Here is a 72,089-nt window from a genome sequence, read left to right as displayed (position 1 = left end):
GCAACCAAACCAAGGCTGCAAGAAATGCTAAGGGACCTGTTGTAAACAGATCAAAGGAAAAAAAGAATATAGCAAAAGAGGAAAACAGTTTTAAAGAAAAAAAATGGCAATAAACAATTACATATCAGTAATAACCTTAAATGTTAATGGATTAAATGATCCGATCAAGAGACATAGGGTAGCTGCGTGGATAAGAAAACAGGACCCATACATATGCTGTCTACAAGAGACACACCTTAAATCAAAAGATGCACACAGACTGAAGATAAAAGGATGGAAAAAAAATATTTCACGCAAATGGAAATGAAAAAAAAGCTGGGGTAGCAATACTTATATCAGACAAAATGGACTTTAGAACAAAGACCATAGTTAGAGATAAAGAAGGTCACTACATAATGATAAAGGGAGCAATCCAAAAGGAAGATATAACCATTATAAATATCTATGCAACTAACATAGGAGCACCTAAATATATAAAGCAGACTTTGATAGACTTAAAGGGCGAGATCAACAGCAATACTATAATAGTAGGAGATTTCAATACCCCATTAACATCATTAGATAGATCCTCAAGAAAGAAAATTAACAAAGAAACAGCAGACTTAAAGGACATATTAGATCAACTCGATTTAATAGATATCTTCAGAATCTTTCACCCTAAAAGAGCAGAATATACATTCTTTTCAAGCGCTCATGGTACATTCTCTAGAATAGACCACATGTTAGGGCACAAAAGTGGGCTCAACAAATTTAAGAAGATTGAAATTATATCGAACACTTTCTCTGATCACAATGGCATCAAACTAGAAATCAACCACAATAGAAAAATTGAAAAACATTCAAACACTTGGAAACTAAATAGCACGTTATTAAACAATGAATGGGTTAACACTGAGATCAAAGAAGAAATTAAAAAATTCCTAGAAACAAACGATAATGAGCATACATCAACTCAAAGTTTATGGGACACAGCAAAAGCAGTCCTGAGAGGGAAGTTTATAGCATTACAGGCATACCTCAAGAAGCTAGAAAAAGCTCAAATAAACAACTTAACCCTGCATCTAAAAGAACTAGAAAAAGAACAGCAAGTAAAGCCCAGAGCTAGTAGAAGTAAGGAAATAATAAAGATCAGAGCAGAAATAAATGACATAGAGGCTAAAGAAACAAAACAGAGGATCAATGAAACCAGGAGCTGGTTCTTTGAAAAGGTAAACAAGATCGATGAACCTTTAACAAGACTCACCAAGAAAAAAAGAGAGAGGACTCAAATAAATAAAATTAGAAACGAGAGTGGAGAAATATCAACTGACACAACAGAAATACAAAATATTGTAAGAAAATACTATGAAGAACTGTACGCCAAAAAACTAGACAAACTAGATGAAATGGACAAATTCCTTGAATCATATAATCTTCCAAAAATCAATCTGGAAGAATCAGAAAACCTAAACAGACCAATTACAACAAATGAGATTGAAACAGCTATCAAAAAACTCCCAAAAAAGAAAAGTCCTGGGCCTGATGGCTTCACAAGTGAATTCTACCAAATATTCAAAGAAGAACTAACTCCTATCCTTCTCAAGCTATTTCAAAAAATTCAAGAGGAAGGAAGACTTCCAAACTCCTTTTATGAGGCGAGCATAATTCTGATTCCAAAACCAGGCAAAGACAACACAAAAAAAAGAAAATTATAGGCCAATATCCCTGATGAATTTAGATGCAAAAATCCTCAATAAAATATTAGCAAACCGGATCCAGCAATATATGGAAAAAATCATACACCATGATCAAATAGGATTTATTCTTGGGAGGCAAAGCTGGTTCAATATTCGCAAATCAGTCAATGTGATTCATCACATAAACAAAAGAAAGGAGAAAAACCACATGATAATTTCAATAGATGCAGAAAAAGCATTTGATAAAGTCCAGCACCCATTCATGATCAAAACTCTCAGCAAAGTGGGAATACAGGGAACATACCTCAACATGATAAAGGCCATCTATGACAAACCCACAGCCAACATCATACTCAATGGGCAAAAATTAAAAGCAATCCCCTTAAGATCAGGAACAAGGCAGGGGTGCCCCCTTTCACCACTCTTATTCAACATAGTTCTGGAAGTCCTCACCACAGCAATCAGATAAGAAAAAGAAATAAAAGGCATCCAAATTGGAAAAGAAGAAGTAAAACTATCATTATTTGTAGATGACATGATATTGTATATAGAAAACCCTAAAGTCTCAGTCAAAAAACTACTAGACCTGATCAAAGAATTTGGCAAGGTGGCAGGATAGAAAATCAATACTCAGAAATCAGAGGCATTTTTATACACTAATAATGAACTGTCAGAAAGAGAAATCAGGGAATCAATCCCCTTTACCATTGCAACCAAAAAAATAAAGTACCTAGGAATAAATCTAACCAAGGAGATTAAAGACTTGTACTCGGAAAATTATAAAACATTGATAAAAGAAATCAGGGAAGATACGAATAAGTGGAGGCATATACCGTGCTCATGGTTAGGAAGAATAAACATCATTAAAATGTCTATATTACCCAAAGCAATTTATAAATTCAATGCAATACCAATGAAAATACCAATGACTTACTTCAAAGACATAGAACACATATTCCAAAAATTTATATGGAACCAAAAAAGAACACGAATAGCCTCAGCAATCCTGAAAAGGAAGAAAAAAGCGGGAGGAATCACACTTCCAGATATCAAGTTATATTATAAGGCCATTGTACTCAAAACAGCATGGTACTGGCATAAGAACAGGCACATAGATCAATGGAACAGAACAGAGAACTCAGAAATAAACCCACAGCTCTATGGACAACTGATATTTGACAAAGGAGGTAAGACAATACAATGGAGTAAAGACAGCCTCTTCAACAAATGGTGTTGGGAAAACTGGACAGCTACCTGCAAAAAAATGAAACTAGACCACCAACTTACACCATTCACAAAAATAAACTCAAAATGGATAAAAGACTTGAATGTAAGCCGTGAAACCATAAGCATCTTACAAGAAAACATAGGCAGTAAGATCTCTGACATCTCTCGCAGCAATATATTTGCTGATTTGTCTCCTCAGGCAAGTGAAATAAAAGACAGGATAAACAAATGGGACTTTATCAAACTAAAAAGCTTCTGCACAGCTAAAGACAATAAGAACAGAATAAAAAGACAAACTACACAATGGGAGAATATATTTGACATAGCGTCTGACAAGGGATTAATAACCAAAATTTATAAAGAACTTGTAAAACTTAATACCAGGAAGACAAACAATCCAATCCAAAAATGGGCAAAAGAAATGAATAGACATTTCTCCAAAGAGGACACACAGATGGCCAATAGGCATATGAAAAAATGTTCAACATCACTAATCATTAGAGAAATGCAAATTAAAACCACAATGAGATATCACCTCACACCAGTCAGAATGGTGCTCATCAATAAAACAACACAGAATAAGTGCTGGCGAGGATGTGGAGAAAAGGGAACCCTCCTGCACTGCTGGTGGGAATGCAGACTGGTGCAGCCACTGTGGAAAACAGTATGGAGATTCCTCAAGAAATTAAAAATCGAACTGCCTTTTGACCCAGCTATACCACTGTTAGGAATATACCCCAAGAACACCATAGCACTGTTTGGAAAGAAGAAATGCACCCCCATGTTTATGGCAACATTGTTCACAATAGCAAAGATTTGGAAACAGCCCAAGTGTCCATCAGAGGACGAGTGGATTAAAAAGCTTTGGTATATGTATACTATGGAATACTACTCAGCCATAAGAAATGATGACATAGGATCTTTTACAACAACATGGATGGGCCTTGATAACATTATACTGAGTGAAAGAAGTAAATCAGAAAAAACTAAGAACTATATGTTTCCATACATAGGTGGGACATAAAGATGAGACTCAGAGACACGAACAACAGTGTTGGGGTTACAGGGTGGGGGGAGGAGAGGGAGGGGGTTGGGGAAGGGGAGGGGCACAAAGATCATGGCTTTTCAGCATTTGCCATATTCCCCCCTTAATCTATAGACAGACAGCAAATATTTACGTATGGTGTTCCCACTATAAAGACTGCTGTCTTAGGGACAAATGCTGATAAACTATTTCAGCAGTTCCTCCTTCTTCAAAGACTTATATGTAAACATAGAGATCCATGTTTCATAGGACATACTCAAGCTCACTCCCTGCTCCCTGGAGCTTTAGCACAAGGGAATGCCCCCCCCCTTTTTTTATTTTAGTATTTTTTTCTTTTATTTATTTATTTTTTGTATATTTCTGAGGATGGGGATGGGGAGGCAGTCAGACAGACTCCTGCATGCGCCTGACTGAGATCCACCTGGCATGCCTACCGGGGGGAATGCTCTGCCCATCTGGGATGTTGCTCTGTTACAACCGGAGCCATTCTAGTGACTGGGGCGGAGGCCATGGGGCCATCCTTAGTGCCCAGGGTGGATTTGCTCCGGTGGAGTCTTGGCTGCGGGCGGGAGGAGAGAGACGAAGAGGAAGGAGAGGGGGAGGAGTGGAGAGGTAGATGGGCGCTTCTCCTGTGTGCTCTGGCTGGGAATCGAACCCGGGAATCCTGCACACCAGGCCAATGACTCCAACGGGTCTACCATATCATGCTTTTTACTTAAAAAAAAATTTACATTTCTTTTGAATGCTGATGAACAGGAGACACCAAATCTTTTTCGCCTGCAAACTACTACCTTCTTTATTAGATCTAGCTAATAACACTGTTTTGTCTTTTTTCCAAATAGCTCCAGATATATGGAAAAGATTTATATAGGCGGATGGGGACCCTCAAACCCCTCAGCGAGATCTTCTGAGAATGGCTTTTAAGATACCTAGAGGCAGAAAAAGCCCAATAGAGATCAGGGGAACTACCAGCTTTTAGGATACACCCTTAAAGGCTCCAACACCCCAAAGGGGTCTCATAGGATGCCATCTGGGTCCTGCTTCAATAGTGGAAAGGAAGGTCATTGAGCTAAAGCCTGCCAGGCTTACACGCCTCTGCTGTGAGGAAACAGGGACACTGGAAGGTAGGCTTCCCCCTCGCTCCTCTAAGGGAGGGTTCAGTCTCTTCCAGCCCTGCTCCAGCCACCTATGACCTAACCTTGCCCAGAAAGCTGGGGTTGGCCACTGAAGGCTGAAGGTGCCCAGGGCCGTCGGCCCCATCTACGACACTGTGGATGAGCCTAGGGTATTTCTTCCAAGAAGCAGGTAAACTGATCTCATTGGCACAAGGGCCACTTAATATGTTTTGCCTGAATAGTCAGGTTTTTTATTCTTCTCTCAAAGATCTCTGTTGTGGGTGTTGATAGTCCTATTTTCTGCTGCTTTGCTTAATATATAGTGTTTCCTTTATCCCTCCTACCTCAATGCCCCACTCATATTTCAGGCTGGGACCTACTCCTAATTTAGAGCTCTCTTTCCTCCTTTTGCCATCTTGTATTATGAATTTACCTTTGCCACCCAGCTTAGTGTATCTCAAGGTTCTCTTTACCAGGCCACAGTCACAGAGATCCAGGGAAAAGCAACCTGGTCTCAACTCTCCAGGCAGAGGAGAACAGAAGCTCCATATCCACACATGCTGCAAATGGCTTTTTCCAGTCTACCTGAATCATTACCAGCTAGAAGCAGCGGTCATTGGGACTTGGACATGAGCTGCAAAGTATAGAATGGTGACAACAATTCCAGTGCCATGCGGACCTTTCCTGTGGGGAAATTTCCTGGACTCCTGCTCCCTGTGACAGCTCCTAACAGACTGAACTGTGGTTGGGTTGCATTTTTCAGGGATTTGGCATGGTGATGGGGCCAACTTGGACTTGGTGAACATGTTAAGGACACTACTCTTTTAGGGATTCTTGATGTATTGGCCAAGAGTTTGCTTAAAGCTTTTAATCACTGTAAAAAAAATAGAGGACTGGATGAAGAAGATGGGGCACATATACACCATGGTATATTATTCAGCTAGGAGAAATGGTGACATCGGATCTCTTATAGAGGAATGGGGGAGTCTTGGTAGCATTGTGAGGAGTGAAATAAGCGAATCAGAAAAAAACAGGAACTGCAGGATTCCATACATTGGTGGGACATAAAAGCGAGACAAAGAGGCATGGACAGGAGTGTGGTGGCTATGGGGGTGGGGGGAGGGAAGGAGGGAGGGGGAGGGGGAGGGGTACAGAGAGAACTGGATGGAGGGTGGCGGAGGATGATCTCTCTTTGGGTGATGGGTATGCAACAGAACTAAATGACAAGATAACGTGGAAATGTTTTCTTTGAATGTATGTACCCTGATTTATTGATGTCACCCCATTAAAATAAAAATTTATTTATTAAAAAAAAATAAAATAAAATAAAATTTAAAAAACTCAACAAAATTCTAGCAAATTAAAATTGTACATGATAACCAAGTAGGATTTATCCTGAGGACCCAAAGCTAATTCAATTATTCCAAGATCAATGTAAATAATTCACCATATCAATGGACTAAATAAAATCATAGGATCATCTGAATAGATGCACAAAACACTGAAAAAATTTCAACTTCTAGTTTTGATTATAAAAACAAACAACAACAACAAAAACCTTAGCAGGTTAGCTATAGAAGGTAACTTCCCCAGTATGACACCAGACATTTCCAAAACCCTGTACTTAACATCACACTTAATAACCCAAATGCCTTCATCCCAAGACTATGAACAAGGAAAAGATGGCCTTTCTCACCACTCATACTCAACACCAGATATAGGTGCTACCTGAAAGACTAAGCATAAAAAAAGAAATTAGGACATCACGGAAATGGCGCCGTGAGTAGCGCGTCCGACAGATCTCCCCAAAATCTCAACAAATTTATCAACTAGAAACAGAAAAATTTATCCTCGGAGCATTCCGTAGTTCCAAACACACACTGAAAGCAAAAGGACTGTTGCTGAGGAGGGAGTACACCTGTGGTGAGTCAACCCACACGTGCAGCTGCCCGTCCACACTCGGGGACGGCAGCCTGGGCACTGGCAGCTGCCCCAGCATACCCTGAGAAACCGCGCGCGCCCCCCCCATGCCACGGTCCGACCACTGGCATGACGAGAAACCGCGCGCACCCGGTGCCGCGGTCCACTGGTGTGCTGAGAAACCGCACGCACGCCCGTGCCGCGGTCCCCGTCCACTGGCGTGCTGAGAAACCGCTCGCGCACGCCCCGTGCCGCGGTCCCTGTCCACTGGTGTGCTGAGAAACCGCGCGGGCGCCCCGAGCCCCGGTTCGGGAGAGGCGCCAAGGCTGTCTTTCCTAGTCAGGAGATTTTCTCCGTGGGCGGGGCACCTCACCCAGCCATTCAAGCTAACAATCAAGCGTTGGGGGGAGGGGCACGCAGGCAGCCTGAAATACTTTCTGGAGCACAGCTGCAGATCCAATCACTGAAATTAGCTTAACCCACGAAATCTACGCACCCACGGGGCTCTAATTGATAAGATCTCTCCCAGTTCAGCGATCCAAGACAAGAGGCGTGATATTTTTCAGTGCCTTTCGCTAAAGGGGTGGGGGCAACTTCTGATTGACAGAGCCTCCATATTCAGGGATATACCTAACAAGAGGGACTTGGCAGATATTAAGATCCATAAAGCAAACAGCGACTAGTGCTTCTTCTTCCCAGCCAAAACAGGCTACCAAGTGTGGAAAGCCTGGGTTGAGTGGTCCAACTGAATGATAGGCGCTGAACAGTCACCTTGACAACAATTGACTCCCAGCCCCACCTGATTATGCTGGAGGCTCTGACTGCCAGAGACTTACCCAGAGCCTTGCGCTGAGTGAGGATAGAGTGGGGATTTCCCAGCTCTTTGAGCCTCTTACTCCCCAGACAGAAGCAGTGGCAGCCTCATAGCTGGATCACCAGGCTGCTAATTCAGGAAGGGGAGACTAGGAAAGAGACTCCAGGAAAGCAAACTCTCTCATTGTTGGACTCTGCAAACGCCAACAAGCCTTGACTACCAGCGAGACTAAAGCCAATTATATGACATTGCCATAGAATCCCATCAACTGATGACGTCACAGAAATGGCGCCGTGAGCAGCGCGTCCGACAGATCTCTCCTAAATCACAACAAATTTATCAACTAGAAACAGAAAAATTTATCCTCGGAGCATTCCAGAGTACCACACAAACTGAAAGCGACAGGACTGTTATCATTTGAATCTGAGAGACGAGGGTGTGGAGGAAGCTACTGCAGGGACGTTCATTCAAGCCGCGAGGGAGTGCGCCTGTGGTGAGTCAGCCCACACTCGGGAGCCGCAAGCAGCCGCCGGTGTGCCCGGTCTGGTTGCAGAGGGAGCACCGCCCACACTCGGGAGTCGCGAGCGGCGCGCGCCCGGTCCGGTTGAAGAGTGAGCACCGCCCACACCCCGGAGAGGCAAGCAGCCACCGGCGTGCCCGGTCCGGTTGCAGAGCGAGCACCGCCCACACTCGGGAGCAGCAAGCAGCCTCCAGCGCGCACCCGGTCCAGTTGCAGAGCGAGCACCGCTAACGTTCCCAGCAGCCCGCGCACTGCGAGTGAGAGTCGCCAGCCACCGGTGCCCGGAGCACCCCATTTGCGTGCGTGCCCTGGGCATTCCACGCGCCCAGTGCCCTACTGGCACGCACACCCAGGGTGCCCCATTATCCTGCGCCTGGTGCGATCCAGCCGCCAGCGGCAGAAAGAGCGGGAGAGGCACCAGGGAGGACTTCCCTATTTGGGAAATTCTCTCCGTGGGCGGGGCACCTCACCCAGCCATTCAAGCTAACAATCAAGCATTGGGGTAGGGGCACACGCAGGCAGCCTAAAATACATTCGGGAGCACAGCTGCGACCCAATCACTAAAATTAGCTTAACCCATGAAATCTGCGCACCCTCGGTTCTAATTGATAAGATCTCTCTCAGTTCAGCGACCCAAGACAAGAGGCGTGATATTTTTTAGTGCCTCTCGCTAAAGGGGCGGGGGCAACTTCTGATTTATAGAGCCTCCATATTCAGGGATAAACGCTAACAAGAAGGACTTGGCAGATAATAAGATCTATACTACACTAGTCGCAAGCAGAAACTAACTAGTGCCTCTTCTTCCCAGCCAAAACAGGCTACAAAGTATGGAAAGCCTGGGTTGAGAGGTCCAACTGAATGCTAGGCGCTGAACAGTCACCTTGACAACAATTGATTCCCACCCCCGCCTGATTACACTGGAGGCCCTACTGCCAGAGCCTTTCCCAAAGCCTTGCACTGAGTGGGGATAGAGCGGGGATTTCCCAGCTCTTTGAGCCTCTTACTCCCCAGGCAGAAGCAGTTGCAGCCTTATAGCTGGATCACCAGGCTGCTAATTCAGAAAGGGGGGACTAGGAGAGAGAATCCAGGAAAGCAAACTCTCTCATCGTTGGACCCTGCAAACACCAACAAGCCTTGACTACCAGCAAGACTAAAGCCAATTATATGACATTGCCATAGAATCCCATCAACTGCAAATCCCTACCTAAGTGTGACACAGGGGCAGAGCCTGGGGTACAGAGTCACCGACCAGGAAAAGGGAGAGAAAAGAAAAAGGAAGAAGTTAACCTCTCAAAATCAAGAAAAATCCACAGACTTTACAACTTGTTCCACTAATTTTTTTGTTGTTGTTGTTTGTTTCTTCTATCTTATTGCCTTTATTTCCTCCACCTCGGTCCTTCTATTCTCTGCCCATCATATACTTCCCTTTTCTTGAACGACACTACCCATGAGTGTTACATTTTATTTCTCTTCTTCATCCTCACCCTCCTTTAAGGTTATACTCCAAAACACTTAACTCTCACTCTCTCCTCTTTTGTTTTGTTTTTTTGTTTTGCTTTATTTTGTTTTTTTCTCTTCCTTTTTATATTTCTTCCTTCGTTTTTCTCTTTTTCTTATTTTTTCCTTTCTATTCGTTTTTTCTTTTCTCGTTTTACTTTCCTCCCATTTAATCCTCAATCACGAACAAATTAGTTAATTTGGGACTCAAGGCTTTTTTTGGTTTTATTTTCCTTTTTTGCTTTTGTTTTTGTTTTTTTCTTCTTTGTTTATTATTGTGGCATTTTGGGTCCTCCCAAACGAAGGTCTCCATTGTATTTAGTCTTCGCTCCACTTAATACAACAGAGTTTTACTTATTATTTTTATTTTTTTCTTCTTTATTATTCTTTTTTTGGTCCTTTTTTCTGGTTCCCTCTTATACCTCTCATTATATCTCTTAGTTGACCATCACTTACAAGCAAATCATCTTATGCTTGTCTAAAATTTTCTTCCTTTTATTTATTTATTTATTTATTTATTTTATTTTTTAGTTTTTAGTTTTGCACTTAGTAGGTCCCTACTCCCTTTTTTTGCCCCTTGAACTCTTCACCCCAAATCAGGCCCTCCATTATAGGCACGATATTTCCCTGAGGAGGGGAGAGGAGGGAAAGAGAAGAAAGAAAAAAGGGGGAAATAATAAATTATTACTGGTTTTTTTTTGAGGGGTGTTTTACCTTTTTTTTTTTTTTACTTTTTACTCTTTATTAATTCTAATTAGTGCTATCAACAAGACCACCCTCAGATGCCAATAAGAAAGAGGAAATCAAATATTATGGATACAAAAGACAGAGAGGTAACACAAATAGATGTGGAAAAATCTATGGAGAAAAGATTTAACATATTGGAAGCCTTGGAGCCAAATGACAGAGAATTTAAAATAGAAATCTTAAAAATACTCAGAGATATACAAGAAAACACAGAAAGGCAATATAGGGAGATCAGAAAACAACTCAATGAACACAAAGAATATATTACCAAGGAAATTGAAACTATTAAAACAAATCAAACAGAAATGAAAAACTCAATTCACGAGCTGAAAAACGAGGTAACAAGCTTAGCTAACAGAACAGCCCAGATTGAGGATAGGATTAGTGAAATAGAAGACAAACGACTTGAGGCACAACAGAGAGAAGAAGAAAGAGACTCAAAAATAATAAAAAACGAGAAAGCCCTACAGGAATTGTCTGACTCCATCAGAAAGAATAACATAAGAATAATAGGTATATCAGAGGGAGAAGAGAAAGAAAATGGAATGGAGAATATACTCAAACAAATAATAGACGAGAACTTCCCAAGCCTGTGGAAAGAATTAAAGCCTCAAATTCAAGAAGCAAACAGAACACCGAGTTTTCTTAACCCCAACAAACCCACTCCAAGGCACATCATAATAAAGATGACACAAACCAATGACAAAGAAAAAATTCTCAAGGCAGCCAGGGAAAAGAAGAGTACAACATATAAAGGAAGGCCTATTAGATTATCATCAGATTTCTCAGCAGAAACTCTACAAGCTAGAAGAGAGTGGACCCCAATATTTAAAGCCCTGAAAGAGAGGAACTTTCAGCCAAGAATACTATACCCATCAAAGCTATCCTTCAAGTATGAAGGAGATATAAAAACATTCACAAATACAGAAAAGATGAGAGAATTTATCAACAGAAAGCCCCGATTCCAGGAAATACTAAAGGGGGTTTTCCAACCAGATTCAAAGAACAAAAGAAAACAACACCACAAGTAACAGCTCCACCAAGAACACAATAAAACCAAACTTAAACTGTGACAACAAAGGAAAAAAAGAAGGGAGAGGATGGAGATTAACAGTAGCAAAGGACGATGAAGTGCAGAAATACTTATAAGATAGGGTACTACAATGAATATGGTAGGTACCCTTTTCATTACTTAATGGTAACCACCCTTGAAAAAACCACCACAAAAACACTTGACTTAAAAAAGGTAGCAACAGAGGAAAGAAGTATGGGACACAAACAAACAAAAACAAACGATAGAAAAACAAAAGAGAAGAATCAAACTAGATACAAAACTAACAGAAAGCAATTTATAAAATGGCAATAGGGAACCCACAAGTGTCAATAATTACACTAAATGTAAATGGATTAAACTTACCAATAAAAAGACACAGAGTAGCAGAATGGATTAAAAAAGAAAATCCAACTATATGCTGCCTACAAGAAACACATCTAAGCAAAAAGGATAAAAACAAATTCAAAGTGAAAGGCTGCAAAACAATACTCCAAGCAAACAACACCCAAAAAAAAAGCAGGTGTAGCAATACTCATATCTAATAATGCTGACTACAAGACAGAAAAAGTACTCAGAGACAAAAATGGTCATTTCATAATGATTAAGGGGACACTGAATCAAGAAGACATAACAATCCTTAATATATATGCACCAAACCAAGGAGCACCAAAATATATAAGACAGCTACTTATTGACCTTAAAACAAAAACTGACAAAAATACAATCATACTTGGAGACCTCAATACACCGCTGACGGCTCTAGATCGGTCATCCAAACAGAGAATCAATAAAGATATAGTGGCCTTAAACGAAATACTAGAACACCTGGATATGATAGACATCTACAGGACACTTCATCCCAAAGCGACAGAGTATACATTTTTCTCTAGTGTACATGGAACATTCTCAAGAATTGACCATATGTTGGGCCACAAAGACAATATCAGCAAATTTAGAAAAATTGAAATTATACCAAGCATATTTTCTGATCATAAAGCCTTGAAACTAGAATTCAACTGCAAAAAAGAGGGGAAAAAACCCACAAAAATGTGGAAACTAAACAACATACTTCTAAAAAATGAATGGGTCAAAGAAGAAATAAGCGCAGAGATTAAAAGATATATACAGACAAATGAAAATACGACATATCAGAATCTCTGGGTTGCAGCAAAAGCAGTAATAAGAGGAAAGTTCATATCACTTCAGGCCTATATGAACAAACAAGAGAGAGCCGAAGTAAACTACTTAACTTCACACCTTAAGGAACTAGAAAAAGAAGAACAAACACAACCCAAAACCAGCCGAAGAAAGGAGATAATAAAAATCAGAGCAGAAATAAACGAAATAGAGAACAGAAAAACTATAGAAAAAATCAATAAAACAAGGAGCTGGTTCTTTGAAAAGATCAACAAAATTGACAAACCCTAGGCAAGACTCACCAAGGAAAAAAGACACAGGACTCAAATAAATAAAATCCAAAATGAAAGAGGAGAGATCACCACAGACATCATAGATATACAAAGAATTATTGTAGAATACTATGAAAAATTATATGCCTCCAAATACAACAATCTAGAAGAAATGGATAAATTCCTAGAACAATACAACCTTCCTAAACTGAGTCATGAAGAAGCAGAAAGCCTAAACAGACCAATCAGCAGGGAGGAAATAGAAAAAACTATTAAAAATCTCCCCAAAAATAAAAGTCCAGGCCCAGACGGTTATACTAGTGAATTCTATCAAACATTCAAAGAAGACTTGGTTCCTATTCTACTCAAAGTCTTCCAAAAAATTGAAGAAGAAGCAATAATTCCAAACACATTTTATGAGGCCAACATAACCCTCATACCAAAACCTGGCAAGGATGGCACAAAGAAAGAAAACTACAGACCAATATCTCTAATGAATACAGATGCTAAAATACTAAACAAAATACTGGCAAACCGAATACAACAACATATTAAAAAAATAATACATCATGATCAAGTGGGATTCATCCCAGAATCTCAAGGATGGTTCAACATATGCAAAACGGTTAACGTAATACACCATATCAACAAAACAAAGAACAAAAACCACATGATCTTATCAATAGATGCAGAAAAGGCTTTTGATAAAATACAACACAATTTTATGTTTAAGACTCTCAACAAAATGGGTATAGAAGGAAAATATCTCAACATGATAAAGGCCATATATGATAAACCATCAGCCAACATCATATTAAACGGCGTAAAACTGAGGACTTTCCACCTTAAATCAGGAACAAGACAGGGTTTTCCACTCTCTCCACTCTTATTTAACGTGGTGCTAGAAGTTCTGGCCAGAGCAATCAGACAAGACAAAGAAATAAAAGGCATCCATATCGGAAAAGAAGAAGTAAAGCTATCACTTTTTGCTGATGATATGATCCTATACATCGAAAACCCAAAGGACTCCACAAAAAGATTATTAGAAACAATAAACCAATACAGTAAGGTCGCAGGATACAAAATTAACATACAAAAGTCCATAGCCTTTCTATATGCCAACAATGAAATATTAGAAAACGAACTCAAAAAAATAATCCCCTTCACGATTGCAACAAAATAAAATAAAATACCTAGGAATAAACATAACAAAGAATGTAAAGGACCTATATAATGAAAATTACAAAGCATTGTTAAGGGAAATCAAAAAGATACAATGAGATGGAAAAATATTCCTTGTTCTTGGATAGGAAGAATAAATATAATCAAAATGGCCATATGATCCAAAGCAATATACAAATTTAATGCAATTCCCATCAAAATCCCTATGAGATTTTTTAAAGAAATGGAACAAAAAATCATCAGATTTATATGGAACTATAAAAAACCCCAAATAGCCAAAACAATCCTAAGGAAAAAGAATGAAGCCGGGGGCATTACAATACCTGACTTTAAACTATATTATAGGGCCACGATAATCAAAACAGCATGGTATTGGCAGAAAAATAGACACTCAGACCAATGGAACAGAATAGAAAGCGCAGAAATAAAACCACATATATATGGTCAAATAATCTTTGATAAAGGGGCCAACAACACACAATGGAGAAAAGAAAGCCTCTTCAACAAATGGTGTTGGGAAAACTGGAAAGCCACATGCAAAAGAATGAAACTCGACTACAGCCTGTCCCCGTGTACTAAAATTAATTCAAAATGGATCAAAGACCTAAATATAAGATCTGAAACAATAAAGTAAATAGAAGAAGACATAGGTACTAAACTCATGGACCTGGGTTTCAAAGAACATTTTATGAACTTGACTCCAATGGCAAGAGAAGTGAAGGCAAAGATAAATGAATGGGACTACATCAGAATAAAAAGTTTTTGCTCAGCAAGAGAAACTGATAACAAAATAAACAGACAGCCAACTAAATGGGAAATGATATTTTCAAACGACAGCTCAGATAAGGGCCTAATATCCAAAATTTACAAAGAACTCATAAAACTCAACAACAAACAAACAAACAATCCAATAAAAAAATGGGAAGAGGACATGAACAGACACTTCTCCCAGGAAGAGGTACAAATGGCCAACAGATATATGAAAAGATGCTCAGCTTCATTAGTTATTAGAGAAATGCAAATCAAAACTACAATGAGATACCACCTCACCCCTGTTAGATTAGCTATTATCAACAAGACGGGTAATAGCAAATGTTGGAGAGGCTGTGGAGAAAAAGGAACCCTCATTCACTGTTGGTGGGACTGTAAAGTAGTACAACCATTATGGAGGAAAGTATGGTGGTTCCTCAAAAAACTGCAAATAGAACTACCTTATGACCCAGCAATCCCTCTACTGGGTATATACCCCAAAACCTCAGAAACATTGATACGTGAAGACACATGTAGCCCCATGTTCATTGCAGCACTGTTCACAGTGGCCAAGACATGGAAACAACCAAAAAGCCCTTCAATAGAAGACTGGATAAAGAAGATGTGGCACATATACACTATGGAATACTACTCAGCCATAAGAAATGATGACATCAGATCATTTACAGAAAAATGGTGGGATCTTGATAACATTATAAGGAGTGAAATAAGCAAATCAGAAAAAAACAAGAACTACATGATTCCATACATTGGTGGAACATAAAAATGAGACTAAGAGACATGGACAAGAGTGTGGTGGTTACCAGGGGTGGGGGGAGGGAGGACATGGGAGGGAGGGAGGTAGAGAGTTAGGGGGAGGGGGAGGGGCACAGAGAACTAGATAGAGGGTGGCGGTGAACAATCTGACTTTGGGCGAGGGGTACGCAACATAATTTAATGACAAAATAACCTAGACATGTTTTCTTTGAATATATGTACCCTGATTTATTAATGTCATCCCATTACCATTAATAAAAATTTATTTAAAAAAAAAATCCCATCAACTTCAAATTCCTACCTAAGAGTGACACAGGGGCAGAACCTGGGGTACAGAGTCACTGACCAGGAAGAGGAAGAGAAAAGAAAAAAGGAAGAAGTTAACCTCTCAAAATCAAGAAAAATCCACAGACTTTATAACTTGTTCCACTAATTCTTTGTTGTTGTTGTTTCTTTCTTCTATCTTATTGCCTTTATTATTATTTCTATTTCTGCCACCTCAGTCCTTTTACTCTCTGCCCATCTTATGCTACCCTTTTCTTGAACTACACTACCCATGAGTGTTACATTTTATTTCTTTTCTTCATCCTAACTCTCCTTTAGGGTTACACTCCAAAACCCTTAACTCTCACTCTCTCCCCCTTTGTTTTTTTTTTCCTTTCCTTTTTTTCTTCCTTTGTTTTTCTCTTACTCTTATTTTTTCCTTTCTATTCATTTCTTCTTTTCTCCTTTTACATTTCCTCCCATTTAAGCCTCAATCACGAACAAATTATTTAATTTGGGACTCAAGTTTTTGTGGGGATTTTTTTGTTGTTGTTCTTTTTTTTCTTCTTCTGCTTTTGTTCTTGGTTTTCCTTTATTTGTTTGTTTTTGTGGCATTTTGGGCACTTTTTACATTGCTTTTTAACTCACTAGCATTCCTCCCAACCCAAAGTCTCCATTGTATTTAGTCTTCGCTCCACTTAATACAACAGATTTTTACTTATTATTTTTATTTTTATTTTTTTCTTCTTTAATTATTGTTTTTTCTCTCCTTTTTTCTGTTTCCCTCTCATCCCTCTCATTATATCTCTTAGTCGACCATCACTTACAAGCAAATCATTTTATGCTTGTCTAAGATTTTCTCCCTTTTTTTTTTTTTTTGTATTTAGTAGGTCCCTACTCTCTTTTTTGCCCCTTGAACTCTTCACCCCAAATCAGGCCCTCCGTTATAGGCAGTTTTTGTTCCATTTACCATAATATAATTCAGAGGTCATCACGATATTTCCCTAAGGAGGTGATAGGAGGGGAAGAGAAGAAAGAAAAAAGGGGGAAATAATAAATTATTACTTTTTTTTGTGGAGTGTTTTCCTTTTTTCTTTTTTTTTTCTTTTCCTTTTTATTTTTTATTAATTCTAATTAACACTATCATCAAGACCACCTTCAATGCCAATAAGAAAAAGGAAATCGAACATTATGGATACAAAAGACAGAGAGGTAACACAAATAGATGTGGAAAAATCTATGGAGAAAAGATTTAACATATTGGAAGCCTTGGAGCCAAATGACAGAGAATTTAAAATAGAAATCTTAAAAATACTCAGAGATATACAAGAAAACACAGAAAGGCAATATACGGAGATCAGAAAACAACTCAATGAACACAAAGAATATATTACCAAGGAAATTGAAACTATAAAAACAAATCAAACAGAAATGAAAAACTCAATTCAAGAGCTGAAAAACGAGGTAACAAGCTTAGCTAATAGAACAGCCCAGATAGAAGACAGGATCAGTGAAATAGAAGACAAGCAACTTGAGGCACAACAGAGAGAAGAAGAAAGAGACTCAAAAATAATAAAAAATGAGAAAGCCCTACAGGAATTGTCTGACTCCATCAGAAAGAATAACATAAGAATAATAGGGGCCTAACCTGTGGTAGCACAGTGGATAAAGCATCAACCTGGAAATGCTGAGGTCACTGGTTTGAAACCCTGGGCTTGCCTGGTCAAGGCACATATGAGAGTTGATGCTTCCAGCTCCTCTCTCTCTGTCTCTCTCTGTCCCTCTCTGTCTCCTCTCTAAAATGAATAAATTAAATAAAAAAAAAGAATAATAGGTATATCAGAGGGAGAAGAGAAAGAAAATGGAATGGAGAATATACTCAAACAAATAATAGACGAGAACTTCCCAAGCCTGTGGAAAGAATTAAAGCCTCAAATTCAAGAAGCAAACAGAACACCGAGATTTCTAAACCACAACAAACCCACTCCAAGGCACATCATAATGAAGATGACACAAACCAATGACAAAGAAAAAATTCTCAAGGCAGCCAGGGAAAAGAAGAGTACAACATATAAAGGAAGGCCTATTAGATTATCATCAGATTTCTCAGCAGAAACTCTACAAGCTAGAAGAGAGTGGACCACAATATATAAAGCCCTGAAAGAGAGGAACTTTCAGCCAAGAATACTATACCCATCAAAGCTATCCTTCAAGTACGAAGGAGATATAAAAACATTCACAAATACAGAAACGATGAGAGAATTTATCAGCAGAAAGCCCCCACTCCAGGAAATACTAAAGGGGGTTTTCCAACCAGATTCAAAGAACAAAAGTAAACAACACCACAAGTAACAGCTCCACCAAGAACACAATAAAACCAAACTTAAACTGTGACAACAAAGGAAAAAAAGAAGGGAGAGGATGGAGATTAACAGTAGCAAAGGATGATGAAGCACAGAAATACTCACAAGAAAGGGTACTACAATGAATATGGTAGGTACCCTTTTCATTACTTAATGGTAACCACCCTTGAAAAAAACCACCACAAAAACACTTGACTTAAAAAAGGTAGCAACAGAGGAAAGAAGTATGGAATACAAACAAACAAAAACAAACGATAGAAAAACAAAAGAGAAGAATCAAACTAGATACAAAACTAACAGAAAGCAATTTATAAAATGGCAATAGGGAACCCACAAGTGTCAATAATTACACTAAATGTAAATGGATTAAACTTACCAATAAAAAGACACAGAGTAGCAGAATGGATTAAAAAAGAAAATCCAACTATATGCTGCCTACAAGAAACACATCTAAGCAAAAAGGATAAAAACAAATTCAAAGTGAAAGGCTGCAAAACAATACTCCAAGCAAACAACACCCAAAAAAAAGCAGGTGTAGCAATACTCATATCTAATAATGCTGACTACAAGACAGAAAAAGTACTCAGAGACAAAAATGGTCATTTCATAATGATTAAGGGGACACTGAATCAAGAAGACATAACAATCCTTAATATATATGCACAAACCAAGGAGCACCAAAATATATAAGACAGCTACTTATTGACCTTAAAACAAAAACTGACAAAAATACAATCATACTTGGAGACCTCAATACACCGCTGACGGCTCTAGATCGGTCATCCAAACAGAGAATCAATAAAGATATAGTGGCCTTAAATGAAATACTAGAACAACTGGATATGATAGACATCTACAGGACACTTCATCCCAAAGTGACAGAGTAATCATTTTTCTCTAGTGTACATGGAACATTCTCAAGAATTGACCATATGTTGGGCCACAAAGACAATATCAGCAAATTTAAAAAAATTGAAATTGTGCCAAGCATATTCTCTGATCATAAAGCCTTGAAACTAGAATTCAACTGTAAAAAAGAGGGGAAAAACCCACAATATTGTGGAAACTAAACAACATACTTCTAAAAAATGAATGGGTCAAAGAAGAAATAAGTGCAGAGATCAAAAGATATATACAGACAAATGAAAATACGACATATCAGAATCTCTGGGATGCAGCAAAAGCAGTAATAAGAGGAAAGTTCATATCACTTCAGGCCTATATGAACAAACAAGAGAGAGCCGAAGTAAACTACTTAACTTCACACCTTAAGGAACTAGAAAAAGAAGAACAAAGACAACCCAAAACCAGCCGAAGAAAGGAGATAATAAAAATCAGAGCAGAAATAAACGAAATAGAGAACAGAAAAACTATAGAAAAAATCAATAAAACAAGGAGCTGGTTCTTTGAAAAGATCAACAAAATTGACAAACCCTTGGCAAGACTCACCAAGGAAAAAAGACACAGGACTCAAATAAATAAAATCCAAAATGAAAGAGGAGAGATCACCACAGACATCATAGATATACAAAGAATTATTGTAGAATACTATGAAAAACTATATGCCTCCAAATACAACAATCTAGAAGAAATGGATAAATTCCTAGAACAATACAACCTTCCTAAACTGAGTCATGAAGAAGCAGAAAGCCTAAACAGACCAATCAGCAGGGAGGAAATAGAAAAAACTATTAAAAACCTCCCCAAAAATAAAAGTCCAGGCCCAGATGGTTATACTAGTGAATTTTATCAAACATTCAAAGAAGACTTGGTTCCTATTCTACTCAAAGTCTTCCAAAAAATTGAAGAAGAAGCAATACTTCCAAATACATTTTATGAGGCCAACATAACCCTCATACCAAAACCTGGCAAGGATGGCACAAAGAAAGAAAACTACAGACCAATATCTCTAATGAATACAGATGCTAAAATACTAAACAAAATACTGGCAAATCGAATACAACAACATATTAAAAAAATAATACATCATGATCAAATGGGATTCATCCCAGAATCTCAAGGATGGTTCAACATATGCAAAACAGTTAACGTAATACACCATATCAACAAAACAAAGAACAAAAACCACATGATCTTATCAATAGATGCAGAAAAGGCTTTCGATAAAATACAACACAATTTTATGTTTAAGACTCTCAACAAAATGGGTACAGAAGGAAAATATCTCAACATAATAAAGGCCATATATGATAAACCATCAGCCAACATCATATTAAATGGCGTAAAACTGAGGACTTTCCACCTTAAATCAGGAACACGACAGGGGTGTCCACTCTCTCCACTCTTATTTAACGTGGTGCTAGAAGTTCTGGTCAGAGCAATCAGAGAAGACAAAGAAATAAAAGGCATCCATATCAGAAAAGAAGAAGTAAAGGTATCACTTTTTGCTGATGATATGATCCTATACATCGAAAACCCAAAGGACTCCACAAAAAGATTACTAGAAACAATAAACCAATACAGTAAGGTCGCAGGATACAAAATTAACATACAGAAGTCCATAGCCTTTCTATATGCCAACAATGAAATATTAGAAAACAAACTCAAAAAAATAATCCCCTTCACGATTGCAACAAAAAAAATAAAATACCTAGGAATAAACATAACAAAGAATGTAAAGGACCTATATAAAGAAAACTACAAGGCATTGCTAAGAGAAATAGAAAAAGACACAATGAGATGGAAAAATATTCCTTGTTCTTGGATAGGAAGAATAAATATAATCAAAATGGCCATATTACCCAAAGTAATATATAAATTTAATGCAATTCCCATCAAAATTCCTATGAGATTTTTTAAAGAAATGGAACAAAAAATCATCAGATTTATATGGAACTATAAAAAACCCTGAATAGCCAAAGCAATCCTAAGGAAAAAGAATGAAGCTGGGGGCATTACAATACCTGACTTTAAACTATATTATAGGGCCACAATAATCAAAACAGCATGGTATTGGCAGAAAAATAGACCCTCAGACCAATGGAACAGAATAGAAAGCCCAGAAATAAAACCACATATATATGGTCAAATAATCTTTGATAAAGGGGCCAACAACACAAAATGGAGAAAAGAAAGCCTCTTCAACAAATGGTGTTGGGAAAACTGGAAAGCCACATGCAAAAGAATGAAACTCGACTACAGCCTGTCCCCGTGTACTAAAATTAATTCAAAATGGTTTAAAGACCTAAATATAAGATCTGAAACAATAAAGTACATAGAAAAAGACATAGGTACTAAACTCATGGATCTGGGTTTTAAAGAACATTTTATGAACTTGACTCCAATGGCAAGAGAAGTGAAGGCAAAGATAAATGAATGGGACTACATCAGAATTAAAAGTTTTTGCTCAGCAAGAGAAACTGATATCAAAATAAACAGACAGCCAACTAAATGGGAAGTGATATTTTCAAACAACAGCTCAGATAAGGGCCTAATATCCAAAATTTACAAAGAACTCATAAAACTCAACAACAAACAAACAAACAATCCAATAAAAAAATGGGAAGAGGACATGAACAGACACTTCTCCCAGGAAGAAATACAAATGGCCAACAGATATATGAAAAGATGCTCAGCTTCATTAGTCATTAGAGAAATGCAAATCAAAACTACAATGAGATACCACCTCACCCCTGTTAGATTAGCTATTATCAACAAGACGGGTAATAGCAAATGTTGGAGAGGCTGTGGAGAAAAAGGAACCCTCATACACTGTTGGTGGGACTGTAAAGTAGTACAACCACTATGGAGGAAAGTATGGTGGTTCCTCAAAAAACTGCAAATAGAACTACCTTATGACCCAGCAATCCCTCTACTGGGTATATACCCCAAAACCTCAGAATCATTGATACGGAAAGACACATGTAGCCCCATGTTCATAGCAGCACTGTTCACAGTGGCCAAGACATGGAAACAACCAAAAAGCCCTTCAATAGAAGATTGGATAAAGAAGATGTGGCACATATACACTATGGAATACTACTCAGCCATAAGAAATGATGACATTAGATCATTTATAGCAAAATGGTGGGATCTTGATAACATTATACGGAGTGAAATAAGTAAATCAGAAAAAAACAAGAACTACATAATTCCCTACATTGGTGGAACATAAAAACGAGACTAAGAGACATGGACAAGAATGTGGTGGTTACCAGGGGTGGGGGGAGGGAGGACGCAGGAGGGAGGGAGAGAGAGATTTAGGGGGAGGGGGAGGGGCACAGAGAAAACTAGATAGAGAGTGACGGAGGACAATCTGACTCTGGGCGAGGGGTATGCAACATAATTTAATGACAAGATAACCTAGACATGTTTTCTTTGAATATAATACCCTGAATTATTAATGTCATCCCATTAACATTAATAAAAATTTATTTAAAAAAAAGAAATTAAATGCATCATATTTAAAAGGATGGAATTAAAATTTTCCTACTCATAGACAAAATAATTATACACTTAAAAATATCAAAGATTATTAAAAAACAGTTACTAGAACTAATAAGTGAGTTTAGTAAGGTTATAGGTTACACAAAAAGTTAATAACCTGACCAGTGGTGGCGCAGTGGATAGAGCATCAACCTGGGACACTGAGGTCTCAGGTTCAAAATCCTGAGGTCACCAGCTGGAGCTCAGGTTTGCCATCTTGAGCAAGGGGTCACTGACTCAGCTGGAACCCCACCCCCACCAAGGCACATCTGAGAAGCAATCAATAAATGACTGAAGTGACACAACTACAAGTTGATGCTTCTCATCTCTCTCCCTTCCTGTCTGTCTCTCTTGCAAATAAATAAATAAATAAATAAATAAATAAATAAATAAATAAATAAATAAATAAAATACATTTCTATAAGTAGGAAGAAAGGAGAAATAAAGTCCAAGTAGGGAGTGGATAGCAAGAAAATAATTGATACCATAGAGAGTTATCTATCTACTCAATGCCTGCTGTACTAGTCATCATGGTTAATGGTGAAGTAGAAATACAAATGAACAGAATAGCCCTTCACCTTCAGGCACTAGCGTAATATAGCATATGATTTGCTAGCCCTGCCCAAGTGGTCCTTCTACCTTAGTTTTGAGATGTTTATTATAGAAAGTTTTCCTCAATACAAAGACATTTGTCTTATTTACTGACTCTCCCTTTTCTAACCTCCCAAAATTATACTGCACACTCCTGTATATCAGGCTCTGTGTGAAGCACTTTCAACACATTATGTCATTTAATCATCATAACTTCTTGAAGTGCATTTATCCTCTTGAATTTAGAGGGGGGGAAAAACTGAGGTACAAAATTGTTAAACTAATTTTCCCAACTATTGTAAGTAAGAAGGCTAACCCTGGTCACCTAACATATTCTAATATATTTGGAATTCTGTTTAAATCCAGAGTTGGCTAAAGACCTGGAGTCAGTCCAAGTGCCCATGAGTAGATGAGAGGATAAAAAATGCTGTGGTACTATCATGAACCCACACAGCCATAAGAAAGAAGGAAATGTTACCTTTTGCAACAGCATGGGTGGACCTGAAGATCATTATGCTAAGTGAAACAAGCTGGTCCAAGAAAGACAAGCGATGGAGCAAAAAAGGAGAAAAAAGAAGTTCATGGACATGGACAACAGTGTTGCAACTGCAGAGGCGGGGAGCTGGAGGAGGACAGAGGGAGGATAAAGGGTGACGGACGAACTTTCGACTTGGGGGTGGCCACACTATATGGTGTACTGAAATGTGTTGTAGAATTGGGCACCTGAAACTTGTATAATCATGCAAACTAGTGTCAGCCCCAATAAGTATTTTAAAATAAAATAAATATTTTTAAAATTGACAAGTAGGACTGAATCACAGTAAAAAATATTCTACACAGTAAAGGAAACAACCATGAGTAAAAAGGTGCCTGATTGGTGGTGGCACAGTGGATAGATTGTTGACTTGGGATGCCCAGGACCCAGGTTGGAAATTCTGAGGTCTCCAGCTTAAGCGTGGGCTCATCCAGCTTGAGCACAGGCTCACCAGCTTGAGCATGGAGTTGCCAGTTTGAGCATAGGATCACTGACATGATCCCAACGTCACTGGCTTGAGCCCAAAGGTCTCCGGCTTGAGCAAGGTGTCACTAGCTCTGCTTGAGCAACCCCCCCCCATCTAGGCACATACAAGAAGTAATCAATGAACAACCAAAGTGACACAACTACAAGTTGATGCATCTCATCTCTCTTCCTTCCTGTCTATCCCCCTTCCTCTCTCTCTCCCTCAAAAAAAAAAAAAGAGTAAAAAGGCAACTGATGAATGTGAAAAATATTTGCAAATCATGTATCTGATAAGGGAGTTGATACCTAAAATATTTATATATAAGTAACTTGTTCAACTCAATAGCCTGATTATAAAAGCGGCAAAGGACCTGAAGAGGCATTTCTGAAGTCAGGATGTACAAACAGCCATCAGTAGATATAAAGATGCTCAACATCTCTAATCATCAAGGAAATACAAATTGAAACCCTATGAAGTATCACCTCACATTTGTAATAATAGTAATTACTATAAAGGTGAAAAATAACAAGCGTTGGTGAAGATGTGGAAAGAAGGAAACCCTTGTATATTATTGGAGGGAATATAAATTAGCACAGCCATTACAGAAAATAATATGGAGATTCATCAAAAAATTGAAAATAGAGCTATTTTTGCTCCATTATTTCACTTTTGGGTACAAATCCCAAGGAACTGAAATCAGTATCTCAAAGAGATTCTGCGCTCACACTCACTGCAACATTATTCACAGTAACCAAGATACGGAAACAACCTCTATGTCCACTGATGGATGAATGGCCAGTGTGACACACACACACACACACACACACACAATGGAATAGAGTATAGTCTTTTTGAAGAAAGAAATCTGACGTTCATGACAACATGGATAAACCTAGAGAGCATTATGCTAAGTGAAATAAGAAAGACTGCATAATCTTAGTTCTATGTGGAATCTAAGATCATCTAACTTGTAGAAGCAGAGTAGAATGACGGTGGCCAGGCGCAAGAGAGAAACAGGGAGATGTGGGTCAGGAAAACAGTTTCAATTATGCAGGATGAATAACATCTGGAAATCTCTTGTTCAGTGATATGACTCACTGGGGAACAACTTTTTTTTTCATTTTCTATTGCAAGAGGTTTTAGAACTGTTTCCATGTATTTCTGCATCGCTGATTCCAAATCTGAAATCGTGTTTTTGGTGCATGCTCTAGTTTTTATGCAATTTTAAATTTCTTTTTGTTACAGTTAATGGCATGCATTGGTTTTTAAATTGGAGTTCAAGGGCAACGACTCTTGGATTGAACATAACCACAAAGCAATTAATGGTTTACAAACATCACTTTTACATAGTTGTAGTTGTTTCTAAATGTAAAAAATTATTATCTGATAAAAACACCCTCTTCTTTTGTTTTAAGATTGAATCATGGCTTCTTCGAGTAGGCGTAAATGTAAGAAAAGTCCTGAAACTTTCTGTTATATATGTGACTGTTACACACTTCAACATCAAAGGCGCAGTATTTCATCATTTGTGACACGTGCATATATTGCCTATTTTCAAGTTCCCCTTGGCGATCAAGACAAGAATTGGGCTCCTCATATTGTGTGTCATAATTGTGAGGAAATGCTTCATGACTGGACAAAAGAAAAACACAAAAGAATGCCTTTTGGTATTCCCATGGTTTGGCATGAACCTAAGGACCACAGCAGTGACTGTTATTTCTGTCTGATCCATACAAAGGGCATCGGCAAGAAAAAACGACATATGATAGCTTATCCTAATATTCCTTCAGCAATACGACCTATCACACACTCTGAGACACTCCCGGTTCCAGTTTTCAATGGTTTTATTTCTTCTAAGGATGAAGAAAGTGAACATGGTGATCAAGTGTATTTTGATAAGATGCATGAGGAAATGGTTGTAGTATCTGAAGGCTCTTCTTCTGATGCCAAGCACTCATTACCCCTCAGCAGTTTGGCCAACCCAAATTGAATGACTTAGTAAGAATGACATAAAAATTGTCCTCAACTTTCTGAAGTATGAGGAGCAAAACTGGATCATTTGTGTGGATCTTAAAATGGTAAATTTCCTGCTAGGACAACAGAGAAGTTTCATGAGGTATCCTTGCTTTCTGTGTTTGTCGGACAGCCGAGCTCAGAAGAAACACTGGACACAGAAGGAGTGGCCGAAACGTGAAGCTCTGGAAGGAGGGATGCAAAATATTGTGAATGAACCTGTAGTTAATTGAGACAGGATCATTTTTCCCCTTGGCTTAATGAAGCAGTTTGTTCAGGCTTTGAATAGAGAAAGTGAACGCTTTCAACATATTATTTCTGCTTTTCCTGCCTTGTCTTTCGAGAAGATAAAAGCAAGTGTATTCGATGGACCTCAAATTCAAACCCTCTGACGGAGGACAATCTGACTTTGGGCGAGGGGTTTGCAAAATAATTTGATGACAAAATAACCTAGACATGTTTTCTTCGAATATATGTACCCTGATTTATTAATGTCATCCCATTACCATTAATAAAAATTTATTTAAAAAAAAAAATTCAAACCCTCATACGTGATGAAGAATTTGCCAGGAAGATGAATAAAGAGGAGAAAACAGCATGGCAATTTTTTTGTGGCAGTTACAAAAAACTTCCTTGGCAACAAAAAAGCAGAAAACTATGAACTTCTGGTTCAAAGGATGCTGTTGGCTTTTGCGACATTGAATGTAACATCAGCGTTAAGATTCACTTCCTGAGCAGTCACCTTGATAAGTTTCCCGAAAATCTTGGAGCTGTTAGTGATAAGCAGACTACTGCTGGAGCATCAAACCAGGTTGTCCTCAACATGTGTACAAATGCAAAAGCTACAAATGCAAATTTTTGCCTGAATAGAATTTAAATAAGTGTTGCGCAAATTTTATGATTAAAATAAGTGTTTTAATATGTTCTATTTCAAAATTGTAGACAAATTTGGATGCAATCATATCTTTTAGTGTATTAGTGTATTTACTGCATTATATAAATTGTTATATTTTCACAAAGATGGTGCCCAAGAAGACATTCTACTTCATTATGTTAAACTAAATGTTGAAAATTTTACAATAAGATGAAAACCTAAAATCTTGAATTACAAAAAAGCTGTAGCTTACAGAGAAAAACTAATGTCAGATTTGAGATCAGCACACTCGAATTAGGTAAGAACAAGTGTTTTTGTGGATGCAACAAACATTTTGTTCCCCAGTGTTGTTTAACAGTACTGTATTGCATACTTGAAATTTGCTAAGACAGTAGATTCGAACTGTAATCACCACAAAAAAATAATAGTAATGATGTGTGATGAATACGTTAAATAGCTTGATTGTGTTGATTAATTTATCATGTATACTTATATCAAAATATAAAGTTATACACCTTAACTATACACAATCTTATTTGTATGCGATATTTCAATAAATCCGGGGGGTGGAGGGGAACAGCTTTTAGAGTCAAGAACTTTAAAATGACTGCCATTAATTTTATGACCTCACTGGTCTAGCTTTCAAGCAATCAATGGCTACTTTCCAAAAAAATATATTTAATATTAAGAAAATAGAAATCTTCTGTGGCAGAGTCGATAGGGGATCTCCATGCCAGGCGGGCACACGCTAGAAGTGTGCCAGCTAGTCACACAGCATTCAGTTTCCTAACAACGGAGGTGCAGGTAGAGAGAAGTCTCTGCTTAGCTCCCAAGTGCAGAGAAGAAACTCCCCACTGAAGAGTGAGTGTTATCAACATGTCTCTCTGGAACACCTGCTTTTAAGACAAAGCCTTTCCATCAAAGGGGGTAATTAATTCCTGGGAGAGGAGGCAGTCACTGCAAGACAAGGTGCCTGAAGGTTTATGGAAACCTCCTTAAGTATTCACACTAGGCAAGGAGAACACGTTTCTGTTGGTCGCCTCTCCAGAGCAAAGACCATCACAAGCAGAGCGACCCATTCGAATGGGCTTCCTCCACATGGTCTGCCTCTTGCCCTCAGGACCCACGCTGTTTATTTAAGATTACATGTTCATAGCATTTCAAGTGAGGCCGTTCTAAATTCCAAACCAGAAGACAGGTTTTGAATAGGTTTTCAGTGAAAGAGTATTGAGGCTTTTGTTTAGGTGGAAAAAATTTAGACTTTCTTTTAAAGATGTATTGAAGTAGAATTGGAACACCTAGAAGACATCACAGAATCGATAGAAACAATTTCTTAACAACTGTTAATTTGAGAGTAAATTAACTTGATAGGCTTTTTCCCAATGTGACATATATTTCATATTGGAAGTTACTTATTACAAAGGCTATTCGTTTGAATATGAGATTGTTTCTGAATGCCCTCAAACATTATTAAGATCGTCTAAGACCGCTAAGGTAAGTTTTTCAATAGTACTGATGCTTGTTAAAGATTATTACCTTCCAAATATAGCAATATTCTTTCTCAAGACTTTTCTGATATAGTAATATTCCATCCTCACCCCCAATTCGTCAAACGTCAGATGATTCTAACAACCTGTGAGGTGGATATTAATCTTCTCACTTTACAGATGAGGAAATGAGGGTGTACGGTGCCAAAGTAATGTACCCCAGGTAAAAGAAATTGCAACCGGATTCTGACCTGGTCTCTCTGGTTCTCCAATCACTACACATAACCACTGGCATCATCATTTTTGATATTTTGGGGAAGAGTCTGGGAGCCCATATTTTGGGAGGGGTTAGAGGAGAGGATATTTGGGGCTAGGAGAGAGGCCAAGATAAAAAGGCTGTTTAATGAAAGCAGTACCACATTTTTCTGAACATTTTGGAGTTTCGGAGTGCCAAATGTCATTGCATGTGGGGTACGTGTGTCTTTATTCTGATGAAATTGCCCCACCTAAACTTACCCCTGAAGTAGCATTAAAGTATTATAATGATTATGGCCATACCAAAAAGAGATTACTACCTCAACATTCTTGATTACAATGAACAATAAAGGGCATGAGTTAAGAATTTGCTGGGAAACAATTAGCCAGTATAACGTGATCTGATCTTCACTCTGCCCTTTATTAGCTGCTTGATCTTGGCAGGATCCTTAATTTCTCTATGCTCATTTCCTAACGTGTAAAATAAATGCCACAGTGACAGTAGTAACCATCTTGGAGGCTTGTAGTGAGATTTAATGATCAAATGTCTGCAAAATAACCAAATCACAGTAAGTGTTCTGTATGTTTTATTAATATTACCATCATTATAATTATTAACATTAGCCTCTGAGATTGTTTCCTCATCTACAAAATGGCTGATATTATTCCAACCACACCGGTTGTTGTTACAGTATATAAAAAAAGATTGTATGTGCAAAGCATTTACTACCTACCATACAATGCACGTAACAATCGATCACTGAGAAGTATATATTATGAGCTCTTATAAAGTTATTGAATTTAGGAAATGTGCATTATAACTACTTTTAACCAGCTCCATTCTTTACATTTCTATCACCAAGGCCCTGTTATTCCTTATTCAACCACAATAAATATTATGTTCCTGGGATTCCTGAGCCTGCTGCCTTCCACCCCCTTACCGAAGCTCAACCCCTGCTGCCAGAACACAACCAGATCTTTACCAGAATGAAATCGAGGATTCTTCCTTCTCCACATTCCTCGTCGTCTTTCCACTCACAAGTATTCTCAGAAATCGTTCATGGTTCCCCGTTTCCTAGAGGTTAAAGAAAAGTTCTGAAGCTTTTCCTTTACATTTATCTACTACCCCATGTCAGGCTTGACCGCCACTGAGTGTGCAGTCTACTACTTCACGTTAGACCCTCGCTTCTCCGGGATGACTGTGTGCACACAGGCAGTCTCTGGCCTGTGCGTTTACAAAAATTCCTCATGTCTATAATCTTAGCAAAGACTGCGCTGGGAGGCAATGTGAGTAATCTGCAAGAACTCAAACACTTTCTTTCCAACACACACACACACACACACACACCTCAAAAGAAGTCGCAATTCAATAGAATCTAAGAATGTATTATATATTAGAATAGAAAGTTTAGTAAATTCAAGGTTTCATTAATAACAAAATAATTTTCTTTCCAGACAATGTAATTAACTGTCACATGAAATCCATGGAGAACAGGAGCACTGTGACTGAGTTTGTTCTACTGGGGCTCACAGAGAGTCCACAGATGCAGAAAATCATATCTGTTGTGTTTTTTGTCATCTATAGCATCACTGTGGTAGGAAATATGCTCATCGTGGTCACCATCAATGCCAGCCCATTGCTGGGATCTCCCATGTACTTTTTCCTGGCCTACCTGTCCTTTATTGATGCCTGCTATTCCTCTGTCAATATCCCCAAACTGATCGTAGATTCCCTTCATGAAAAGAAGACCACCCTGTTCAATGGATGCATGACCCAAATCTTCAGTGGACATTTTTTTGGCGGTGCTGAGGGCATCCTGCTTACTGTAATGGCTTATGACCATTACGTGGCCATCTGCAAGCCCCTCCACTATACCGTCATCATGAACCGGCGGGTGTGTGGAGTGCTGGTGGGGGTAGTGTGGGTGGGAGGCTTTCTCCATGCCACCATACAGATCCTCTTCATCTTCCGGTTACCCTTCTGTGGCCCTAACATCATAGATCACTTTATGTGTGATCTGAACCCTTTGCTGAATCTTGCCTGCACTGACACCCACACGCTGGGGTTCTTCGTGGCTGCCAACAGTGGCTTCATCTGTCTGCTCAACTTCCTCCTCTTGATGGTCTCCTATGTGGTCATTCTGCACTCCTTAAGGGCCCACGGGTTAGAGGCGATGCGCAAAGCCCTCTCCACCTGTGCCTCCCACATCACGGTGGTCGTCTTGTTCTTTGTGCCCTGCATATTTGTGTACATGAGGCCTGCAGCTACTTTAGCAATTGATAAAGCAGTTGCTGTATTCTACATGATCATAACGCCCATGTTAAATCCTTTGATCTATACCTTGAGAAATTCTCAGATGAAAGAGGCCATTAGGAAGTTATCTCAGGTGACACATAAATGTGCCAGAGACTAGCACTGACTCATTTGAGGTTGAAAAACATTGGATGATCTCATCAATAAACACTTATTGGAAAAAAAATTAATTGATATAAATAATAGATTCTGCATGGAGGGAAGCAGAAATGAAGGCAAGAAAAGAGAGAAAAACATAACCGAGGACCACTTTTTGCATATTTAAAAATACTGCCAAATGAGGGTTTAGTGTTGCTAGCTTCACCTATGCATGTGGTCCACAGGCCTTCCTTCTAATAACAAATTAAAGAAATAATGAAGTGTATTGTTATTGACCAGTAATTTCCATATCAATCCAAGGAGTTAGGCACTGCTCTTATCATCATTTTACAGGTGAGGAAACTGACAAAAAGGTGAAGGTATCAAAACAAATGTATCAGAAAGCCAGTAACCAGAATTGATTGGTTTCCCAGATCATGCCCTTAACTGCTATTAATGGCCAGGCAATAATGATAAAAAGATCAGACAAGCACACTAGTCACCATTTATTGAGTCAAGGACTGTCCTGGACATAATATATATACTAGTTTATTATCTATAACTAAAAATAAGTATTTTAATTAAACTGTGCTTGTTTTTATATATCACAATTAATTGTCATATATCCTCTATAATATTATAATATAGATATGAAAAAAACATCGGCCATAAAAGAATCAGCCAATTAACATCCAACAGGTAGGAAATGAAGATGACATCACATTTCCAAATTTCCTTGCAGGTTTCACAACTATTTTGTATTCCTCGTATCTCTCATCTTATGTTGACAGTCCATCCGAAAGAGTAATGGTTCAAACAAAAGAACATTTTGATGTCATACAGGAATTTCTATTTATTAAATAGACAGTCATACTCTAGAAAGTGTTTGCCTGCTATATAAAAATAGTTTCTATAAGGTAACACAATGTCTGGTACATGATAAATATCAAACCAATTTATGAAAGTATAAAGGAAGATAAATGAATTCAATTAAAATGAAGAGCAAAAGGTAGCATTGGAGGATAGGGAATTCTCTGCTCCATTTATCTGTTTCAACTCTAAGGAGAATTCTTGTGAGCCCTCTTAGGGCAACTACCATTTGTTTTTATTCCTGCTTTCACTGAGGATGAGAAAGAAATTAAAAATACAGTTTTTAGCGTACAAGCAAATAGTTTACCCTGATATTCTGGCTTCTTTCAAGCAGATTTTATTCTCTTATGAATATGAGCTGTTTATGTTACAGTTCTCTGTTAATGAGTTTACTCTTAGGTTACATTTTATGATTAAACACTGTTTTTCAAAGTAAGTGGCTCCATCTACACACAAGGCAATTTCAGAATAAATGTATTGCTTTCATTTCTTCTGTCTTTCATTCATTCATCAACAAGTATTTTTGGGCCCAAGTAATGTATCAACCATGTTATTAGCTGTGGGCTTCAGTGATGAATAAAAAAGAGACACAATTCCTGCCCTAGCAAAGTTTAGAAACATTAAACGTCTCCCAGGAGGGAAAAGAAAGTTACAACACAGAGTTACAGATAATAAAATAGTGGAAGCACAGGGTACTATAAAACCACATGGAGGGACACACTACAAAGACCTGCTGGGGCAGAAAAAGATTTCTAGATGAAAAGTCATCAAAAATGGGACTCAATGGATGAAAAGAAGTTAGTGCACAGAGTGAATACTCATGAGGTTGGAGTGTCCTAGGAGATGGAATATATAACAAAGGCCAGGAGGTGGAAAGGGTATGCAGGAAACGTAACCAAGTCAGTATAAGTATGTATTCATTCTCGCATTAAATCATTATTTATGGAATCTCCCATTGGGTGCTGGGCCCCCAGCTTGGCAATGAGCTTATAAGAGGGAAAATGGCAAGATGTGGAGCTGGAAAGAGAAGAATGGAGAAGATCCAGGAGGATTTTGTGGTTGCGTTGAGGCTCAGTGTTAGGGCCATAGAGAAAGCACTGAAGGGTTTTTTTTAAGCTAGTAAGTGATGTTAGGTTTGAGTTTTAGAATGATAACTAGTCACAGTATGGGGAATGGGTCAAAGAGAACAAGACAGCCGGCAAGAGCACAGTTAGGAGTTTTGTGTCATGATCGGGGCGGAAAAGGATGGAGACCTGAACTCTGGTGGAGCCAGTGAGGAGGCAGAGTCTCGTGGGCACTGCCGTATCCAGCTCCAGTCCCTTTCACCGGGCCGGGCCACTAACAGCTCACAGCCATACCTTCCCAGGACCCAGCAGTGGCCAGTGAATGACCAGAGCTTTGGTCCACCTGTACCCCAAAGGGTTGTGTCATCCTTGCCAATCCAGGCCACAATTGCTTATTCACCAGCCTCAGCCCACAAGTTCCCCAGTGGGAAGCTCCTAGCTTGCCAGTCCTCTTCTTGCCTGCCAGTCTCTATCCAGTTACTGTGAACCAGTTCTGGCCTGAGGCAACCTGTTGAACTTCCCCACCTCATGGGCAAGAGCTACACCTTCTCCAAAAGACTAGAATTTCAGTGGGAACCAACATCTCAATACCTGTATTATATATCATAGTAAGATTAACATAAATCCAATATTCTAGATTCATACCTTTTAGCTTCTGAAGATATTTCAAATTTCCAGGTATTAGTAAATATTTATTTATTAAGAAGCAATACCTTATGATGACAAGAGTGTGAGACAGATGACAGTAAGCCTAGATTCCAGCCCAAGCTTTGGCTCTGTGCTTCAGGGGCTATCTGCAAGTATTATCCAACCTCTCCTTAGAGCCGATGGCTTCATCTATAGAGCTAAGAGGCTTGGACAAGATTACCTCTAGTACGTCTATCTGTAATGCTCAATGATTCTGTTTAATCATCTCCTCCAGAGCTTTCTCATAGCATTAGTTATCTCAGCATTTCTGAGGGTGTAGATTAAGGGATTTAACATAGGGGCAACCATAGTATAAAAGACAGCCACAGCTTTATCTACAGGCAGCATGCTCACTGGGCGTAGATACACAAATATGCAGGGCACAAAGAACAGGATGACCACTGTGATGTGGGAGGCACAGGTGGAGAGGGCTTTGCGCCTCCCCTCCAAGCTACAGTTCTTTAGGGAGCGCCAGATGACCACATAGGAGACCATCAAAAGGAGGAAGTTTAATAAGCAGATGAACCCACTGTTGGCAGCAACAAAAATGCCAAGGATTCGAGTGTCCGTGCAGACGAGTTTCAGCAAAGGGTACAAGTCACACATGAAATGATCTATCACATTGGGGCCACAGAAGGGCAGCCAGACTATGAAGAGGATCTGAATGGTTGCATGGAGAAATCCTCCAGCCCACGCCATCCCCAGCAGGAGAATGCACAGCCGGTGGCTCATGATGGTGGTATAGTGCAGAGGTTTGCAAATGGCGACGTAGCGGTCGTAGGCCATCACCGTCAGCAGGAGAATCTCGGTAGCACCAAAAATGTGTTCTGCATAGACTTGAGCCATACAGCCATTAAAAGAGATCATTTTCTTCTTGTGAAGGGAGTCCACAATCATCTTAGGAGCTGAAGAAGAGGAATAGATTATGTCTATCAAAGAAAGGTGGGTCAGGAAGAAGTACATGGGGGAGCTCAGAGCCTGGCTGGTGGGAACGGTGACCACAATGAGCAGGTTGCCTGCAAGTGTTACCACGTAGAGAACCAAAAATAACAGAAATACTACTTTCTGCATCTGGGGGTTCTCTGTAAGACCTGCTAAAATGAATTCAGTCACATTCCTTTTACTCTCCATCTAGGTGGGATGAGTGATAAAAACCCCAGGAAGGGATGCTTTACCTTAAAAAAGAAAGAAAGAAAAGAGGAACTTAAACCATTGATACTGCTGATCAATAAGTCTAAATAAGCAACCAGATAAGTTTAATGCAAAGTCTATTTCCATTTACTTGATAAGGAATATATATATATCACTGGATTAGACTTCAAGATAGTATTTAAAACAAAATCTTGCCATTATTAATTCTCACTTTTTGCTAGACCTCAGATTACTTTACATTCTGTATCTTAACTTATTCCTAAGGAACAGAGGCAGTGAAAGGTAAGGTGAACTGGCCATGTTACACGTGGGCAAGTACATAAGGAGACATATGGAAGGGAAACCTTTTCAAGATGATCCCACAAATGCCTCACTGAGAAGATAGCCTTAGAGGTCCAAGCCCCAGGACGGCGGTGTCCATTCTGGATAGCCCACTGCATCAGAGAATCCTTCCAGGGACAAGAGCCCTGGAGAAGAAAATGAGGTACACTTCTAATTGCCAACTCTTCTCTAGAGGAGACTGGCTCTTGGAAGAACCAACAACCAATTACTAACATGTTTTTATAACTTCCTGCAGGTCTGTGCCCCAGGTTAGATTTCACAATCAAATTCAGACAGAAAACCACAAGCTTGGCTCAGCCATCATTTCATTGATTACTTAAGTTTCCTGCAAATCTTGACACAGTTAGAACATATTTTTAAAACACTCCTCTTTTACAGTTTTTGTCTGCCTCCTTCTGTCGCATAGCACACAGAAACAGCTTGGTCTTAGGTCAAAAGTGATGTCTGTGATGCCCTCTGTTCATTGACAGACCCAAGCACAGGGTCAGTTCTTTTCCTGTCCTAAGTCAAAGACCAATAGTGTACCTATTGCCACTCAAATTCTCTAATACTCATATTTTTTTTTAAATGAGAAATGAAGAAAAGTGTTGATCTAACAGAATGACCCTGGTCTTTCATAAAAGGGCCCGTGGACTGCAAGTAAGAGGCATGGCCCTGAAGAGACAAGCTCCTTCCAAACAGAGAAAGTATTGTGATCGTTTAAATTCCACATGTTTAAGCCTGACCTGTGGTGGCGCAGTGGATAAGGCGTCAACCTGGAAACACTGAGGTTGCCGGTTCAAAACCCTGGCTTGCCTGGTCAAGGCACATATGGGAGTTGATGCTTCCTGCTCCTCCCCCTTCTCTCTCTCTCTCTCTTTCTCTCTCTCTCCCCCCCCTCTAAAATGAATAAATAAATAAATAAAAATTATAAAATTCCACATGTTTAAACACTTTGAAATGCAATCTTGTATTATAATTCTGCTTTTCGTCCTTCTTAATAGCATGCGGAGATATATTTTCGCACCATGTGGTTCCTATAACGATAGTTAATTTCTGTGGAATGTTTGCCATGTGCTAGATGCTATATACACTAAGTACTTTACATGCATTATTTCACTTAATCTTCACAATACTGCTATGATATTGGTACACTATTATATATTAAAGACAAGGAAACTGTGATTAGGAGAACATAAATGACTTGCTCAAAGTCATAAGGATTGGAGGGGTGGGGGGGATTGTGAACCTGTATTCAAATCCAAGATGTCTGTCTCTAGTTCTTCACCATGGGGGGGTGGGGGGGATTGTGAACCTGTATTCAAATCCAAGATGTCTGTCTCTAGTTCTTCACCATGGGGGGGTGGGGGGGATTGTGAACCTGTATTCAAATCCAAGATGTCTGTCTCTAGTTCTTCACCATGGGGGTGGGGGGGGGATTGTGAACCTGTATTCAAATCCAAGATGTCTGTCTCTAGTTCTTCACCATGGGGGGGTGGGGGGGATTGTGAACCTGTATTCAAATCCAAGATGTCTGTCTCTAGTTCTTTTGGGATCCTCTAGCATTTGTGGGATCCTTCAGAAGCTCTGGAGGAGACGATTAAACAGAATCATTGAGCATTACAGATAGACGTACTAGAGGTAATCTTGTCCAAGCCTTTTAGCTCTATAGATGAAGCCATCGGCTCTAAGGAGAGGTTGGATAATACTTGCAGATAGCCCCTGAAGCACAGAGCCAAAGCTTGGGCTGGAATCCAGGCTTACTGTCATCCATCTCATACTCTTCTCATCATAATGTATTGCTTCTTAATAAATAAATATTTACTATTACCTGGAAATTTGAAATATCTTCAGAAGCTAAAAGGTATGAATCTAGAATATTGGATTCATGTTAAAGTAATCTTACTATGATATATAATATATATAACATTAGTACTTCTCCAGTATAGATCCAGTTTACTGCTAGGAATTAGCAATGCCAGAGTTTGGACAAGTGGGTCCTGTGACCCCTATGACATCCATGGCAGTGCATTTGCTAACCTACGAAATGTTAATGAGTCCAAGGGTCCACTGGAAAAGACCCTAGAATTGTTGTGCATTAGAAATCCTTCAAAACTTTATATTTTATCAACTAATATACTCTCTTTAAAGATAAGGAAACTGAGGCCCAGAGAAGTAAAGTCCAAGGAAACACAGCTAATTGATGAGCATCAGATCACAACAAAAACACAAATCTTCTAATGCCCAGCACCATCATTTTTTTCCCACCACCACACATTGCCTTTTCAAAGACGTCATAAGACAAGCTGTGATCAAGGAAAAATCACCCTAAGGTGAAAAAGAGAATTAACTTTCATCTCTTATCTTTAGCAATACCTGTCCTGACTCTCTAAAAAAAAAAAGGCTAAGTGCCAGGATGTAGAAATTCAGTTATATTGTTGGAACTACAACTTACTGTAGCAGAAATAAGGTCTTACCTGGTTGGAACAAGTCCAGGAAAGTTTGACTGGAGGTGGACTGAAGAGCAACCCTGCTCCTGGAGTTTAGTACAGATTCCCAGCCCCAGCGACCCTGCTCCTGGAGTTTAGTACAGATTCCCAGCCCCAGCGACCCTGCTCCTGGAGTTTAGTACAGATTCCCAGCCCCAGCGACCCTGCTCCTGGAGTTTAGTACAGATTCCCAGCCCCAGCGACCCTGCTCCTGGAGTTTAGTACAGATTCCCAGCCCCAGCGGAAGGTAGGTTCTGTTCTCACAGAGCCTGGGTTTTAATGCACTCTTCTTAAGGATCTCAGTTTTAGAACTGAAGGTGTCCTTCAAGAAACAGAATCCAAATGTTGCCCTCCTCTATCCCATGCGAACCTGCCTTGACGACAGTGCATGTCACACACTGAGTCGCAGCTTCACTGAGTCCTTTATTCTCATTGGCTTCTCCTATCTCCTCCTATCAGTTCAAGGTGGGTTTTCCCCCTCTTCCATCCCTGTAAATTATCAAAGTCAGAGTGTTATTTCAAGGAAATGATGTGGCTCTGACTATGCAAACTGTCACACCCTGTGCCCCACCTGGTGGAAACACTGTGACCCACCCAGCTCCTCCTATCTGCTGCACTAGGGCAGTGTCTCACCCTCCAAAGCCCAGAAGTTGACTCAGGGGTCCACAGAATGCAAACCTATTCCTGATCATATAGATATGGCCATACACAGTGAGGATAACAAATATGTCTGCAAAATATCCTAAAACACCTCAAAGGGATCCCCACCAAATATCACAAAGTGAAGCTTCAATGATTTTTATTATAAACCGCATGGTAGAAAATGGAAATAAAAACTGGATTAAGAATCAGCAATCCTGGTTAACTTACGGTGGTTGCCTCTGTAGTTAAGGAGAATGTCCAATGTATTCAGGAACAAGAAATAACCATTATATTCAGCTATTCAAATATATTGTGTAATAGGTATTTTTCAAGCCCCTACTGACTGGAAGACGAAAATATGAAAATGGCACAAATGTATTCAAATGGATTCATCCAAACATTTTTCAAAGCTCCAATGCCTTAAAATTCAAGTCAAGGGAAAAGAAAATGAGATGTTGCATTTGAAACCCAAAGTCCTTCAGTACGAAGGGAAACTTCTGATCTTCAGCACCTGGCTCCACATGATAGAACAAGAGACACAAATAATCCTATCACTAACAACCAACCCCTCTTGTTCCACTCTTAAAATCAAACAGCTTCTTCTTGGGTGTACAGAGAGTACTAAGAATGTTAGAGGGCCTATCTTTCTATCTAAGGCTTGGCCCTCTGGGAATTAATTATCTCTGTTCTTCAGAGATCCTGCCTTAGAAACAGGTCTTTGGAAGAATGCCTTTATGAACAACGTTATCTTCACTGACTGCTTCTTTTCCCTGCATTTAAACTTACATAATGAGAGTCTCTATTCCTGGTCTAGACGATTAGGTGATGAAGCACCCCTCTTACAAGCCCTTGGGTATCACAAGCTGGGACCTGATGGGACCCTAAGTACTGTGGAAACAACGATATGGCGTGTCATTCAAGTTGCATATCCCTGAGGAAATTCCCTCAACAGCTGAGGTCACCAGAGGAGGCTGGAAGACAGAGTCGGTCTCTCAACCCCTGATGTGTACTACACACACAGCAGGACAGATTCTGTTTGTAGGAACCGTTCAACTTGATCTATTCTCAGTAAGAAGGATGTCTAGAGTTGGAGGCCAATTGAAGGCTAAATCCTAATGACAACTTATACGGTATAAAAATATTTTTTAAAAGATTGATTTTTATCCTTCTTGTTAACTTTTGAGGGGGAGTCTAGAAATTCTACTGGACACTCAATAAAAGAAGCCTTACCTACCCAAAGAGATGTCTCCAAATTTTCTTCATACATAATATCCTCAGGACAGAGGAGATTTGAAAAGCAAAGTATGTATTCACCACAGCAAGTCAAGTCTTTTATAGACAGATGATGTATTATAGAATTGTACATTTGAAACCTCTATAATTTTATTGACAAATGTAACCCCAATAAATTCAATTAAAAATCAATAAATAGCTTGACCAGTGGTGGCACAGTGAATAGAGCAATGACCTGGAACACAGAGGTCCCAGGTTTGAAACCTCTAGGTCACCAGCTTGAGTGATGGCTCATCTGGCTGGGTGCAGTCTCACTGGCTTAAGCATGGGGTCTCCAACTTGAACATGGGATCATGTCTATGGCTTGAGCCCAAAGGTCACTGGCTTGAGCCCAAGGTCACTAGCTCAGCTGGAGCCCCAAGTCAAGACACGTATGAGAGCAATCAATGAACAACTAAAAGTACTGCAACTACAAGTTCTCAGCTCTCACCCTGACTCTCCCTCTCCCACTCTCTTTCCCTCTCAAATAAATAAATAAATAGAAAGGGGAAAAATATAAACCACATACTGAGATGCTTACACTCAGAGTTATGTGGGAACTATGATCAAAGGAAGGATATGAATTTAATGTCTGTCTCACATTTACAGAGTCATAATTAAATTCATTCACTGGAATAACAGGAAGACTATGAATACCCTTTAAATTAATTGCATTTCTCTTTCTTTTTGCCCCAAGGTTATATAGTTGAATTTGTTGATGATAAATACCAGTTGGATGTGACTTCATTAAATGCACAGAATATGCATTTCCAAGTACAGTAGTTCCCCTTTATCCATGGTCTCGTTTTCCAAGGTTTGAGTTGCCCATAGTCTACGATGGCCCAAAAAATACCATATGGAAAATTCCAGAAATAAACAAGTCATAAATTTTAAATTGCATGCTGTTCTGAGTAACTTGATGAAGTCTCCCACTGTCCCACTCTGTCCTGCCTGAAACATAAAGCATCCCCTTGCCCAGTATCTCCAAGCTCTAGATGCTCCTTACCCATTAGTTACTTAGTAGCTGTCTCAGTTACCAGTAACCTTTATTTTACTTAATAATGGCCCCAAAGTGCAACAATAGTAATGCTGGCAATTCATATATGTCAAAGAGAAGCCATAAAGTGCTTCTTTGAAGTAAAAAAGATATAAGTTCTTGACGCAATAAAAGAGACCACAGTCACATGAGAAAAGAAAGAACACATAATAGAGCAAATACTCTGCAACCTTAGGAGAGGGTGTTGTTATAAGAGATGAAGCAGCTGTTATATTTAAGCGTATGGCTAGGCAGCGGATAGAGCACCCAGAAATATAGTAATAATAGCAGCTATCACTACCAAGCATTATGTCCTTTATTCTACTACTGTGGTATATTACATTGATTAGTTTTTATATATCAAACTAACCTTATATTCCTAGGATAAACCCCACTTGATCTTGGTGTATAATTCCTTTTCATAGGCTACTGGATTCAGTTTGCTGGTATTTTATTGATTTTTGTGTCTATAGTCATAAGAGAGGTTGATTATAGTTTTCTTGTGATATCCCTGTCTAATTTTGATATCAGGATAATATATTGGCCTTACATAATGCATTGGAGAGTATTCCTTTTTCTCTTCTATTTTTTGGAAGAGTTTCTGAAGGATTGGTGTTAATTCTCCCTTAAAAGTTTGATAAAAATTCACTTGAAAGGGAAGCCATCATGCCCTGGGTTTTTCTTTGTCAGAGTTTTTTATTATTATTATTATTATTTATTAATTCAATCTCTCAACTTGTTATAAGTATATTCAGATTACCTATTTCATTCTCATCCGTTTCAGTAGTTTGTGTGTTACTGAGAATTTGTCTGTTTCATCTATGTGATATAAACAGTTGATATACAACTGTTCACAGTATCCCCTTATATAATCTTTTTCATTTCTGCAAGGTTGGTAGTAATAGTGCCACTTTCATTCCTGATTTAGCAATTGGAGTCTTCTACCTCTTTTTTTATGGAATCTAGCTAAAGTTTTGTCACTTTGGTGATCTTTTCAAAGAATCTACTTTTGATTTTGTAGTTTTTCTGTTCTATATCCTCTTCTCGAATTTTTAATTTCTGTTCCATTCTTTATCACTTCCTTCCTTCCTTTTGCTTTGGTTTTACTTTGCTCTTTTTTTCCCCACTACCTTAGCAGGGACGATTAGATTATTGATTTCAGCTATTTTATCTTTAATTGACATAAGTATTTATACCTATAAATTTCCCACTAAGCACTGATTTGCATGTAACCCATAGTTGTTATGGTACGTTGTGCTTTAATTTTTATTGATTTCAAAGTGTTTTCTAATTTTCCTCATGATTTCCTTCTTGGCCCATTGAAATGGCTCTCCTATACAGTCACTGCTGCTGCACATGGAATCTGACTGAGGGATGTGGTCGGCCTCCCAGTGGTGGTAGAACCAAAGCCTCTAAATACTACACAGCCCCTCCATCACTCCCAGTGCCGGAGACACATCGTGGAACTGGGGTCTGGCACACCACAATAGCATCATTGTCAGAGCTCTGGCTTAGAAACGAGATCAGTTTGTATATAAATCAAAGTCCACCAAATATTAGCTTTTTTACCTTGGCCAAAGGATGCTCACAGTGAGCATTAATTTCCTTAACCATAAAATAGAATTATTAATTCCTCCCTCACAGGGATTATGTGAGAATTAGATAAAAGACCACACTTAGCAGAGTGACATAAACAGAGTGCTCGTTATTTGTTAGCTTTTGTTGTATCCACAATCCTTTTATCTCTTACAACTTTTCAAGAACTCTCAAATTCAGAATTTCTTAGGAAAAAGATCAAACACTCATAAGAAGATTTCAGAATTATAATGACTTATGAATCAGTATAAAACCCTTTAAAACTTGGTTTATCTTCTCTCCTAAGTTCTGCATTCACCCGGATTCTACCAACTGAAAAATAAAGAAGATAAGCCGTACACGAACGGGGACGGTTCTTGCCAGAAACCTGAATCAGTCACATTATGAGCTCTGATTCCCGATAACAGAAAATGACAACAAACAGTGATCCTTGACTCTAGGCCTGGCTCGTTCTCTGATTTATCTCATGGAACCCCCCTAGCAGTCCTGTGATAGGTACCATTACCACCCCCTTTTTATAGATGTGTTAATTCAGGTATAAAGAGGCTCAGGAATTTGGCCAAGATGATATATGTAGATATAGAAGAGCCAGCAAAACTCTTACTCTTCAGCTATGTTCAGATTTTTACTACTGAAGAGCAGTTTCTAGACTGTGTGTCTGTCCTCAGGGCATCAGCAGTAGAGGAGCAGTTTGGCACTGACTTAAGAAGTTTCACATGTTATTTTGTGCAATCTTCCCTGTAACTCTGTGAAGCAGGTGTTACTGAGACTTTTATAGACTCTGACTGGCTCGTGCACCCATGCTGCGATGACCAGAACACTTTGTGTTTTAGGTCCCAGACTCTAGAGTCACTCCCTAAACACAGTCATAGAGAGAGGCTCAGCCAGCCCAGCTGGCTCCCCACCCCCCCACCCCACCCCCGGTCACATATGCCATGGCCACAAGAGAGAAGGGATGAACTGATTTGGCTGTCCTCTTGGTTGAAGCTGCATGTTCTAATCCTCTGGGAGCTGAGAGGTAAGAGCCACCTTACCTCCTTGCACCTGAGTAACATTCATTTAAATATTTCCCTGAAACCACATGTGACCATGTTGATAAGGAAACCCCAAGAAGACCACATAAGCACAATCAACCATGGATCACAGAAGCTGTTTGGTTTTGAGTTTCCAATCCATTTGGATCCACGCTCCTGGATGCAGGAGTTCTCTCCCAGCTGAGCACACGCTTTACTAAGTAAAAGGCTTAAAAGAGCAAAGGACAGGGACCTGCTACTCCAAAGCAACTTTCATTTGTTGCTGATTTCATGTTGTGTACAATCCCTAACTTTTCTGCTGGAACACAGTCTGCTATTTTCAAGGCTTTACATCAGGTTAGATCTCAAATCAAGTGCCTTTTATCATATATTTAATCAAGTGCCTTTTATCATATATTTCATCTGATCACCAAATAAGACTAGACAATGAGTAGTAGGTGGCTTGGAGAGAACGTCCTTCAATGGTGAGGGTTTTACCCCATCATTTTCTTTTAAAGCCTACATCTTGAAAGCTGTCTGACTAAACAATGCATTTTCTGAGCTGGGATGCTGTGCCTCACTCCCACAGGATGGTATGACCTATAATGCAAAACAAAACCCTGCCCGTGAACTCGGCATTATTTAGGAAGTCTCTGCTAGCAATTGCTCTCAAGTCATTGAGGGAAAAAAATATTATACTGAAGGTAAAACGGATGAACCTGCAGAGCAGTCGTTAGCCATGGGTCAGTGGTTGCTACCTCCATGCAAAGTACAGTACGCTCCAAATAAGATGCCTGTTACTGAATGAACTGAATGAATGTGGTACTTCTTTCCCGAGTGCATTCTGAGAGGTAGGTGCAAGCTGTGATTTCTTTCTTTCTCTTTTTATTTTTAATTTATTGGGGTGGTATTGGTTAATAAAAATATATAGGTTCCAGGTGTTCAATTCTATAACACATCATCTGTAGATTGTACTGTGTGTCCACCACCTCAAGTCACGTCTCCTTCGATCACCATTTATCGCCCCACACCCTCTTCTACCTCCCCCCTCTTCCTCCCCCTCTGGTGATCACCATGCTGTTGTCCGTGTCTATGAGTTTTGCTTTATGTTGCTTAATCCCTTCACCTTTTTCACCCAGCCCTGTAACCTCCCTCCCCTATGGTCAGTCTACTGTCATGAATTTTTATGAATAATGACTGGCATATTAGGCTACGGCGAAAAGCTGTCAGGGTAATATGGACCCCGACCTAAGATAAGAAATGAAATGTATATAATTAATTTATTTTACTTATTATAAAGGTAATATATTCTCTTCCTAGAAAACATAGATTAGAACATTTTTAAAAGAACACAAAAATTTCCCTTCACCTACAATTCAAATAAGCACTATTAGTCCTTAGTAGTACTTTTCTCAGACTTTTCTATTTATATATGTCATTTTGGACAATTTAGATCATAATAAATAAGTAATTTTATAACTTGTATTTGCCACACAGCAGTATATTGGAAGAATCTTTCCACACCATTAAATTCTTTTTGCAAATAACTTCAATGTCCACTGATATTTCATAACTATAATTCATTAATTGTTTCTGTTTAAGTAACCATTTGAATTATTTTCACTTTTTCACTATCATAAATATATCTATATTGTGAAATACAACCTGTAAGCAAAATTTTTGTCCATTTTTTAAATCTATAATAGATTCCTAGGCATAAGGAGTACTAGACCAAGGGACATGACCAGTTATAAAGCCCTTATTATATGCAAACTGCTTTCCAGAATATCCTATATAATACATACTCACCAGCACTAGAATAATATAACTTTCATAAATCTTGGACAATCTGCCATTCAAAACTATGGCACTGTCTTTAAATTGTATTTCTTTGATGACTTATGAAATAGAGCAATTTTTAGATATATAATTTTTTCTGATAATTAGCTTTTTATTATTTTTCCCTATTTTAATAATGGTGTGAGTAGACCCTTCTTTGTAAAAACTATTTCCTATAATAATGGTGACCTGTTATATTTGTTGCAAGTATTTTTTCAGTGTGTTTCATATTTTTAAGTAGTCGAACCCATTTTTTATGTAGTCGAAACCATCCAGTGTTTTACACCATTGCGCTTCACCTAAACGTTCCTTACCCATCCAGAGATTAGATATCTGTCTACTTCTTTTTCTATTTTTGAACAGATCTATGCTTGATTTGAAGGCTTTACCACATACTACTTAAATTTTTTTCTTTTTCTCTTTATTTCTTTTTTTTTCTTTTTGATGATGGCGTGAGGAAAGACACTTTATTTAAAAATTGCCTATCCAATTATTGAAAAATATTTTATGAACTATGTATAATATCCTTTTAAGTATTATTTTATAATAATGCCTTTTGGCAATTTGATTATACTTGCTTCTTGAGCTTATCTGTACTCATCATTTTTATTTGTATTCTTAAAATACTGAAAACTTTTGAATTTATTTATCAAATCCAATATTTTTCTACTTTTATGTCTTCATGCAACCTTTTTTCTGAATTTTTTTTCTGAATATAATTGGCTGTTTTTCTAACCCCTTGAGTTGAATACTTGATTCATTTATCCCTTCTCTTCATTTATCTTCTTAATTTTATAACAAGCAAATGTTTCAAATTTAAGAATAATGATATGTGGGATTTTTTTTGGTTTTTATTCTTTTATCCAGAATTTGAAGTGTGTGGAAAGCTCTGTTTTACCTTATGGATAAAACTTTGGCCTATGCGATAATATTCTTTTGTTCCTCTATGCCTCTTGTTTCCTATAGTATATTTTTATAATATATTTATGTTTTTATATTATTTTTCCTACTTTATATAGGAGAAAGTTGAGGCACAGTAGACTAAGTTGTACACAACATCATATGGCCCCTGACCAGTGAAAACGAGATGAAAAAGTAGTCTGACTGTAAAGAACACAGTGTCCAGCAAATGATGATGCTTCTGTTTCCTCCCCACCTTAAAAGTAGCTGTTTTGTAAAAAGATCTAAGAATTTTTTACAAACTTTGTAAAATTGAATTTTGATTTGCAACATGACCCTGAAAACAAAACTGGACAGAAGTTCTCCAAATAGAGAATTCTAAAGTTTCAAATAAATCTGGGGAACTTCGCATTGCATATGCCATCGGCTTCATCCTCTCCAGGACACTCTTCCTCCTCCCTGTTTGATGACCCCCTTGGACAGCTGTGTCTAAGTGACGCATACGCTCACACTCAGTGACTGCCAGGTATATCTGACCCGAACCTCAAACATTCACTCAGTTCCGTTTTTCTGCTGTGACCACATCATCCCTTGCTTCAGATTGAATTCACGTGCTGTTTTATATTCACCCTGAAACAAATTAAAAATAGTAATATTAATGAACTCTGAAGTGTAGTCTCATCAGCACAGGAGATGAGAGAAGAGACAGGTGGGAACAGACTCTTGAGTTCAAGCCTCTGCTCCTTTAAGGGTCCTCTCTTTATTCCTGCTTTTCTACCGGGTAAAATACTGTGGCAATTGTTGGGAGAACATCCATCCATGTACAATTACAGAAAGGTGTCTGGAGAGAGAGGGAGAGGGGAGGGAGGGGGAGAGGGAAAAAGGGGAGAGAGGGGGAGAGGAAAGGGAAGAGAAGGGGAGAGGGAGGGGGAGGAGAGGGAGAGAGAGGAGGGGGGAAGGGGAGGGGGGAGAGGAGGGAGAAAATGGAGCAGGAGAGGGAGAGAGAGAGTGCTGTGTTTTTATAATGTATCTAATAATATGGCCCAACTTAGTCCTGGGTTTATCTGCTTGGGGTTTCCATCAGCCTTACAAAAACAACCGTGACAGAAATTATTTGCCTGATCAAAATTATCTGTCACACTTGCAATCCCTGTGCCATTCACAGATAAGTCCATTACCCAGATGCTAATGTGGATTCATGGAGCGAAGACACAATGTGACAGAATTCATCCTGCTTGGCCTGACCCAGAACCCAGATGTGCAGAAACTCTTGTTGGCTGTGTTTACAGTCATCTACCTTCTCACTGTGGTAGGCAACCTTCTCATCGTAGCGACAATCACCAGCAGCCGAGCCTTGGACTCCCCCATGTATTTTTTTCTTTCTTTCTTGTCCTTCATAGATGGCTGCAGCTCTTCTACTATGGCCCCCAAAATGATATTTGACTTACTCGCTGAAAAGAAAACGATCTCCTTCAGCGGGTGCATGACCCAGCTCTTTGCCGAACATTTCTTTGGGGGAGTTGAGATCATCTTGCTCACAGTGATGGCCTATGACCGCTACATGGCCATTTGTAAGCCTCTGCACTACATGATCACAATGAACAAGCAAATATGTGGCCTCTTGGTGGCCATGGCCTGGGCTGGGGGATTTCTTCATGCTCTGGTTCAAATTCTTTTTATAGTCGGTTTGCCCTTCTGTGGCCCCAACATCATTGACCATTTCATCTGTGACCTTTTCCCTCTGCTTCAACTCTCCTGCTCTGACACTCACATTTTTGGTCTCTTTGTTGCTGCCAACAGTGGACTGATGTGTATGCTCATTTTTTCTATTCTTATCACCTCCTATGTCCTCATCCTTTGCTCCCTAAGAACTCGCAACACTGAAGGACAGCGGAAGGCTCTCTCCACCTGCGCCTCCCATGTCATTGTAGTTGTCTTATTCTTTGTACCTTGTATCTTTGTGTACCTTCGACCCATGATCACCTTCCCCATTGATAAAGTGGTGGCTGTGTTTTATACTGTGGTAGCTCCCATGTTAAACCCTTTAATCTACACCCTCAGAAACTCAGAGGTAAAAAATGCCATAAGAAAGCTCTGGAGCCAAACAGCAATCTCATGTAGCAATTCATCTGAATAGAGAGGATGAAAACAAAATCTAGTCATATTTTAAGAACAAGTGTGACCAATAGGAAGGATAATGATACTGAGGTTAAAATAATGTAAGTTTAGGCCCTGGCTAGCTAGCTCAGCAGTAGAGCATCAGCCCAGCATGTGGAAGTACCAGGTTCAATTCCTGGCCAGGGCACACAGGAGACATGCCCATTTACTTCTCCACCCTTCCACCCTCCACTTTCTCTCTGTCTCTCTCTTCCCCTCAGCAGCCAAGGCTCCATTGGAGCAAAGTTGGCCCAGGTGCTGAGGATAGCTCCATGGCCTCTGCCTCAGGCACTAGAATGGCTCCAGTTGCAACAGAGCAAGGCCCCAGATGGGCAGAGCATCACACCTGGTGGGCATGCTGGGTGGATCCCGGTTGGGTGCATGCAGGAGTCTGTCTCTCTGCCTCCCTGCTTCTCACTTCAGAAAAAACAATAATAATAATAATAATAATAATAATGTAAGTTTAAGTTGATTTTTCTCTCCTCACTTTCTAAAATCTTCAATGGTTTCTCTTTCATAAAATATTAATATTAATAAAGTTTCTTACAATTAGACACTTCTTGGCATGCATGAATTATTGATCAAAGGAACATTGCTAATCAAGATAAAAATGTCACATGTATGGAAAACCTCTGGATTTATGTATTCAGTAGAACAATTCTCTATAAAACTTCAGTCATAAATAATATAATAGTCCAAGTAATTAAAATATTTATATTAAAAGGCTTAATGGGTAAGTATTTTGTTGAAAACTCTTAGTTTTAATCCCAACAACAGTAGTCAAAGTAGATTTACTATTGTAAAAGATAAAGATCAACCAAATATGAATGGATTTTGAGAAATGAGAGACTCATTAAGGCAGGTTTTGTTCCAAAATTAATGATTTTGTTTTGCACAATTCCAGGGAGCACCATTTACATTGTAATATGGGCTCTTTCCAAAATAAGTTATTTTTTCTGCCTAAAGCCATAAAGGGATATAAAATTCTTGCAGGTATAGTCAGAGAGAAATCTTGTATATGATTTCTCAAGCATAAGATAATTTATGGAGCACTATTTTTGTCAGACATCTTGTATACCACTTCACCATTGATTTGGATATGTGCCTTAGCTAATAAGAACAAAACGTATCTGGTACAAAGAAGCGAGTTGAGGATAGCTGAGTATTAAAGACAAAGGTGCATTCTAATTTGAATAGAAAATTTATGTTCAAGAAAGGAAACAACAGAGTAAAAAAAACTACAGAATAGGAGAAAATATATACTTGTGAACCCTATATCAGGTCAGGGGTTAATATCCAAAATATATCAAGAACTTACACAACTCAGCAGCTCAAATAGCCCAATTGAAAAATGGACAAAGGATTTGAATGGACAGTGCTGCAAAGAAGACATACAAATACCAGCAAGCACATGAAAAGATGCTCAATGTTACCAATCATTAAGGAAAAATGCAAATAAAAACCACAATGATGTATCACTTCATGTCTGTTAACAAGTCTATAATCTTTGCTCATCAGATTCTACATATTTATATAAATAAAATCATATGGTACTTGTCTTTTTCTGACTTGTCCTGTTCCACTTAGCATAAAAATCTCCAGGTCCAGCCCTGGCCGGTTGGCTCAGTGGTAGAGCGTCGGCCTAGCGTGCGGAGGACCCGGGTTCGATTCCCGGCCAGGGCACACAGGAGAAGCGCCCATTTGCTTCTCCACCCCTCCGCCGCACCTTCTTCTCTATCTCTCTCTTCCACTCCCGCAGCCAAGGCTCCACTGGAGCAAAGATGGCCCGGGCACTGGGGATGGCTCTGTGGCCTCTGCCTCAGGCGCTAGAGTGGCTCTGGTCACAACATGGCGACGCCCAGGATGGGCAGAGCATCGCCCCCTGGTGGGCAGAGCGTCGCCCCATGGTGGGCGTGCTGGGTGGATCCCAGTCGGGTGCATGCGGGAGTTTGTGTAACTGTCTCTCCCTGTTTCTAGCTTCAGAAAAATGCAAAAAAAAAAAAAAATCTCCAGGTCCATCCATACTATTGCAAAAGGTAAGATTTCATTCTTTTTTATGGCTAAGTAGTATTCCACTGTGTAAATGTACCATAGCCTTTTTATCCACTCATCTACTGCTGGGCACCTGGGCTGCTTCCATACCTTATAAAACCCAACACCAAAAAGAAACAAACAATCCAATTAGGAAGTGGGCTAAGGACCTGAATAGACACTTCTCCAAACAGGACACACAGAAGGCAAATACACATATGAAAAGATATTCAACATCACTAATCATCACAGAAATGCAAATTAAAACTGCAACGAGATATCACCCCACACCTGTCAGAAGAGCTATCATCAATAAATCCACAAACAACAAGTGCTGGCGAGGATGTGGAGGAAAGAGAATCCTCACACACTGTAGGTGGAAATGCAGGTTGGTGCGGCCACTGTGGAAAGCAGTATGGAGTGGCCACAAAATTAAAAATGGAACTTCCTTATGACCCAGCAATTCCCCTTCTGGGAATACATATAAAGAAACCCAAAACACTAATTTGAATGAATGTGAGCAAAACTAACAAAATAGAAACAGACTCATAGATACAGAGCACAGACTGACAGCTGTCAGAAGGGAAGGGGGATGGGGGATGGGTGAAAATGGTGAAGGGATTAAGCCCAGCGAAGGAAGCTCATAGACCCAGACAACAGTATGGTGATTACAGGAGGGGAAGGGGGCCGGGAGGTACAGAGGGTGAGAGGGGGATGAATGGTGATGGAAGGATGCTTGACTTGGGGTGGTGAATGCACAGTGCAATGCACAGATGATGTGTGATGGAATCATAAACCTGAAACCTATGTCTCTTAATTAACCAATGTCACCGCAATAAAGTCAATTTTAAAAAATAATAATAAACCATCTCCAGCAAAAGGAAAGGGCTATGATCAAAAGATAAGAGGTGACAAGTGTTGGTGAGAATGTAGAGAAAAGGGGACTCGGTGCACTGTTAAAAGGAATGCAAACTGGTACAGCCACTATGGAAAACAATAATTCCTCAAGAAATGAAAAAGAAAACTACTATCCCAATCCTGGGTATTTATCCAAACACACTGAGATCAGAATCTCTAGGAATTATTTGTACTCCTATGTTCATTTCAGCATTGCGCACAATAGCTAAGATGTAGAAACAACCTATGGTCCATTGACATATACATGGATTTTTTTAAATGTGGTTTATACAGACATACAATATTATTCAACCTTTAAAAAGAAGGAAACCCTTCCATTTGTGACAACATGGACGAAACTTGAGGTCATTATTCTAAATGAAATAAGCCAGTGAAAGAAAAATAAATACTACATAATTCCACTTATATGAAGTATCTAAAAATTGTCAAACTCATAGAGGCAGAAAGTAATACAATGGCTTCCAGGGGCTGGTGAGATAAGGTGAGGGGATCCGTTCATTGTTTCATGGATACAGAATTTCAGTTTGGAAAGATTAAACCATCTGGAGATGGTGGGTGGTGATGTTTGCATATCAATGTGGACACTTAAAAATAGTTTAAATAGTGAATTTATGTCGTGTATTATTTACCATGTAACAAGATACTGGGGAAGAGGGACAGACGGAGTGAGTGGGTGGCAAACAGAAGCTAAATGGTTAACTGTTGAGGACAGAGCTCAAGGCATTGCTTCCGTTTCTGGTTCTGGACTTGAGGAGTGTGTCAGTTTGGTTGAAAGGTAAAAGTTGATGAGAAAGAAAGGTGACTCTGGGCCTGGCTGCAGCCAGCTCTTTGTCACCTCAGAAGCTAAGAGAAGCTGTGGTGGAGCCTCCTTTCTGTGTTGTTTCCGTTCTCTATCTCTGATGTCTCCATACATGAGTGTTTGGCTGAGTGAGATTTCTCAACGGCTACTGCGTGTAAACATAGTACTTGACTGGATTTCTCCAAGATAGAGGGAACAGTTACATTCCCCTGAATACAGCTTGAGAATCTGTCATTAGGTACTCATCCCAAAGGAGATTGATATGTCTATAACTTTTACTTTACTCAATCTTTGGTACCTAGGAATCCTGCCATCTAAGTCTCCTCTCACAGTCACTAATAAAAATGTCACCATTTCCCAGGGTAATCTGGTACATAACCTTGAGGAGACCAGCATTTCCACTCTTAGGGCAACCATATCATTTAGAACAGTCATGTTTTCTGAGAGAGACCCAATCTCTGAATTCTGATCTATGTCTAACAACCCTGCCTATCCTATGCCTGCTTCGCCAATGTCAAAATGAGCACTAAAGCCCTATAATGACCTTTCCAACTGCTGGTACCCAAGTTCCATCCTAAACTTGACCCAGAGAGACATGTCTAACCAAAGCTTAATGTGGCATTTCTAAAACTAGCTTCTGGTGAGGTTTGTGGATGCCAAGTGGGAGTCAACGAAAGACCTCAGGAAATATTTCAACAGAGCCAATTACTAATCCTCCGAGGACTTGAGAGGTCCATGCATTATCAAATCCTGTACTGCTTTAAAGTCTATTTATAAACATTTCTCTAGAGTCACTGAAGACTTACAAAGAAGGTCCTCTAAGTAAACGACAGCAGCAGAGCCATCTCCCAACCAGCTGAAGAATAGAATGGGATGGGACACACTGTCCCCAAGCTTTGTGGGTTAGAAGGAGGGCTTAAGTCAGGAATAAAAAGAATTCTTTCCACATTTCTCATGGCTTTGTTGGGAAACAAAATTTTAGCAAAATTGATTGAGAAAATTTTATCCACTCAAGTGGATTAGATTCACTTGAACATTTTATAGCTCCATAGACTAGCTTTTCCTGATTTAAAGAATTTTTCACTGTTACCGTTGTTTTTAATTTAGACTGACTCTAGTTATAAATATCTGAAAAAACTCTATTTTTTGAAGATGTAGTTATACCTTCATAGAGTGCCAAGACATGTGTAGAAATTAAATCCTTGAGCTACTAAAGTTTCCTAACTAACACATCTCATTTTCTGGGTAAATCCAGACAGGTAATGAGAAACAAAATAAACTAAAATACACAAGATTGGAAGACTTGTCTAGAGAGACAGAGATTCCCGATGGTTAGCTCACAGATGTGATCACACGCCATGAGGGGAAGAAGCAATGAGGGGCTCAGTGTGAAAACAGAGGACCTCACAATCAACTAGAACCAGGTTAGTGATAACTAAATCTTTTCCCCAAAGTTTAAGCAGATTCTCTTAACTTTGTTTTCTTTGAAATAGTCTTTGTAATTAGAGTATGAATTGAAGGTTAATCTTTTTCTCTAAAAATGAATTTGGGCACAATGACATGAAACTATCCATAGAAAACACTATCTGTAATATTCCCAGATGAGACACCTTTGAGAACTACTAAAGTCACTTTTACAACACGATGGTTAACATTTATGTCTCACTAAGTAAACTGATTGTGTAGGTTTCTGTGTTAATGATTTGAAATTCTTTCTATTCATTGTGACTTCCATGTTGCCGCAGTAAAGTTAGAATTTGGGACTTAAATCTATTAATAATGCTTAACCCTATAGTCAACATCTACAGGAGTCATGAACAGAGAAGGAATAACTCAGAGATTGAGAGTTCCTGAAAACTAAATATATCTTTCCTTTATGGAAACTTTGAGGTTATGATGCTAACTTGTGTTCAAAAAATTTTTAGGGAAAATATGTGGTTATGTGTTTTGGCAGGGGATGGGGGAAAGAGAAAGAGAAGAAACAATAAAATATCTATAATCTTTTGTAGCAACAGCATGTACTCACTCTTGAAAATCCATGTACAGATCATTCTTGTATATACTCAATATTCCCACCAGTTAGCAAGGAAAACTTCCAGTTCATCTTCATTGATTAAACTTATGCCAAAAGAAAAAAACTCTATTATCTTAGGTGACCCTATCATTTCTGCCTTGTCAATAGGAAACTCACTTCATGAATTCCATTTGTAAAATGTGAGTAGGATACTATATCTAATTCAGGGCATTATTCTGTGTGTAATGGAAGACCAATTACACAAGAAAAATCATTTTAAAAATGCTGAAACATGTCAGGAAAATTGACCACTTACAGGTCCACATTCAAAGCTATGGAAAGAGTGAGCATGAAAGAGTCAGGCTGAGCCAGACACAACCATCAGGGCTCTTGAGTGAATGCTGCTCAGTGAGCTGTTATAAAGGTAGTTCCTTCATAATAGTGAAACTAAGAGACATTGATAAGAGTGTGGTGGTTACGGGGGGGGAGGGGGGAATGGGAGAGGGATAGGGGGTGGGAGGGGCACAAAGAAAACAAGATAGAAGGTGACAGAGGATAATCTGACTTTGGGTGGTGGGTATGCAACATAATTGAACGACAAGATAACCTGGACTTGTTATCTTTGAATATATGTATCCTGATTTATTGATGTCACCCCATTAAAAAAATAAAATTATAAAATTAAAAAAAAAAAAAAAAAAAAAAAAAGGTAGTTCCTTGCCATTTTGAAGGGAAAAACTTCATCGGCAGCTCTGGCTCAGTGTGCGTGCGCATGTGCATTCATTTGGTAGAAAGAAATATCAGTTCACAGAATACATTTGGTATAGATGTAGCCAGGCTTGGTACTTCCGTATCTGATACGCAGGTCCTTTTAAAAGAATATTGTGTTCACATACCTACAAATATTCATGTCAATAGATAAGTATAACTTCAAAATAATTGTTACTCATGAAATTTGTCCCCAAAAGTGAAAGAAAGCCAACTATGAAACTTTTAGAGCAGGGGTCCCCAAACTACGGCCCGCGGGCCACATGCGGCCCCCTGAGGCCATTTATCCGGCCCCCACTGCACTTCCGGAAAGGGCACCTCTTTCATTGGTGGTCAGTGAGAGGAGCATAGTTCCCATTGAAATACTGGTCAGTGTGTTGATTTAAATTTACTTGTTATTTATTTTAAATGTTATATTTGTTCCCGTTTTGTTTTTTTACTTTAAAATAAGATATGTGCAGTGTGCATAGGGATTTGTTCATAGTTTTTTTTATAGTCCGGCCCTCCAATGGTCTGAGGGACAGTGAATTGGCCCCCTGTGTAAAAAGTTTGGGGACCCCTGTTTTAGAGCTACCAAGAAAGTTTGGAAGTCAACCATAAGTCAACATTTATAATAACTCCTTGTTTTTATTGTGGTGTTTGTAAGGTATTATCACTATTTCATTATTATGAATAAAGAGAAAAATTAGCCTCCTTCCATTTTTCTTTCTGGCTATCTACAAAAGGAGAGAGGTGAGTGAAAAGCATAGCTCCAGCAATCCCAGAGACCAGGTCCAAAGAGGTGATGCACTATTTTGGTGCTGCATCTAAATTATCATCACTCAGAAACACTGTGATCTTTCCAGATGGACCACGTGCTCACAACTCAAGCTGAATCGATGAAAAGGACAAGCAATGTAACAGAATTCATCCTCCTGGGCCTGACCCAGAACCCAGAACTACAGAAAGTCTTAGTTGTTGTGCTTTTAATTGCCTATTTGATCACATTGACAGGTAACCTGCTCATCTCGGTCACCATCTTCATCAGCCCGGCCCTGGGTTCTCCCATGTACTTCTTTCTGTCCTGTTTATCCATTATAGACGGTTTCTACTCTTCTTCTATAGCACCCAAGCTGATCTCTGACTTGATATCTGAAAAGAACACCATCTCCTTCAATGGCTGCATGACTCAGCTCTTCGCTGAACATTTCTTTGGTGGAGTGGAGACCACCTTGTTAATTGCCATGGCCTATGACCGCTATGTAACCATCTGAAAGCCCTTGCACTACATGACCATCATGAGCCGACCTGTGTGTGGTTTCCTGGTGGGAATGGCTGGAGTCTTAGGGTTTCTTCATGGAGGGATCCAGATTTTGTTCATGGTCCAGCTACCGTTCTATGGCCCCAATGTCATTGACCATTTTTTGTGTGACCTAATACCTCTCCTGGAGCTTGCCTGCACAGACACTCGCACTTTGGGGCCCCTGATCACTGCCAACAGTGGAGTACTGTGCTTGCTCATTTTTTCCATGCTGGTTGCTTCCTATGTCATCATCCTGTGCTCCCTGAGGACTCAGAGCTCCAAAGGGTGTCGCAAAGCCCTTTCTACATGCGCCTCTCACGTCACTGTTGTCGTCTTATTCTTTGTGCCTTGTATAATCCTGTACCTAAGACCCACAACCTCCTTCCCCGTGGACAAAGCTATGACTGTGTTTTGCGCCATAGTAACTCCTATGTTGAACCCTTTAATCTACACCCTCAGAAATTCAGAAGTAAAAAAATGTCATGAAGAAGCTCTGGGAGCAAATAATGAATACTGATAATGAATAAATCTTGTAATTGGATATTTAGGCCAAAAAAAAAACTAGTGATATTTTGTAGAAATGTATCCCCTTTCTTAGTTGACTGAATTTAGGTCAATTATCCTGTCGGTCCATTTTCCCCAGGAGTCCACAAAGCGTGGGCAGGGCTGACGTATCCATCTCAGCACAGTGCCTACAGCCCACCATAGTCTTATGAACCTATAAAATGTTTTCATTACTTTCAAAATAAAAATAAATAAATATAATCCAAATACAAGTCTGGATGAGAGTCATCTTTATACCAATGCAGTCATAAAATACAATTTTTAGTATTATTTATGGAGGAAGTGACCCATAAGGACAAAAGTCCCCAGGGCCTACAAAAGTCCTAAAGTTGCCCTGGTTGTGGATATGAAACAGATCAACGGCAGTATTCTGGAACACACTTTATACCGAGCACTACAGCGAGAAGGAAGTTTTATTTTATTGTAAAAGAGGAAAAGCAATGGCCAACAAGGAGCCACATGAACAAGGGTAGCCCCACAAGATAGTAACAGAGCTGAAAACCTCCTGTGACCTAGTAGCATCGTAGCTGATACAACATTGTAGGGCTACACATTCCTCATGTTTGTGGTGCTGCTGGTATAAACACACCTACTATGCTGCCAAGCCTACAAAAATATAGTGCACACAATTATACACAGTACATAATTCCTGATAATGAAAATGAGTGACTACGTTACTGGTTTCAGCATTTACTATATTTTTTATTATTTAGAATGTAAATATAACTTCCATTTATTAAAAAAAAATTCTTGCCATAGAACATTATGCTGGGGTTATGCCAGCAGCAACCTCATACATCTCATGTTGACTGCCTCTCTTAAAATCACATCATTTTCTTTTGTGCTTGATTTACTCTCATGTTGTTGAGGCGTGTAGCCTAGGATCCATAGGCTATGTAGTGACAACAACGATCACAAATCTGGATTAGGGAAGAGAATCCACATCATGAACATCATGAGATTCCAAGAGATTTGGAAATGACTGAAGTCAGAGGTTAAGAGCTTTAGATCAAGTGTTATTTCTGATCTTGTCCCCAGCTTTAATTAGCCTTGTAAATGTAAGCAAGTTGCTTTACCTCTCTGTTTTTTTATTTGTTAAAGGGTAATCACATTACTTGCTTAAATTTTAAGAATTAAATGATTTACATTGAAAAAGAGTCAGCTGAAAGATAATGAGATTGCTCAGACACTATTTCAACCTTCAGAGATGTCACCAGAGCACAGCTATGCTGGGGACTGCAGTTCCTGGCAGAGAAGCCCAAGGTCACTGCTACTGTCATTCACTAACTATGATCACAGGAAGATCAAATGTCTCCCTTAGCCTCATTTCACTTCAAACTGTGTCATAAATGCCATCATTTACTAGTAGGGCCAGCATAACAGTGAGTTATCATCTCAGCAAGGAAATTTAACGGGGCCAGTGAGCAGGTCTCTGAACACTAAGAGCTAACCCATTTCCAACTCCCTATTCTGTGATAAATACCCTTAAACATCTCTGCAGTTATAAATGGGTAGCTGGTTAGAGTGATCAGAGATCTGACTTGTTTCAAAAGCTCTCACGAATGATGATCATGTCCAGTTCTGGTCCACCGCAAGGGGGCGGTGGGGGAGCCCAGCGCCAGAGACCAAAGAACCATCTCTACCCAACATTTGTGATTCCTGGGGAGGAGCTTAGAAATTTGTATTCAGGAAACACCTCACCCAGTGATTCAAATATTGTGATGCTAACATGTCTCATGGTCTCAGGACTTTATATCAGGTTAGATCTCACTGTATATGAAGACCTTTGAAAAAGAGATGTTTTGCCATGTTTTCCTAAGAGTGCTCATCTTATAAATATACCCAAGCAATGATATGTTTATAAAATCAAATTTGTCTTTCAAAGATCTAGTTGTAGTTCCCAAGAAAGATGGAATAAAACAGGGTTGGTAAAAAATAAAGATTATGGTGATGATTGCTAAAGTTGGTTAAGCAGCTTCTGTGAATAACCTAAGCACTGATTTTGTATGTTTTGGAGCAAATTTCTGACCTTAATTTCTTTCTGTCCTTAATTTGTTTGTAAGTTCGTTGGGTACATTAATCGTGATTCTGACAACGAAAATACAAGGATCAGTCTTTTACACTACTTGACATTTTAACTGTACTAAAAACAAAGGTGCTTTTCAAATTTCAATTAATGTTATATTTTTTCTATAAAGTATCAAGATAAAATTGTGGCAAGCTGGCAAAAAGATAGACTATTTTCAAGTAAGCTTCACTATGATTTCATATTTCTTTTTTTATTTAGAAATTAAATTTAACAGGGTGACATTGATCAATAAGAGTACATAGGTCTCAGGTAAACATTTCTATAGCTTTTCAACTGTTGATTGCATTGTGTGCCCATCAGATAAAATCAAATCATTTTCTGTCACCATATATTTGTCCTTCTTTACTTCCCCCCTCCTGTGTTCCCTGGTAACCAATTCACTTTTATCTATGTTCATGAGTTTCAGTTTTATATCCGACCTATGTGTGAAATCATATAGTTCTTAAATTTTTCTGATTTACTTCACTTAGTATAATGTTCTCAAGATCTATCCATATTGTCATAAATGGCAACATGTCATCATTTCTTATGGCTGAGTAGTATTCCATTGTATATATGTACCACATCTTCTTTATCCAATCCTCTATCAAGGGACACTGGTTGTTTCCATGTCTTGGCCACTGTGAATAATGCTGCAATGAAAATGGGGCTGCATGTGTCTTTGCATACCAAAGTGTTTTTTTGTTTTGTTTTGTTGTTTTTTCTGTATTTTTCTGAAGCCGGAAACGGGGAGAGACAGCCAGACAGACTCCCGCATGCGCCCAACCGGGATCCACCCGGCACGCCCACCAGGGGGCGACGCTCTGCCCACCAGGGGGGCGATGCTCTGCCTCTCCTGTGCATCACTCTTTTGCGACCAGAGCCACTCTAGCGCCTGGGGCAGAGGCCCAGGAGCCATCCCCAGCGCCTGGGCCATCTTTGCTCCAGTGGAGCCTCGGCTGCGGGAGGGGAAGAGAGAGACAGAGAGGAAGGAGAGGGGGAGGGGTGGAGAAGCAGATGGGCACTTCTCCTGTATGCCCTGGCCGAGAATCGAACCTGGGATTTCTGCACGCCAGGCCGACACTCTACCACTGAGCCAACCGGCCAGGACCGCATACCAAAGTTTTTGAGTTTGGGTAATTTCATAGTTCTTGGTTGATTAAAAAAGTAACCCAGTTAGACTTTTATTGTCTAACAGCAGAAATGAATAGGTACTGAATTCAAAGTCTCAGTTATACCTAGACTTCAAAATGTGACAAAGTAAAAAAGACAGTATTTTTTTGCCCAAGAACTTGGCAACTGTTGTTTTTGTTATAAATAGAATTTTGGGGTAAAACCATTATTTCCTAATGATCTCCTGAATTTATTAGTTATTAGAGACTAATTTTGAATACTTACAATAGAGATAAATTGCTTTTCATATTAATTTCCAGGTTTTTTATAGTGTAAAAAGTGGATATATAATGGTGAATTACAGATTATCTGTCAAACAAAGGATAAGTTTATTATAAATTATGGGAGCCTACAATCCTAAAGGGTGAAACCCGGGAAGGGAGATGGTCAGAATTTGTAAAACCAGGAAAAGAATGGAATGAACACAGACAGATGTTTCCAATTCCAGGACAGTAGAATCCCTTGGAGTTTCAAACAGAAAGAGGAAGAATGAAAGTCCACTTGGCATCATTGGAAAAAATAAACCACTCAGTTCTAAGCACGGCATATTTCACACTTAGTAGAAATAGATAAGCAAAAGAAAGCACTCTCCTTACGGGAGGGTAGGGAAAGGCTGAGGTGCGAACAATAACATCAGGGTGAAATGTGTTGGGGGTACCTGTGCCAGAAATCTGACTAAGAACTTTCCGTAGATCATCTCACCTAATTCTCACAGTAACACTTCAGACATTGTTCTCTTCATTTATTTCAAAGACAAGCATCAGAGGCTTATGAAGGTTTGGCCACTTACTCAAGGTCACGCCACGAGTAACCACAGGAAATAGATCACACTTAGGTTGATCTCGCTGCAGAGCCACAGTCTGACACTCTCTGCGCCAGGGCAGCAGCCAGACTGTTGCTGACACGAAGGGTGACAGAGAGAAGCCAGGCCGAGAGGCAGACAGACTCCTCCACGTAGCTAAGTGTGAGGTTGACTGCCTCGGGTTGTATCTTGCCACACTTACACAACTCCACTCTTACACAGGGTTGAATGATATTAACATGGATTGCTTTTTAAAAATCTGGATGATCAATCACAAATAACTAATTGTGAGTTTAGGTTTAAGCACTTCAAAGCTAGATACACTTAATTAATCAGTTAACCACATCAGGGGACGTTTTTCTCATTTCTAAAACAGGGATAATAATCCTTCATGTCCTATCTATTTCATAAAGTTCTTTTATAATCGAATTATGCAATTCAAGTGAAAAGAGGAAGTAACCCATGAAAGCCGACGATGATGATGGATGAGTGGACAAGATGACATCAGGTGATGTACGGTCGCAAAAAAAAAGGTTTGGACTGACCCACTTACAGCAACAATGTCACTTTTATTTCCCGCTTTACCACTCATTCTCCACTTTCCGTTTCTTACTTTGTGTGAAGAGCTTTCTCATGGCATTTTTTACCTCTTCATTTCTCAGGGTATAAATGAGCGGATTCAACATAGGCGTCAGAATGCCGTAAAACACTGCCATGTGTTTGTCCAGAGGGCAAGTGGAGGAAGGGCGCGTGTAAGTAAACAGACAGGGCACGAAGAACAAGGCGATGACGGTGAAGTGGGCCCCGCAGGTGGAGAGGGCTCTGCGCCTGCCCTCCTCACCATGCGACCTCAGGGAGTGCAGGATGACAGCGTAGGAGGCGGCCAGCATGAGGAAGTTCAACAGGCAGATCACACCGCTGTTGGCCACCACCAGCAGACTGATGACATGAGTGTTCGTGCAGGCGAGTTCCAGCAAGGGGTACAAGTCACAGACAAAGTGGTTGATTATGTTAGGCCCACAGAAGGGCAACTGAAAGACCAGGAGGAGCTGAACCAATGAATGGAGAAAGCCCCCCAGCCAAGTCACCGCCACTAGCAGGGCACAGAGATGCCTGGTCATGATGACCGTGTAGTGCAGGGGCTTGCAGATGGCCACGTAGCGGTCGTAGGCCATCACCGTGAGCAGAAGGATCTCAACGCCTCCCAGAAAATGAGCTCCAAAGAGCTGAGCCATGCAACTCTCATAAGAGATGGTTCTCCCCTCGTACAAGGAGTCAGCGATGAGTTTAGGGGCCAGAGAGGAAGAATAACAGGTGTCAATAAAGGACAGGTTGGCCAGAAAGAAATACATGGGAGAGGCTAGGGTGGGACTGGAGATGGTGGTGACCACGATGAGCATGTTGCCACAAACTGTGACCACATAGATGATCAAAAAGACCACAAAAAGAACTCTCTGTATTTCTGGCTTCTGTGACAGTCCCAGCATGAAAAATTCTGTGATATTATGTGATATTTCCATCGCCCAAAGGACCCTGAGAATGCAGGTACAGTGTTGCCTATGAAGTCAAGAGAGAAAAATGATCATGACAGAACTAATCCCACAAGGAAAATGTTGCAAGTTTTCTCTGATCTACACCCACTTCCATTTGCCCCTCTTAACTCTGTCTGTTCCTAAATTCTTGTACCAGTCTATTGTATTAATCCCAAAATGTCAGCATATGTCTATCTGCTAACTTTAGCATCACTGTGCACTAGATATCTAAGTTATTACAGGAAAAAAAATAACTTAATTATCTACGTTTTAATATCTTTTGTTAGTACTAACATTGGACATTTGGCAGACATGGGTTTTCTAACACAACCAGCGCCTCCCTGACAACTGCAGAATGTTTCTCCACAGACATGATGGCACTTGAGGAAACCACGGATCTTCTGGACCTCCTGAAACGCCTGCATGTACAGTCCACACCCTTTGCATTAAATCTCCCTTCTTGGACTGTGCAATAAGGTTTGCTACACGTCCTGTTGCAGGTGTTGCCGATAGTGACACAGATTGATGTCAAACCAACTAAAGCAGGATGGGGAGAAACTGCCTGGGTTGCTGCTGGAGGCTCGCCCAACTTCTCCATCTCTCTCCTCGCTCACTCACTCCCGCTCCGCGCCCAGGCTGTGGACAAACAAGCTCAGGTCTTGGAAGCCAACTTAAATTACTCCTCCCTCTTGCTTTGTATACTTTACATACTCTGCATTTTTCTTTCCTTGGGTTTGGTACAAATCCTTGAAGTTAAAGCACTAGTCTTGTTCTACAGGGAAGAGTCAAAGATTAAAAGAAAAAAAAAAAGTTTGGTGAGCCTCAGTGAAAGATTCCATCAAGTGGTTCGCTGCATACTCGCTACATAAAGGAAGCCACGGAGGCAGGAAGAACACATGCCCTGTCCTAACCAGCTGGAAATTAGAATCTCATCCGGCAGAATATTCCCACTCATGCTTCATTCTCCTAATAATGTTAAGGAGATGCCTGCGCCTAGCTTAGTCTGGGTGAAGGAGATGCCTGTGCCTAGCTTAGTCTGGGTGAAGGAGATGCCTGTGCCTAGCTTAGTCTGGGTGAAGGAGATGCCTGTGCCTAGCTTAGTCTGGGTTAAGGAGATGCCAGTGCCTAGCTTAGTCTGGGTGAAGGAGATGCCTGTGCCTAGCTTAGTCTGGGTGAAGGAGATGCTGTGCCTAGCTTAGTCTGGGTGAAGGAGATGCTGTGCCTAGCTTAGTCTGGGTGAAGGAGATGCCTGTGCCTAGCTTAGTCTGGGTGAAGGAGATGCCTGTGCCTAGCTTAGTCTGGGTTAAGGAGATGCCTGTGCCTAGCTTAGTCTGGGTTAAACAAAAAACTGTCATCTCAGCAGCACCAATCTATCATTTTCCTAAAAACACAGAGATTCTTCAGGGAGCTAAATCTCTCAACTTGCTGAAGACCTGAAGTTCAGTCTGATGGGAATTAAAAGAAAATCACTAAGTGTCAGAGGAAGGAAGAGACACCCAGGTATAGGAGACACTGGAGAGGTGTCCGCATTGATCAGGAAACTGCCCCCCTTCTTTTCTCTCTAAGCTTTGTTGCAAGAAGGCAAATACAGCTTCTGCAAGTGACAACCTGGTGGGGACCTTTTCCGAGCAGAGCTTTACGGCCAAGAGCACGACAGCAGTTAGAAAGGGCAAGCACCTGGGTAGCACTTGGTCTTTGCCAAGCACTGTCCTAACTGCCCACATGCATCCGTTCGTTCAACCCTTAGCGCATCCCCGTGAGGCAGATCCCTGTCTCTGTCCCCACTGAGCAGAAGAAGAAAGCCAGGCACACATCCGGCAACTTACAGAAGCCTAGCTTGTGACAGAGCTGGCAGGCGCTCTAGCTGCAGAGTCTGCGGGCTTGGCTGTACTAAACTGTCACTTAAACTCACCTAGGTGTGACTCCCTCCTCTGCCATGTATTGACTGTAGACACATGGGTAACCATTCAAAGCCTCAGTGTTCTTATCTACAAAATGAAACTGAGAATATTGCTCTGCCCTGAGGTCACAAAAAAAAGCAAATGAAAACGGTACATGTCAAATGTTTGTACCAAGCCTGGCTGTGATAAACATTTAATAAATGGAACCTCTGATATCACCATCAACAACACCATCAGCAACAAATTCCTCACGTGGCTTAGGATACCAAGGACCTAAGTGTATGCACTCAAAACTAAGCAGGTATTGATAAGGGTATAATTTTATTATAAATATGAAAAATGCTCTAATACAGATCCCTGTACAGAACATAAAAGTAGAGAAAATACCATCCATATGAATAAGTTACAATTTAGCCAAAAAATAAATTTATATGCCCAACAATAAAAATGTTAAGCTGATTCATTGCTGTGACTCGCAAAGAAAAAAGTCTCCATGAGAAACAAAATTATTTCGTGGACAATAACAAGATGTTAGTAAAGTTACTCCACAGCATTTTTATTTGAGTTGCACTTTTCTTTTAATTTTTAAAGTAAATTTTAGAAAACTTACGTTGACTGGATCTGAGGCCATCAGCAGGTCGCCAGGTTTGGGGGTTTGTTACATCCTAACTTCGTGGAACGGTGAAGCGTCAAGCACAGCACCCCCAATTTTACTGCTGCGTGTGATTAAACTTCTGAATGAAACCTGAATTGTGCTCTACACTGAAACAAAGCACAGCTTAGGCGATTGCTACCCATTATAGAGCTTCATCTGAACTGAAAGCTTCTTAGAACCGTAGTTAGGTGAAAACACAAAAGGAAGTCATTTACAAGCAGCTGGGAATTCGTTTCTTTCTCCATTTCCCTCCTCTTTGCGGAAGAACCCTATGACATTTAAAATCCTCTTCTCCCCATTGTTTCCCTTTTAAAGATGGTGGGTTGAAGACTCAGAGTTGAGGTGCAGCTGGTCCAAAGTGAAGTGACTGAGCAATTCACGGCGCAGGCACAGCTGGGACCCGGGTCAGGCGTGGCTCCAGGTTACTCCTCTGCCCTTTCCCGCGTAAGCACCAGCTTCCGTTACTACTCTGTCTTCCACAAGCCAAAAATGCACTGCCGCTAACGCCCGGGAGGAGGGTTTCACAGGAGGAGTAGCCGGCTTCTTAGCTCTGCTTTCTGCTGAGAACACTCATAGCACAGTCTCAGAGAACTCTCTCTCCTTGCCCGCAAAGGGCTGTTTAAAGGTGCGGCTGACGATACCGGGAGAACCGGCCTCTGTGCCTTCGCCTCCCCGAGGGAGCCCCTCCCTCCTCACAGACTCACTTGTTGAAACAGTGTTAGAACTAGCTTTTGCCGCGTTCACAGGTCCAAACCATGCTGATGGCATCATCTAATTAGTCCCTTTGAGTACAGGTTTGGTCCCACAAGGAGTGACCTCTCTAGTCTGCCTCCTAGAAGTGTCCTTTGTCCTTGTAGTGTCTTGAGGGATCGTCCACAAAGTGTCAGGAGGAAAAGGGAATTGCGGTCTTTCAGAAACTGGTATTAGAGGGTCAGCTACTTTAGGGAAATCGCTGAGGGGACAAAAGTAAAAATCAACAGCATTGACTGAGCATCTTCAGCACGGGTTCTAGGTCCTTCCACATACCTCACCTCTTTCATCTCACCCCATAAAGCTGTGAGAAAAGATTCGCTCCTTTATCCACACACCCCCACTGTGCAGTGTGCTAAAAGGTCAGGGAAACGTGTCAGAAGGACCTGAATTGAAATCGCTCTTCCACCACGTCAATCATCCCGTAAGGACTTTCTCTGGCGCTTTACTACATACACGCCAGGAGTATCAACAGGAGTAAGACAGACGTGGTCCTGTCCCTGGCACATGCAGCTTATACTCTAAAAGGGGCACAGCCGCCTCCAAAACAATGCAGGAGCACCAACAAAATAATCACAGAAGCAAATTATGGAACAAATGAATGTATAAATATATGAATTTATTTATTTATTTATTTATTTTTGTGAGAGACAGGGACAGATCGACAGGAGGGGCGAGAGATGAGAAGCATCAATTCTTCACATGGCACCTTGTTCATTGGTTGCTTTCTCATATGCTCCTTGACGTGGGAAAGGGGGGCTGCAGCAGAGCAAGTGACCCCTTGCTCAAGCCAGCAACCATGGGGTCATGTCTTGATCCCTCACTCAAGCCAGCGACCTCAAGGTTTCGAACCTGGGTCCTCTGCATCCCAGTCTGACGCTCTATATACTGTGCCCCCACTTGGTCAGGCTGAATATATATTTTTAATGCTAAGTATTGGCATGTATACATTTTTAATACTTACACATGCAGCACATTCTTTCTCCATAAAACTTGTGACCATTTACATGTTAACTATTCTTGCCTATTCAGCACACATACAGGAATCCCGCAATACTGAGTGATAGGAGCATTCCAAGCCTTCTCCAAACCCGTTCCCTGAAAGCTTCCAAGAGGGAGGACTTAGTCTATTATCAACTTATCAGCAACTTCAAAAGGCCCACTAACACTGCCCAGCAAGCTTACTATATTTCTTTTATCAACACTTTTATCTAATCCTCCTCAAGGACGATTTAAAACGTTTTTCACTTTCTTCAAAATCTCATTCCCCAGCCTCCAATCTGTACTCTTCACTTGTATTTTTAATTTTGTTTTTCAATTATAGTCTACATTCAATATTATTTTGTGTTAGATTCAGGTGTAGAGCATATTGGTTAGACAATCATATACATTACAAAGTGGTTTCCCTATATGTCAGGTACCTGCCTGACACCGTACATAGTTATTACAATATTATTTACTATGGTCCCTATGCTGGGCTTTATATCCCCATAACTATTCTGTAACTACTAACCTCTATTTTTTTAATCCCTTTACCTTTCTCACCCAGCCCCAACCCCCATTCCCTCTGGCAACCCTAAGTCTGCTTTCTGTGTCTAGGAGTCTGTTTGTTTTGCCTTTTTATTTTGCTCCTTAGATTCCACATATAAATATAAGAGAAATAATATGGTATTTGTCCTTATCTCTCTGACTTATTTCACTTAGCACAATACCCTCTACATCTATCTCTGTTGTTGCAAATGGTAAGATTCTTCTTTTTTATAGCTGAGTAATATTCCATTGTATATATGTACTACAACTTATTTATCCACTGATCTATTGATGGACTTCATTTTTACCTCAAAAAATTCTGAGCCTTGAAAACACTGCCTTGGAACTACATCGTAGTCTATGCCCTTCCTTTTCTCCCTCTCTCGTTCATAAGAGTCAGACCTGCATCATTCCTGGTCGCCCTTCCCACTTTCCCTCCCCCATTTCTCCTGATAAATCTCTTACACATCTACTTTTTTTTAGCTTCTGCTCTGCAGAAAACTAGGACTAATATAGAATATATAAAGATCTCTTACAAATCAATAAGACAAAGACAGACAACCACACGCAATTTGAACAGCACTTCAGCAAAGAAGTGGCCAGTAAAGGGATGGGGGGATTCACTTTTTTAATCATCTGAGAAACGTGATGCAGAACCACAATAAAACACTACTGCAATGCTCCCCCTGCATGGCTAAAACTAAAGGGACTGCCAGTACTGTTGTTTGTCGTCAATACGAAAGAATGGTATCTCTCATATGCTGCCGCTGGAAATGCTTTTTAAGAATATATTGAAAAACTACTGGAGATTGTCAGCTCATGTCAAATACCCATGGACCCTATTACCCAGAAACTCCACTCCAAGGTATAAATCTAAAAGACACATCACTGAGAGTGTTACTAGAGCTATTTGTAATAGCACAAAATGGGTAGCAACCTAAATATCCATCATCAATGGCGTGGATAAAATTATGGTCCATGCATACAACAGACTAACACAGCAGTGACGCTAAGTAAACCATAGGTGCAATAACATGAACGACTCACAAACACGATGTTGAGCCAAAGAAAACAACCCCAAGAGACTACATACTATATGGTTGCATCTATTTAAAATATAAAAATAGCCCAATCTAGGGATGTGTACTTACATGGTAAATGTATAAGAGTATTTTTAAAAAGCAAAGTTTTATCATAAGCATTACATAGTATGAACCTTGGAGGGAAGAGAGAGATGTGACTGGGAAAAGATACAAAGGGTCCCGGATGGGCTAGAAATCTTGATATTATGAAGTGCCTGGGGTGGATATGTTTAAGTTCATTCAGTTTGAGATTTGCTAACTTCTTTTTTTTATTATTAATTTTAATGGGGTGACATTGATAAATCAGGGTACATGCGTTCAGAGAAAACATCTCCAGATTATTTTGACATTTGATTGTGTTGCATACCCCTCACTCAAAGTCAAATTGTCTTCTGTCACCTTCTATCTGGTTTTCTTTGTGCCCCTCCCCTCCCCCCAACCCCCACCTTACCTCACCCTCCCATTACCATCACACTCTTGTCCATGTCTCTCAGTCTCGTTTTTGTGTCCCATCTATGTATGGAATCATATAGTTCTTAGTTTTTTCTGATTTATTTATTACACTCAGTATAATGTTATCAAGGTCTAACTTCTTGAACCTGCAAGTATATGTATCTTTCACCTATTTTGGCTGTTTTCAGTCATTATTTTTTTCAAATATTATGTTGTGATACTCTGGTATTTTTTTAAATTAAGGAGAATTCTGAATTTTTAGTTTTAGCAGGCAATGAATCTTGTTGGTGCCAGACTGCAATTTCCAACCCACCTTCTGTGGGCTGTAATTCCAATGTCAGTTCAATTATTAAATCCAGTGTTGTTCGGTTCTGTCTCACATGTGCGCCACCTAGTGGTCATCCTGGGACTTGACAGTTTTACCTGCAACATCATTCTCAATGGCTTTGGGATGCTAAATTCAGATTTCACACATTTGCGGCTCAGAGGTGAGCCCTGCGATTTGCACACAACATTACAGGGTGACTCTCTTCAGTGCCCTCCTCTTTTTTTTTACCGCCCTGATGCTTTCTGCCTCTGGAAACTTGGCTTTAGTTTTCTCACTGAGCTGCATACTTCCCAGAACTGAGTTTGTGTCAACAGCCAAGATCAGGAGGACACAAAGAGGACAAAAGCAATGAGGATTTCCCCATCCTCTTGCGATCCTGGGTCCTATAGACAAACAGAAAGGTCCCCCTGCCTGAGAGTATGAAGCACTGCTTCTCTGCCACGGGACTGTCTGGGACAGGAGAGAGCAGTGAGGGGGCTCTCTTCCCAAGAGACCCACCCCCTCCCCCACGTGTCTGACCAACAAGACAGCGGTTCCCTTTCTGCATGAACCCAGGGCACGCTCCACTTGTGCACAGCTTCTGAGCCCAGACCAAGTGATACAGAGGGGAAAAGTCAGAAACTTCCAATCTGATCTTCTCCTCCTCTGTGCCTGCTATTACTTACTTTTCAACGTCCTCAGATGGCTTCTCCACGCATCCTGCTCAGGGCTTAGAGCTGCATCTCTGGGGCAGAGAAAAGGCGGACTGTGCTAGGACTCTTCAAGATGGGGTCTGTTTTGAAGTTGAGCTAAGATGTGCTCATAGATCAGCTATTAGATAGGAGAGAGGGAGAGAAGATTAGACGGAACGTGAATGAAGGATTGCATTGGAGAATCCTTGTTAGGCAAGGAAATGACATATGACTACATCTCCTCAACTCACTAACACTACAGAACGTAATGGAAGCTGAGTTGACACCTCCTGTCTCTCATTCACAGTGTTCGGTGGGACGCTCTATGTGGTTCATGCTACGGAATAGAAGCAGAGTTAGACTGTAACCAAAGGAGTAGGCGGGCCCTTCCCATCAACTACAGAAAGCAGGATACTTAAGCCTCTGAGAATATAAAATTACCCTTTAGAAAAAAAAAGATACAAGACACAAGAGAAAGTGTTTTCACTGTGGGTAGAACTGTTTTAAACACTGAAGTTGCTGGATTAGAGAAATGTGGGTTTGACTAAGCTCTCGGTTCTCAGGTGACAATGCGGGTTCACAGTACAGTGGCCCGTTCTGCAGGGCTAGCTCCATGTGCTTGTAAACATCCACGTCCACAGTGTGATCACGTTTCCAAACTTCTAAGTACAGTCAGAGTCTATCCTTAGTTAGTTCAGTAAAAGAAATAGTCCAACCAGTACTATTGATCAACCAAAAGGCAGAATAAAGTTAAGTGTTAGACCCAGGCCAATGGTTGGCTCCATGGGAAAACCTCCTCCATAACCGAGGGCTGCCTGTACCTCACTTATTGCAGACACTCAGTGTTTAGTGAATGAAGGATGGAAGAAACCTCTGGGGTTATTATTATGAAAAGAGCTAGGAGATAAACAAACTCACAGACACAGACGACAGCATGGTGGTTACCAGAGGGAAGGGGGAGGGGTGGTCAAGGGTAAGTAAGGAGAGTCAAATACACAGTGACAGAAGATGATCTGACTTTGCGTGGTGGGCACACAACACAATACGCAGATCGTGTATCATGGAAATGTACACTTGAAACCTGTATGACCTTATGATGTCACCCCAATAAATTTAATTTTTTAAAAAACAAGCTAGGAGGACAGCTGTCATTGCAAGTGTCGAACTGCAGGTGCAAAGCTCATGTTGGATGCTACAAAACAGAAAGTCTTCCAAGCTCCAGGCTGGATGAGAGTCCCTGGAGTGTCACTTCTCCCCCAAACCCCCCTTGACCCCAAACATTTCCCTCATGGCATTTTTTCACCTCATTGCTCCTCTGGCTGGAGATCACAGGGTTCAGCAAAGGTGGCATGACACTGTTAAAGAGGATGGACAAGTTTGTCAGCAGCCGGGGTGAAAGAGGAAGGAATGTACAGGAACACGGCAGGCACAAGGGCCAAAAGGACAGTGATGACATGTGAGCCACACGTGGAGAGAGCTTCATGGCGGCCCTCCCTCAGAGGACCGGTTTCTCAGCTTCAGTAAAATGACCACATAGGACATAGTAAGAATGATGAAGGACACTACAGAGACCGGGCCACTGCTGGCCACCACAGTGAGCCCCACCACATAGATGTCTGCACAGACCAGCTTCAGCAGGGGATGCACGTCACAGAAGAAGCTGTCAATCACACTGGGCCCACAAAATGGCGGCTGCACCGTGAGGAGGGTCTGCAGAATGGAAAGGAGGGAGCCAGCCACCCCAGAGGTCCCCGCCAACAAGCCACACTTCCGTCGATCCATGATGGTTGCATAGTGCAGGGGCCTACAGATGGTCACGTAGCGATCATAGGCCACCGCTGTGAGGAGAAAGCTCTCAGTGCCAGCAAAGAGGCGGGCAGAAAAGAGCTGGGTCATGCAGCCATTGAAGGAGATGGTCTTGTGCTCCATGAAGGCGTCAGTGGTCATCTTGGGTGTGGCACCAGATGGATAGCACATGGCAGCAAAGGACAAGTGGCTTAGGAAGAAGTACACGGCAGCATGCAGGGCTTTGCTGGCACTGACGGTGATGATGACCAGAGGTTCCCCAGGACAGTGAGCATGTGGAAGAGGGAGAAGGCCACAAAGCACACATGCTGTAATTCCCTGCTCTGGAAAAGGCCCAACCACACAAACTCAGTCACGCTGTTCTCGGTGCCCATGGAGTCTCTGCCCTGAGCACCGACCAACTGGTTAGTTCTGCAAGGACACAAATTATGTGACAGAAAATTTCCCAAATACCGGCAGTCAGGAAATGTACTCAGGTCTAATAAAGATTCTAACAACCAATTTC

The 72,089-nt window shown here is 40.0% G+C and overlaps 6 protein-coding genes across 8 annotated transcripts; 3 read left to right on the top strand and 3 right to left on the bottom strand.

Moving 5' to 3' along the window:
• Positions 1-24,427: 24,427 nt before the first annotated feature.
• Positions 24,428-31,543, top strand: LOC136320760 (olfactory receptor 4C46-like). Of its 2 annotated transcripts, none has more exons than XM_066253913.1 (2): positions 24,428-24,438; positions 30,523-31,543. In XM_066253913.1, the coding sequence occupies exons 1-2, from the start codon at positions 24,428-24,430 to the stop codon at positions 31,439-31,441; spliced, it is 930 nt and encodes a 309-aa protein (XP_066110010.1). In that variant the 3' UTR covers positions 31,442-31,543. The 2 variants fall into 2 exon arrangements, with proteins under 2 accessions (XP_066110010.1, XP_066110009.1); XM_066253912.1 differs by lacking the exon at positions 24,428-24,438 and adding an exon at positions 28,716-28,779 and having other exon boundaries at positions 30,483-31,543.
• A 2,719-nt stretch (positions 31,544-34,262) lies between these two features.
• LOC136320759 (olfactory receptor 4C12-like) lies at positions 34,263-35,171 on the bottom strand. The gene has a single exon (XM_066253911.1). It carries the CDS (start codon positions 35,169-35,171, stop codon positions 34,263-34,265), a length of 909 nt encoding a protein of 302 aa, XP_066110008.1.
• Positions 35,172-43,872: 8,701 nt separating this feature from the next.
• LOC136320758 (olfactory receptor 4C5-like) lies at positions 43,873-48,861 on the top strand. 2 transcript variants are annotated; one of them, XM_066253910.1, is made up of 2 exons: positions 43,873-43,918; positions 47,466-48,861. In XM_066253910.1, exon 2 carries the CDS (start codon positions 47,499-47,501, stop codon positions 48,435-48,437), a length of 939 nt encoding a protein of 312 aa, XP_066110007.1. In that variant the 5' UTR covers positions 43,873-43,918; positions 47,466-47,498; the 3' UTR covers positions 48,438-48,861. The 2 variants fall into 2 exon arrangements, with proteins under 2 accessions (XP_066110007.1, XP_066110006.1); XM_066253909.1 differs by lacking the exon at positions 43,873-43,918 and adding an exon at positions 44,235-44,412.
• A 7,004-nt stretch (positions 48,862-55,865) lies between these two features.
• On the top strand, positions 55,866-56,796 carry LOC136320757 (olfactory receptor 4C45-like). Its single transcript, XM_066253908.1, is given in 2 exon segments — positions 55,866-56,741; positions 56,743-56,796. Coding segments are annotated over 2 exon segments (930 nt in total).
• A 4,661-nt stretch (positions 56,797-61,457) lies between these two features.
• Positions 61,458-65,458, bottom strand: OR4C3 (olfactory receptor family 4 subfamily C member 3). The gene is made up of 3 exons (XM_066252816.1): positions 64,920-65,458; positions 64,321-64,396; positions 61,458-62,433 (listed from the first exon to the last, which is right to left on the bottom strand). Exons 2-3 carry the CDS (start codon positions 64,344-64,346, stop codon positions 61,458-61,460), a joined length of 1,002 nt encoding a protein of 333 aa, XP_066108913.1. The 5' UTR covers positions 64,347-64,396; positions 64,920-65,458.
• A 5,565-nt stretch (positions 65,459-71,023) lies between these two features.
• On the bottom strand, positions 71,024-71,958 carry OR4S1 (olfactory receptor family 4 subfamily S member 1). The gene is given in 5 exon segments (XM_066253906.1): positions 71,024-71,077; positions 71,079-71,147; positions 71,149-71,274; positions 71,276-71,838; positions 71,841-71,958. Coding segments are annotated over 5 exon segments (930 nt in total).
• Positions 71,959-72,089: the final 131 nt, after the last annotated feature.

Source organism: Saccopteryx bilineata, chromosome 1 (genome assembly GCF_036850765.1).
Source record: "Saccopteryx bilineata isolate mSacBil1 chromosome 1, mSacBil1_pri_phased_curated, whole genome shotgun sequence".
Taxonomy (NCBI): Eukaryota; Metazoa; Chordata; class Mammalia; order Chiroptera; family Emballonuridae; genus Saccopteryx; species Saccopteryx bilineata.
This window is presented reverse-complemented; position numbering and strand designations above follow the sequence as displayed.

What these genes read in the sequence shown, in the direction of transcription:
- OR4C3 (XM_066252816.1), bottom strand. Translation starts at nt 64,346, where the DNA reads ATGGCAGAGGAGGGAGTCACACCTAG. An exon ending in GAGGAGGGAGTCACACCTAG is followed by an intron (nt 62,434 to 64,320) that starts GTGAGTTTAAGT and finishes TTGACTTCATAG; the next exon opens with GCAACACTGTACCTGCATTC.
- LOC136320760 (XM_066253912.1), top strand. Translation starts at nt 30,503, where the DNA reads ATGAAATCCATGGAGAACAGGAGCACTGTGACTGAGTTTGTTCTACTG.
- LOC136320758 (XM_066253910.1), top strand. Translation starts at nt 47,499, where the DNA reads ATGGAGCGAAGACACAATGTGACAGAATTCATCCTGCTTGGCCTGACC.
- LOC136320759 (XM_066253911.1), bottom strand. Translation starts at nt 35,171, where the DNA reads ATGGAGAGTAAAAGGAATGTGACTGAATTCATTTTAGCAGGTCTTACA.